Source organism: Mesocricetus auratus, unplaced genomic scaffold (genome assembly GCF_017639785.1).
Source record: "Mesocricetus auratus isolate SY011 unplaced genomic scaffold, BCM_Maur_2.0 Super-Scaffold_6730, whole genome shotgun sequence".
Lineage (NCBI taxonomy): Eukaryota > Metazoa > Chordata > Mammalia > Rodentia > Cricetidae > Mesocricetus > Mesocricetus auratus.
Genome location: NW_024429184.1, coordinates 55,438,497 through 55,499,444, shown reverse-complemented (window position 1 = coordinate 55,499,444; position 60,948 = coordinate 55,438,497). Strand labels below are relative to the sequence as shown.

The window sequence follows — 60,948 nt, the reverse complement described above, 5'->3', positions numbered from 1 at the left end:
TGCCCAGGATGATATGACAGATTTTGAAGCTTCCCCATGGAGGGCCTTACCCTCCCTGGGGAGCAGAGGGGGGATGAGATGGGGGGTTAGGGAGTTTGGTGGGAGGCAGGGGAGGGGAAGGGAAGGTGAGACAGCTGGGATTGACATGTTAAGCAAGCTTGTTTCTAATTTAAATAAAATAAAGAAATGAATCGCTGTTTCTTCTATCCACATAGTTGTAGGGGTTTGGTCTTTCTTTGGTCTATTCTTAGGACTAATGTGTTAAAGGACAGGTGTTGTATGAAAGTAGGATCAAAGGGCAGTGCAGCAGCGAACACTGAAGATTAAGTGAGCCTGACAGTGTCAACACATAGGCCATTTATTTTAAAAAGAAGAACTATTCAAAGTAGGCAACTGGTAGTACTGTATGAAAATATTTTATATATAGATAATGCCAAAATTAAATATATACATTAATTAAAGTCTAACATATATTATTATCTTAAAAATATACTTCCCAAATTGAAAATTCAATTATACAAGCCTTAGTATACATAGATGGCAAAAGTGACTGAATACTAAGCTTCAGTATCTTTGGACTAAGTGAATTTCTATCTTTAAAAGTTCTTTTATTTAAAAAGATGTTCTATGCTCTTTACTGAAGGTACGTGTTATACATTCATGTTGAACTACATTTCTTGATACCTGTTTTAAATGCCTTAAGCTTTTCTTGCTGTCACTGCTTTGAGATACGACTCATTTTCATTAGAAATATCCATCACTGTGAGCACCCCAGCATCTCCAGCTTACAAGATGACAGCTCCACTCTTCGACGATTCACAGATGCACAGTGGGATACCATCATTTTGCTGGTAAAACAATGGTGACTTAGAGTCCTTGTAGGCTTTATTTTTGTGGCTTGGATATCTTCTGAAATGTGTGGGAAGGTTTAAAAAAGTATTGCAGATGGCATGATTGCTTTACAAAGTCAGCACAGCTAATGTCTATCCATATGTATAATTCTTACTGCAGCAATCCGTTGCATTGTTTGTGTCCATTTCTAGTACCTCATTGTGGTTTTCCCAGTTGCTCTGGTCATTTGACCAGGAGGTATCCAACAACTTCTGGGAGGATTTCAATTCTCAAAATGTAGATACTTGGAGGTTGCAAATACATGTCCCATGTTTATATACTGCCCTTCAAAATTTTATTCCAACAAGTTTTTATCTCTCTCAGTAGCCTCTTTAGGAAACATGGATCATTCTTTTTCTTTTCCTTTAAATTCTTTTCTTCCTAGAGAAATAAATTCATAAAATTCAATTTAATATCTTGATAAAATGTGTCTCAAAATATTTGCTTTTTATTTTTCATTATATTAGATTATACCTAATATTTAGTAAACAAGAAAAATGACTTATGTATAACATCTTAAAACTATGACCTATGATGATAATTGCAAATTCTGACTGACAGGAAAATCCATTCTACTTATGCTGAATGTTTCATATGTCATTTTCACCCTGCATCAGTGGACACAAGAGCCTAAAATTTCACAAAAGGTAAATTATTTATGTAATTTAATTGAACTTTTTATATGAAAAAATAAATTTTAGTTAAAGGATTTAACACCAAAAATGTTTAGATTAATGATAATTTATGTGATTCAACTTGGAATACCTTGGAATCTATTACAAAAACCTAGTATTTATTGAAGTATGACTGGCATCTACCTCATAATTTGTTTTTTCTCACCACAGTAAGAATTTTTAAATGCTACTAGTACAGTATAGACAAAATGGAGAGAGATGCCTGCATACAGCAGATACTGGAGGGCGATGGTCATGTTTCTTCTGACCCATGTGACATGGTAGAATGATTCTTCATTTAGTGAAGAACCAGTTATTGAATATTTTCTAGGTCAGATATTATGCTCACTACTCCACATATTTTACTTTATCCCAGTGACCTTGATGACTTCACCTTTGTTCAAAAATGAGGATACTAAAGCCACAAAGAGGCAAAAACCAGTTGTGACACAGCTGTGATTTTTTGTTTTTGGCTTTTTGAGGCAGGGTTTCTCTGTGTAACAGTCCTGGCTGTCCTCGAACTCACTGAGATCCACCTGCTTCTGCCTCCCAAGTGCTAAAGTAAAGGTGTGTGCCACCATCACCCAGCCTCATCTCTTTTTAATTTAGTCAAAAATTCATATCTCTATTAGTTACATCCTTAAGTAATATCCCAGAATGTAGATTTTAAATAACTTCAAAAAGGCAGATGACAGATTTTGCAGATAGACAATGGGAAAACTTTTCATTAACCTTTTCAGGACATTTTTAATGTTCATTTGACTAAGTTACTATACTTGGATAGCAGATATGCAATTGGTACTTCCATGGTGGTATAGTACTTATTCATAGGTTCTACATCCTTGGATTTAATCAACTGTAATTTGAATATACTAGAGGAACATGGATGGACTGCACTGAACATGTGTGAACTCTTTTTCTTGTCATTTTTCTTCAAACTACACACCATAACACCTTTATGCTCCCATTATGTGTTGATCAAATAGCAGTAATGGAACTGTGAGGAAGAATCCATCACCCACGAGTCAGCCTGCTCGCTGTTCAGTGTCCCCGACTTGTTAATCTTATAAAGCAGAGTCAAACGGGCTTTCTGACTTTGTAACCAGGGCAAGAAGAGCATTCTAAAGGCAGAGGTTTCCTTCGAGAGTGGGGATAATACAGCTCTACTGAACGTGGTCAGCAGCACTTAGAGCTGTGTGACGACAGAGGTGACCACTGGAGAAGGATAGCTTCCTAAACAGGCGGGATGTGTATTTGGTTCACAGTAAACAGCCCATGCTTACCTTGCTTGTGCAGTTCACCAGCATCTGTGTGCCCTGGGAAACTGTTAGCAAGTGGACATTGAATTCGTCACTGATATTCATTTTAAGAAATTGTTTCAACTTGCGAGCAGCACGATTTAGAAAAGCAGCTTCCTAACACAAGAAATCAAAAGGACCGTGATAAGAAGTTTTAGTTACTCACTTAACAAAAAACTAGAGAGCCCTGTCAGTAGTAAAACCCCAACTCCACCCCAGCTTTCTATTCTGGTTAATCACGTGACTAACGAGTAACAAGAACGAAAGTGTTTGGCTCTGAGCAGAGAGAGAACATGAAGTGCCTAGAGTTTGGTTTAATAATTATCTGGCTTTCAAATAGTCGTTTTTCACTATGTACATGCGGCTCTATCGTTTGTGAGGGAGCACATTACAAGACTATATACTTTTCACAGAATAATCAAAGAAGAAGTTTGCTGAAAACACTAGTGGGGAAAGGTAGGTGAGATTTTTCTTGCAACCATTTCTGAAAAATAGTGTTTGGGAGAATAGCTGATAGTAAAACAAAATAAGAAAATGAAGAGCCATGTAACCTAAGATATAACGCTTTTTAGATTAATTACTTAATAAATAAAAAGAATTCATGGCTTGATGATACTGTGGAGTTAATATCTATGTGAGTTGTAGAAAAACTAAAGAGCATCTCTGTTTCTTTGGGGGGAAAATTGCAAACTTTTGGAGATACTTTTTTTTCCATTGTAATTGACCAACTAGAGTTGATTTGGTCATAAACTTCGACAAATACTAAAAAAAAAAATCAAACTGTCTAAAAATAAATGGTGTGTGTGTGTGTGTGTGTGTATGTGTGTGTGTGTATGTGTGTGTACATGTGCAATCATCTTAACGAGGCCTTTCCTTCACAATAGTTTTTTGGTGGGTGAAAAGGGAGATATTTGTGCCTTTTTTATACATAGCTTTTAGTATTTTGAAGGTGAAAGACAGGAAAGTAGAAGAACAAATTATCTGCTTTTTAATCCACTGAGAACAGTATACCTGTAAAATTAACATACAATAGACCACAGTATAATATAATAGATGATTGCTAATCCTGTCATTGAGATGAAGAGATTATTTCATTAATTTAATTATCTAACAAGTTTGTATATAAAATCAAACTCATATGATAAATTCTAAATTGTCATTACCTTTGCATCATCACATGGATGTTTTTTAAAAAAGTTTGGCTCATTATTTGGACAATTGCTAACAGTTCCTGTCATTTTGTCCTGTAATAAATAATGTAAAACAATATGGTTAACACTGAGAATCTCTATAACATATAGTTATAAAATAGCATTTTAATAATATGAACACTTTAAGGAAAGTAAATTTGCCTGACTCTGCTAAGTAGTTATCAAGAACAGTTTTCTTTACATGAAAAATAAGGAAATGTGTACAGTATCACCTCAAATAAAATTTAGAATCTTTGAAGAACAAGTTGGACTAGCTCTGTTCAACAAACTAGCAATTCCAGGATTTCCTACTTCTCAAAGACTTCAGGCAATCTTAGTCTGATTGATATTGTGAAATCAACAAGTACAGCAAGAGCAAGATTAGTAAAGGGCTTATAATGTTCATCTGCTACCCAGGAAAGTATGTGTTGCTCATACAAAGGTTGAGTGATTTCCTGACTTTAAAATACATGTGTTACTGTTTCACCTGGAGTAAGTTGTGCCTGAACACATAATTGTTTAAAGATTCAACACTCACTGATGGCTGTTGTTCAAAGTTTTCTGCAAAACCCTACACTGAAGCCAATTTAAGAGAATAGTGACCTAGTTTCAATTGGCATTTGGCACATGGGTGACTGCATCCTTCAAGCAAGGTAACTTCATACCTTTGGAAAAGCATGCTTTTAGAGATGTGTCTATATCAGCTATGCAGTATTTAGTTCATACTCTAAACATCACAGTTACAAGACATGTGTTTCCTAAAACTATCATCTTATTATATTTAACAGTAATAAAAAAGTATTTGTCATACAGGTCTTTCACCTGTTTGGTTAGAGTTACCCCAAGATATTTTGTGTTGTTTGTGGCTATTGTAAAGGGTGATGTTTCTCTGATTTCTTTCTCAGTCCTTTTATCGTCTGCATATAGTAGGACTACTGATTTTTTTGAGTTAATCTTGCATCCTCCCACTTTGCTGAAGGTGTTTATCAGACGTGGAAGATCCCTGGTAGTGTTTTTGGGGTCACTTACATAAACTATCATATCATCAGCAAATAGTGAAAGTTAGACTTCTTTCTTTCCCATTTGATCCCCTTGATCTCCTTTTGGTGTCTTAGTACTCTAGCAAGAACTTCAAGTATAATACTGAAGAGATATGGAAAGAGTGGACACCCTTTTCTTGTTCCTGATTTTAGAGGAATCACATTGAATTTCTCTCCATTTAGTCTGATGTTGGCTGTGTGTTTGCTGTATATTGCCTTTGTTATGTTTAGGTATGTTCCAGATCTCTCCCAAGACCCTTATCATTAAGGGGTGTTGAATTTTGTAACATCTAGTGATCATGTGACTTTTCTTTCTCAGTTTATTTATATGGTGGATTACACTGATGGATTTTTATATGTTAAACCATCCCTGCATTTCTGGGATGAAGCCTACTTGACCATGGTAGATGATTTTTCTGATGTACCCTTGGATTTTATTTGCCAGTTCTTTTTTTGCATAGATGTTCATGAGGGATATTGGTCTGTAGTTCTCTATCTTAGTTTTATCTTTGTGTGGTTTGGGTACCAAGGTAATTGTAGGCTTATAAAAAGAGTTTGGCAATGATCTTTCTGCTTCTATTGTGTGGAACAATTTGAGGAGTATTGATATTAGCTCTTCTTTGAATTTCTGGTAGAATTATGCACTGAAACCATCTTGCCCTGGGCTTTTGTTTTTTGCTTGGAAGACTTTTGATTTCATTAGGGGTTATAGGCCTATTTAAATTGCTTATCTGTCTTGAGTCTTTAAAGAAAGAAATTAAAGAAGATACCAGAAAATGGAAAGATCTTTCATGCTCTTGGATAGGTAAGATAAACATAGTAAAAATGGCAATCTTATCAAAAGCAATTTAGAGATTCAATGCAATCCCCATCAAAATCCCAGCACAATTCTTTACAGACCTTGAAAGGATAATACTTAACTTTATATGAAAAAAAACAAAAAAACTCAGGATAGCCAAAACAACCCTGCACAATAAAGAAACTTCTGGAGACATTACCATCCCTGACTTCAGCCTCTAGTATAGAGCTATAATAATGAAAACAGCTGGATATTGGCACAAAAATAGACAGGTAGACCAACAGAATCAGAATTGAGAACACTGATATTAACACACACATCTATGAACACCTGATTATTGACAAAGAAGTTAAAGTTACACAATGGAATAAAGAAAGCATCTTCAACAAATGGTGCTGGCATAACTGCATGCTGGCATGTAGAAGACTGCAGATAGATCCATATCTATCACCATACACAAAACTTAAGTCCAAATGGATCAAAGATCTCAACATAAATCCAGCCACACTGAACCTCTTAGAAGAGAAAGTGGGAGGTACCCTTGAATGAATTGGCACACAAGACAGCTTCCTGAACTTAACATCAGTATCACAGACACTGAGATAGACAATTAATAAATGGAATCTCCTGAAACTGAGAAACTTATGTAAGGCAAAAGACACAGTCAACAAGACAAAATGGCAGTCCACAGAATGGGAAAAGATCTTCACCAACTATACATCTAATAGAGAGCTGATTTCCAAAATATACAAAGACCTCAAGAACACCAAAACACCAAATAATCCAATTAAAAAGTGGGGGTAGAGAACTAAACACAGAATTCTCAATAGAGGAATCTAAAGTGGCTGAATGACACTTAAGAAATTGCTCAGCATCCTTAGCCATCAGGGAAATGCAAATCAAAATGATTCTGAGATACCATCTTACACCTATCGGAATGACAGTTTATGCTGGAGAGAATGTGTAGAAGGGGGAATGTTTCTCCATTGCTGGTGGGAGCGCAAACTTGTATGACAACTTTGGAAATCAGTATGGCAGTTTCTCTGGAAAATGGGACAGTCTACCTCCAGATTCAGCAATTCTACTCTTAGGAATTTACCCAAATGATATACAGACATACCACAAGGACATCTGTTCAACTGTGTTCAAAGCAGCATTATTTGTAATAGCCAGAACCTGGAAGCAACCTAGATGCCCCTCAACTGAAGAATGGATATAGAAAATGGGGTACATTTACACAATGAAGTACTATTGTTGGTAAAAGAAAAAAACAATGGAATCTTGAAATTCACAGGCAAATGGACAGGACTAGAAGAAACCGTCATAATTGAGGTAACCCAGTCACAAAAGACAAACATGGTATGTACTCACTCATATATGAATATTAGACATAGAGCAAAGAATTATTAGCCTGCAATCCACACCTCTAGAGAAGCTAGGAAACAAGGAGGACTGTAAGAGAGACATACATGGTCCCCCAGTGAAGGGGAAAAGGACAAGAGACCCTGAACATATTGGGAGCATGGAGGAGGGAGGAAGGAAGTAGGAGGAAGAGGAGGCTAGAGGAGAACTTGAGGGATCAGAAAGATTGAGTACGGAGAGGAATAAAGGAGAGCAAGAAAAGAGATAAATAAATATAGGGATACACTATAGGATTTTTGTTTTGTTTTCTGAGACAGGGTTTCTCTGTACTGTTTTGGAGGCTGTCCTGGAACTCCTCTGTAAACCAGGCTGGCCTTGAACTCACAGAGATCCTCCTGCCTCTGCCTCCCAAGTGCTGGGATTAAAGGCATGAGCCACCAATGCCCGGTGATCCACTATAGGTTTAACGAGAAATCTGGCACTAGGGAATTGTACAGAGATCCACAAGGATGACCCCAACTGGGAATCTAAGCAATAGTGGAGAGGGTAACTTAAATGCCCTTCCCCTATAATGAGAATGATGACTGCCTTATATGCCCTCACCCAGTAGCTGATGGAAGCAGAAGCAGAAATCCATAGCTAAGCACTGAACCAAACTCCTGGAATCCAGTTTCAGAGAGGGAGGAGTGATGAACAAAGAGGTCAATACCATGCTGGGAAAACCCACAAACAGCTGACCTGAGCAAGTGGAAACTCATGGACCCCAGGCTGACAGCTGGGCAACCAACGTAGGACCAAACCAAACCCCCTGAATGTGGGTGTCAGCTAGGAGCACTGTGCAGTCTATGGGGCCTCTGATAGTGGAACCAAGATGTATTCCTACTGCAGGAATGGACTTTGGGAGCCCATTCTCCATGAAGGGATACTCTCTTAGCCTAGATACACAGGAGAGGGCCTATGCACTGCCCCAAATGACTTGACAGATTTTGATGATCCCTCATGGAAGGCCTCACCCTCCTTGGGGAGTGGATAGGGGATGGAATGGGAGGCATGGTAGGATGGGAGGGAGAGGGAACTGGTATTGATATGTAAAATAAGATTGTTTCTAATTTAAATAACATTTATAATAAGAGAAAAAATTATTTGTCTACTAAGTAATTTTTCTATCAAGTTTTATTTAAGCTCAAGAATGGTGTCAAATTATATATACAATTTTCTTTCGTTAAAGATACAAAATCACATATGAAAACTGACACCAAATTAAATTCTTGGAGTATTCTAGCAAATTTCATAATTATATTTGATGCTCCTTTTTGGTTAGGCCAATGCTCTGAAACACTAATACAATTCAGTCTTGTATGCTGTAGAAAAGAATGTTGTACTGACTGAATTAACTGTGATGGCCCTACACTTTTAACATGGGAATAGAAGATGTCAAAGTTGCCTTCTGAAGTTACTACACAAGTCTACCAAGAGTAACTCTGAGTATGAATTCATAGGAAAAGAAAACAGTTCCTATCTCATGATTTAGCAAGTGCCAGCTAATAGATTCTTATAGGCATTTGGTTCATTTAAATATTATTCATGGTTTATTAGAAATCCAGAAAACCACAATAGAAGAGTCAAAATATTGTGAGCTCTGGTTTGAATTTTTTTCTTAGAAAGGGTCTTTGATATCATTAGGTTGTACCTTTCTGTTTATTTCTACTAGTTAGTTAACCCTCTCGTCTTAATTACTGTTCTGTTGCTCTTAAGAGACACCAAGATCATGACAACTCATATAAAATTAAGTATTTAACTAGGGGGTGGGCTTGCTTGCAGTTTTAGAGGTTTACTCCATGACCATCACAGCAGGAAGCAGACAGACATAGTATTGGAGTAATAGCCTAGAGATTTACAACCTGATCCACTGGCAGCAGGCAAAGGCTCGGCCTGGCATGCTTCTTGAAACTTCAAAGACCCATCTTACCTCTCCAACAAAGCTACAGCTACTAATCCTTTCCAAATAGTTCTACCAACTGGAAACTAACCATTAAATTACATGAACCCATGGGGGCCACACTCATTCAAACCACCACATTCCACTCCCTGATCCCCATAGGCTTGTAGCCAAGTCAGAATATAAAGTGCATCCAGTTCAGCTTCAAAAGTCCTCATAGTCTTTCAGTCTCAAGACTTACAAATTCAAAGTCCTGAGACTCATTGAGACTTAAGGCAATTCCTTAATTGTAAAACCCAGTAAAAGCAAAAATCAAAATGTCAATCACATACTTCCAAATACATTGCCACAAAATATATAATACCATTCCAAACGGGAGGAATGGGAACATATTAATGAAACACTGGACCAAAGAAAGACTGAAACCCAGCAGGTCAAACTCCAAATTCTGTATCTCTCTGCCCAATGTCAAAGGGCTGAGTAGATAGCTCTTCATATCTCTTACACCTTCTAGCTTTGCTTACTGAAACACACTTATCTTTCTTGGGCTGATTCCAAACTCTGTGTAGCTTCTCTTCTTGTCAAGTATCCTAGGCTGTGGCTTCTCCAGAATATTGGGATCTCAATCACAATCCAGGATTCACCATCAGAGCTTTACACAAAGGCTTCTCTGGGCCTCTGTGCAAGGGCCCCCTTGTCACATGCCTCACCTCAAAAGCTTTCCTTAAACATGGAGGAAGATTCCATAATCCCTTTCCTGAATTTTTCTTGACCTGAAACCCAGGCGAACTACTGCTTGCTGGAGTTGAAATCTGACTCTAAGGTCACAAGTTCTCCTGCTTGTTGGAGTTTGAACTTGGCCCCTCCTTGAACTATATTTGCATAAATCTTCCATTGTTGTTTAAGTCAAATACTTTATACCTTTCCTTTCACAGGTTGCAGGATTAGCTGGGAAGGGTCTTGCTTAGAGGTTACCACTTCCATTTATTCCAAGCAGCATCAGGCCTTTGAGATTCTCATCTGCTTGAGCTCCAATATTAAATTTCTTAATCCCCTTTTTCTCCTCAAACTGTGTCACTTGGCACAGTTGATATGACACTGTCTTGGAATCTCCTCTGCCAATGATATTAATACAAAACCCTTCAATTTAGCCTCAGGTAAATTTTTCAACAAGGGCAGAAAACATCCACATTCTTTGCCAAAATATCACAAATATAGTTTCTAGTGCAGTTGATATTGTTCTCTGAAACCTTTTGAGCAATGTCTACAGAGTCCAAATTGGCCTCAGAACTACTGTCTTCCATGCTTCTATTAAGATGGCCCATTAAACTCCACTTAAATATTCAACTGACTTTTCTTGTTCAAAGTGCCAATGTCACTTTAAGTATATTTATCCTCTAATCATTTTGCTTTATGTGTGTTTTTCTACAAAATATTACATATGATTATTTAATGAGACACTAATTTCCAATTTATATTTTAGCCTTTATTTTCCCCTGAAAATCCAGAGTTTACCATTTTTCCAATTTTTGCTTCTCTAATATTATATTAATCTTAACTCCCTTTATGTTAATTTCTTAAAAAATGCTAAGAAGAAAAAATGTTAGCATTTTCTACTGCTTTTATGGGTAATCTATTTATTTGTTTAATGTATGGAGGTGAAAGTACAGGTATACACTTACAGCAGCACATATGTGGAAGATAGATGACAACTCTTAAGAGTTTTTGTCACCTGGTGAGACCCAGAAATTGAACTCATGTTGGTAGGCCTACGATACAAGTACATTTACCCGCTAAGCCATCTCATTGGCCCTAATCTTTTTACTTAAATTCTTCCATTTTACTTTGCTTATATATTGTGTTCATTTCCTCATTTTTGGTGGAACCAATAAACAGTATTTCTGCCTTTCTAAGTGAAAGCTAAAACTGGTTGGATTATCGTTCAGCTAATACTTAGCAGTGTCTCCCACCTCATGGCGGAATGAACCTACTTCCCATGACTGTTTTAGCAAATTACCCAAAACTTGTTGGTTCAAAAAAAATAGAAATGCATTCTGTCACATTCCTAGAGATCAGATATTTAAAGTCAAAGTATTGAGTGAAGGTTCTAAGGGAGGATCCATAATCTGGCTCCTCTATCTACTGCTGGATGCCAGAATCTCTAGTGTTCCTGGCTTATGGCCATATCACCATATTTTATCATGGTGTGTGTCTCTGGTCTCTCAGACTTCTGTCTTATAAGGACATTTGCAATAACAGAGCTCTTCTGGTTTGTCCAGAATAATTTCCCCATGTCAAACGTTTAGTTTAATCATATTTTCAAAGATTCCTTTACCATAAATTTCCAGAGACTAGAATTTAGTATATTTGAATGACATAATTTAACTTATTGCAGAGAAGTTTGCTTTTCTGTCCATAAATATTAGATTTGGGACATGAACAGATGAGACCAGAGCACACTTCACTCTCAAAATTGGCTTCTTCTGATTTTTTATATAGGGAAAGGAATCAAGAAGCAGCTCATTCATTATCGCTGAGTAATAAATTTCAGTAAAGGTAGCATCAATAACAAAAATTTATCCTTTGTAATCTCTGAAGGTTAGAATTTGGGAGAAGCTTCTGGATCCACACCTGCCATGAAACACAGTTAAGATGTTGGCCTTGTCTGTAGTCATCTGGTTTTGACTAAAACTTGAGTATTTACTCTCAAGGTGCACCCCTACTTTACTTTTGATAGGCGCTCTCACGGTTTTACCATAGGAACATTTCTTCAGGCTTTTTTGAGTCATTTAACACAGTGTCTGGCTTTCCTTCAGTGTTCAACACCCCAAAGAAAAATATTTTCTACCTTTTCTAATTCAGTTTTAGAAGTCACACACTGTCTCTTCCACACTATTTCATTGGCTCAAATGGAAACATTAATTCTATTCTACCTTTAATTGGGGGAAAGAATTGAACTTTCTTTCAATAGAAGTTTCAAAGATTTTGTAGCCATATGTAAAAACAACCATATTCTTCTATGTCATGACTATGTAAAAACAACCATATTCTTCTATATCATGACTCAGAATGAATTATTTGGTAATGATGGGTCACAGTGTACATCTCTGAATGTGAGAAAAGTATGTCTTTGTTACATAGTAAAACTTACTGTTAGACATCAGTTAACTGACAAAAAAAGAGATGTTAAAGAACAGGCAGCTCTTTTGTTATCCAATTGTTGTATCTTCTACTATAGAATAGTTCTCTTGGTTTTTCTTTATAGAAGAAAATTTCAGTAGTGGTCTCACTCACTCTTCATGGTCACATGCACTTTGACCAAACTTTGTATGCATTTGTTGCATTCATTGCTTCTAGTTAGTATTTCAGTGCCTATTTGCTGTTTCTTGGCATTTGTTTTCTGAGACTGGTCTTCAAGATACAAAATATTTACAAAAAATGGAAGACTCAATCTTAAGTTTGATTATAGTTTTTGAAAATTTGTTTTCTACAAAAGTATTTTTAATTCCTGGTTACCATCATGACAGACCATTCATGGACAAATCTTAGTTCATCAAAAAGTATCATGGAGGGAGCTTATAAAATGTTGAGCTTAGTTCCCTGTATGAAATTTGTAAATTTGTATATTGTTTACAGAATCCTCTTTCAATTGGTACAAAATTTACAGCTTAGCAGACTGTATTTTGGGTTGGCATGTAGTTGATAATGCAAACAAAAACTCACTCATCATTGATCAAATATTTGTTGTGCACCTACCATGTGCTATTTAGTAGTAGAAATACAACTATAATAAAAATTACCTATGGTTCCTCCTCTCAATATGTTATTACTTGGTGGTAAAAACAGACATTAATCTGATAGCCACCACTATTACCACAACTTGGTAATTGTGGAATTATGAAACAAAATCCTTGTTGATTTTGTTGTTGTTGCTACTGTTGTTATAGTTATCTGAGCAGAGGAACCTCAGTTGAGAAAATTCCTCCATTATATTGCCTATAAGGCTTGTCTTTAAGGCATTTTATTGATTGATGATTGATGTGGGAGGGCTGAGCCTAATTTGGGTGGTTCTAATCATGGGCAGGTGATACTTCAGTTTATTCAAAGGTAAACTGAGCAAGCCACTGAGAGAAAGCCAGAAAAAGTCTCTGCTTAAGTTCCTGCCTTCAGTTTCCTATTGTGAGTTCCTGTCCTGACTACCTTTCTTGATAAATACAACTGTGAACTGAAATACACTTTACTGCGCCAAGTTGTTTTTGGTCATGAAGTTTATCACAGTAATAGACCAGTGGCATGAAGGGCTACAGATTGATTCTACTTAGGAACCCTCATTGAGGCTTTGTCTAGGACTGGACACCTCAACCAAGTACTGCAGTACAAGTCACCTAGGGATAAAGAAACAGGGGGTCTCAAAATATAGAAAATGGCGTTCATAGTTAGCTTCCTCTGGAGTGAATGTATCATGGCAGTAGATGGATGAAAAAAAAATCAAAGGAATGGAATATATCCAATAGATTAGAGATACAGCATCCTTAAGGAAAGAAAGGTGCCAGAAGAAGTTTAATCTTAAGAGCATGATAAGAAACCTTTCTAAATCCTACAGGTAAAAGTCAACTATTGACAAAATATTGGGTTGAGTTGGAAGGGGTCAAGCATATATCTGTGTGAATATCAGATATTTTTGCTATCTGTTATTGAATAGGGGCTTACTAGTGTCTCTGCTAGAATTTTAATTTCTATAATTAAGCACCATACCAAAAGTAACTTGAGAAGGAAGGGTTTATTACAGTTAGGGTGGGAACTTAAACAGGGCAACAACTTGGAGAAAGGAACTGATGCAGAGACCATGGAGGACTGCTGCCTACTGGCTTGTTCAGTCTGCTTTCTTATAGCACCCAGGATCACCTAAATATAACCCACAGTAGGTTGAGCCCTTCCACATTAAAAAAAAAAAGAAAATTGGAGATAGGCTTTCCCACTGGCCAGTTTGATAGAGAAATTCATCAGTTGAGATACCTTCTTCAAAAATGACTCAAACTGACAAAAATCAGCCAGTACAAGTGGATTTCTCAATAAGAAAGAAACCATAGATGGGGGAGGAGCTTGAAAATATTTAGGAAGCAAACTTAACATGATTTTAAAATGAAAATTATGGAAGACTGATACGTTAATAATGTTTCCTAGGTTTTCTGGCCTGTGTAATAAGTTATTCTGTCTGGAAATTTACTGGAGTATGGAATAATAGAAAAAAGTATGTGTTTGAAATGAAAAGTGATGTTCACACTGACTTCCAAAAACCCAGGAATAGAAGTCAAAGAAATGTGTACAAAGTGAGGCTGGTGAGTTAGAAGTGAAGCTAAGGGAATAGGTTGTTTTGATGAGGCAGTTCATACTGTAAATGCCAAATGAAAGGTCACTTAGGCTTGTACATATTTACTCACAGAAGGAAAACTAAGCTAATATAGAGAACAGAGTGCTAAAAAAGTCATGAATAAAAAATAATTACGTGCATTATAATAAACCTCAGATATAGAATTAGAAAGTTGGCCACAAAGTTAACCAAATAATCCAAGGAAACAAATTTTAGAAACAACAAAAAAATCAACTGAAGAAGCAAAGGCAATATAGTAAAAGCAACAGCAATGCAATATAGAACTTCAACATGTGTTTTGGTGACAAATAGCAAAACTCTAACCATATTAAGAAATAAAAAGAAGATGCAAATTACTAATACCAAAATTGAAAAGGCTACATTACTTTTATCTAATGGACATTAACTACACCTAGAACAATTTCTATGTATAGGTCTTAATATCTCATTGTAGGAATGTTATTACATAAAACAATAATAAATACATTTATGTGAAATTTCATTTGTTTGCTAGGGTGTTAGTTTTTAGGATAACTACAGATATCAAAAATCATAGATATTCTTGTCTCTCACATAAAATGAGAAAGTTTATCTTAGACTTAATTATTTAGTTTTCAATGGACTTTATATAAATGAAAACTTATTTTGCATATGTTATTAAATCATGAGAATTTTCATTAGCCTGTTGATATGTTAATTGGTATTCGAATGCTAAATCAGCTTTGCTTGGTGGTATATGAGTAGGCATTTTTCATTAGGCATATATTTTTGTAAGATGATAAGATTCATATGCCAGTAATTTTTGCCTCTAGTGTGAATCTAAGTTCATGAGGCATTCTAGTCTATAGTTTTCTTGTAATATTTTTGTCTAATTTTTATATTGTGACAAGAGTGAACTTTGATGCCTAGAAAAGCATGAATAATAGTTTTAAAAACTCAGAAGATATCAAAAGAATAGAAATGAGAGAGACATCCTATGTTCATACATGGAATGACTGCTGAAAGTCTAACCTACTTTATAAATTCAATGTAATCCAACTTACAATCCCACCGAATTATTTCAAGAATTAACAAACTGGTTCTATTGTTTATGTTGAGCAGAAGCACACATCATAACAAACAGTATTGAAGATGAACAAAGTTAAAGAACAGACATTGCCTAATCTGGAGACTCACTAGAAGATAACCATCACTATTCTCTAATACAGATGAAAGAATGGCAAGCAGATGAATGGGACTCTTGTCACCTTTTAAGTAGACCCATTTTTTAAAAAGGAGCTGATCTGTGGCAGAAAAGTAAAGGTAAAAAATACAATATCACAGTCTGACAAGTATATGAACACTTCTTACCACAAAAAGGTAGACACAAATATTACACTTTTCACAAAATTGACTGAAGTAAATCAAGATGTAATGCAAAATGTTAAACTAAAATCCTCCTTGCTTATGACATAGGATAAAAACTAGGTGATCATTTGCCTGCTGATATTTTTAAATACTGTTAAGTTTAAAAGTATGATCCTTTAAAAGTATGAAAGAAATAAATGAAAATAAAATTTTGCTTTGCAAAGTAGTACTGCTTTTCAAAAAAGAAGTGTCAAGAGAATGTAGAGATATACTGAAGACTGAGAAAACTTTTCACAAGAAACATCAAATGAAGAGTATTTTAAAATATTTAAATAGAAGTTTTAAAATAACAGTAAGATAAAGAACAACCCATTCAAAAAGGAAAGAAAATCCTGAGTCCTGAACATGTACCTCACTAAAGAAGATTATGTAGTGACAAAATATAGGAAGAGATGTTCAACATCACATGTCACCAGGGAAAGGAAAGAAAACAATGAAATACCACATGCCTCTCATGACTTTTGCAATATCTAAAATCTAAAACAGACCACACCAAACACTGGACAGGGTATGGAGCAATAAGAATTCTCAATTATTGCTTGTGGGAATCCAAAATGGCACTTCCATTTGGAAGGCAGTTTGGTTGTTTATCTTACAAAATTAAGCAAACTTTTCTTTAACTCAGCAATCTTGATCCTTAGTATTTACCCAAAGGATTTGAAAGCATGCCCATACAAATGCTGCAAATAGATTTAGAGTGGCTTTGTTATTTTCTCAATTGTGAAGCAATGGAAAGATCTCTCAGCAGGTAAGTGAATAACCAATGGCACATCTAGACAATGAGATACTTTTACTGAAAAAAAGATGTCAAACTACATGAAGACTTGAGGGAAATTTACATTTGTCTTGCTAGTGAAAGAAGGATTTAAGAAAACTATGTCTATCCGTAGCTTCCAGAGATCAGAGTGATGAATAGGGCAGTGAAGCTTTTCTACATGGTTCTATGATTTGAATATTTGGTATTTCAAAAATCAACCCACAGCTTTTTTTTTTTCACCAAGAAAGAACTCTGAAGTGAGATGTGGACACTGAGTGACAATGATGTGCCGAATCTTAGGTTGAAGCAAATCTGTCACTGTAATAGTCTACACTGCTGTCAAAGCAGTTTTTTTTCTAGAGTTCAGGGAGATATTGAAACTCTATCCTTTTGGTTGTGAAATTAACATTGGCCTTATAAATAAATTTCATTATTTGAAAAAATTTCTATGATAACAAAATGGGAGGTGCAACTCCAAAACATTGACAAATAGCTGGGCATTGATGTCAAATGTCTGTAATCCTAGAACTTGGTTAATGGAAGTGGGATAATCAAAAGTTAAAGTTATCTTTAACGATGTAGCACATTAGGGGCCATCCTGGGCTATGTGAAACCCTTCTTCAAAAAATATGTTAACAATAAGCAAGGGTGACATAACTAGAACATCAATGAAGTAACACACACACACACACACACACACACACACACACCAGGTTATTATTGTTATTCAAGTGTCTAAAGCCCTGCAAAGATAGAATCTAGACATTATAAAAAATATTTTCTGAATACCGATTTTTGTAAGAAAACTTCCAAGCAACTCAAACCAATAAATTCATATTTGAAGAAAAAATAAGCACTGACCCTTTGCTTAGAAAATACCAAATTGTTATAGCAAAATGTCATCAGGAGTCATTTTATTGCTATGTTCTTTTGCAGAATAACAGTATTTGATTTTCCCTTATGTCTATGGCATATTTAGTCTTCAGTTTTTGGGTATCAAGTATGAGTTCCATCTCATTAAGTGAGTCTTCAATCTAACCAGAAAGTCGTTGGTTGATCCCATAACATTTGTGCCACTATTGTACCATATCATACTTCACAGGCAGGTCACTGTTGTAAATGACAGGGCTTATAGCTGGGTCAGGGTTACCTTTCTCTTCTGGTATTGTGCAGGGTACTTTCCAGTGCCAAGAATGCTTCTCACTAAAGGCCAGCTCAACTTATTAGTGTTTGATGAAATATGTAAGTGTTGTCTCCAACAATAGGGCCTTAACATTGGTTTGTGGAGAGCAACAAATAAATAGCCTTGGCAATAGCCTGTGATATTTGGGAGTTTTCATGGGCCCTTTTGTCCAAAGGCTCAGCAAGATATAACCCATTTCTGACACTGGAAATTTTACTTGGTGGTGTAACACATCTAGTTGGGACACTGTCTCTTCTGTTATTTGGTGACTCCATTTAGACGTCTTTCATATATGCATACATTTTAGAAAGCTTCTACAGTAGTAGGTTTCCATATGGCTTTTCAAATGACTTACAGTGATAGCTGTCCCTCCCCCTTATTACTCCTTTACCCTTTCTTCTACCCCTTACCTATTAAATCCTATTCTAGTTTCACGCTTTTTCTCTGTAGCAATATGTTCTATTTCTACTTCCTTAGGAGATCCTCTTCTGCCCCCTACTCCCTAAGTACCTGACCTCAGTGATCATTGCTATTGTAGCATGCATAACTATGTTGAAAAGCTAATGTCCGTACATAAGGTAGCTTACAATGCTTATACATTATTCACAATGCTGTCTTTATATAAATGAGAATGATTCAAATGTTTTAATCAGTTAACAGAAGAGTTATATAGATAAATTCTATTAAAATTCTTCCAAATCTTAACCCTCTTCCACATATTGGTGATGCTTTTTATTTATTTACCAATGCATACATTAACTTTAAAATAATTTATGTAACATAAATTAATATTTTATAGCAATACCTGTCTTCATAAGAACCAAGATAAAATGGCAAAAGGTTAAATTTTGGCTAGTCTTTTGAAAGAGCTTAATTCAAGATGGTTCCTAAACTTCAGTATGTGACTAATAAAAGAGAATAGCGGGAGCAGGAATTCCAGAATGAGAAAACAAAGCGAAGGCACTGTGATCCAAAAATGCATAGCTTGTTTGGGAAATAGTAAGCAATCATGTCTAATTCTGTTAGAAAGGTAGCAGTCTATATTGCATGAAAATTGGGGTAAGCAAACTGCAAAGAAAAGTGTACAGATAAGGAATTAGTACTGTGTTCTGGAACAACTAGTGGGAAGTTACTGCATCCGGCTATGGCATGGTCTCAGCCTTGCCTTGTAATGATAAGCACTTGTTTAGGAAATACTCAGAAACACTCAGAAATGCATTTCTGATGATTGCATTTATTCACTTTGCCTGAGGCAAATTAAGTGATGTATAGACACGAATCATGGGAAGAATAGTGTAAGAACAAATCCAGAGGCTGGAAAAAGCTTGCTTGCCATAATTCTGCTTTGCCAGAAGTTTGCAACTGGCACAGTTGATTGAAGGCTCTGGATTCAACCTGGCAATGTCTTATTAAATAGAGGGGCATGCTTCCGAGTGGAACAGCCATTGTAAAGTAACTTATATGGCAATCAGCTCCCAAATTGTTCGGTTTTCTGCCAAAAGAATGGTGAAAAACAAACAAACAAATGCATGTGGGCTGGACCATGTTTAGTATATGTAATATTTTGGATGATCCTTTACAAGTTCTCATCAATGAACAAATTTGAAAAGGTAACAAATAAGAGGCATTTGTAAAAGCTAAGGCAATCCTTATGAAATCCTGTACCCCAAGTCTCTCCTTTAGCTGCCCTATGCTTCTAAGTTAACAAAGGCAGCTATCTGAGAACAGAAACAGAAAATTTTCCTGTTTCATCATTATTTCCTTATTATGAACATAAATAACATATATATGGTTTTCTGAGACAAGATTTCTCTATATAACAGTCCTGGCTCTCCTGGAACATGCTTTGTAGACCAGGTTGGCATCAACTCACAGAGATCTACCTGCCTGGGACTCCCAAGTGCTAGAATTAAAGGCATGTGCCACCACTGCCTGACAAATAATATTTTTTTGTCTGACACGTGTGAAACAAATATCCTTAATACATTGACTAAATACCCCCAAAGAATATCCTACTAAAATTTATGGAGAAATTTTAATATGTGATACATTGTAGTAAACAACAAACAAAATATTTAAATAAACAAAAATTTTGTTAATCTCCCACTCTTTATGGCCAAGAGTAGGTCAAGCACAAGAAACCTGTAATTGCCATTCTGATCATTTAGTTTATACTCCTAAGGCAACACATTTTATAGTATGTGTGTTGATTGCAGTTAAAACACCAGCAGAAATAGGGAAATAAACATCTTAACAACTAGTATTTATGGAAATTCACTGTAGAGAATTCCAGAGGGAAAATGCAAAGTCCACCCCACCAAAAACAGCCTTCCAAATACTGTTTCTCAAATATAGTATTTCAGAATATCATCGTGAAAGTGCCACACCAAAAACTTAGATAACAAACATTGAGATGGTAAGTTTTTGCTTATGAAAAACCTGTATACAATTTGTTCGATTGGATGGAGCTTAAAATGTCATTTGGTAAAACTGGCTAGAAATATTATTATTATTAAGCGCAAAACAAAGGAAGGTCTCACAAAAAGGTAACTCATAAACACTGGTTATTAAACCACCCCATGTATAAAATTGTGTCTCTACATAACCCCTTTTGCAGGGAGTAAATGTATATCCTCTACTTGGGGGTTGTCTTCAGTATACAATGTGCTGTTTTATTGCTTTGTGCTATTTAAGTTGCAGTTATGTAAGTCTGATGATAAGAAAGGATGTTGCCGGAATTGTATGAGTCAACAATTGGCAGATTTCCTTGGATAACAATGTTCATGTCAAATACAGACACACTGCATGGTTATTGGAAACCTGGCTACATAGCCACCTGCACTTGATGAAGCGCCACAGACCATAAATTATGTATATACAACTCTGAGCATGTAGAATGGAATTGTAAGATTTGTCTGCTTAGGTATCCCTCTCAAAGTCCTCAAAGTAGACTGTAATTCTACATCAATGCAGCAGAAAGAACATAGTCCTAAAGTTAAGTGAGCTATTAGAATTAAACAGTTTCATAATAGATCACAGATATTATGCAAATCAAAAGTCTAATTATGAATGAGGAAAGTCAAACTCTGAAATAATTAAATGATTTGTTCAAAGTCTGATAGACAATGATAAAGCAGTGTCTCTGGCTTTTCCACCTCCAGTCCAGTGCTCCTCTCCTAAGGTTAGGGTGATGTGAAGAAGCCTGTGTTTGAACGTTTTGTGCAAAATGAAAAGGCTTGCTCAGAGCAATGGCTTTCACACACACACACACACACACACACACACACACACACACACACACACAAATGTCCATGACATTTGGCATTCCATATAGTAACGAAAGGTCCATTTAGAAGTGGATATTCCATGATGGAGGCTAGCTACAGCTTAGGGCCTCATTGAAGTTCTGGGAAGCATTTTATTAAAAGAAATACTGGCTAAAGAAAATTTTGAAGACAGAAGTTAATAAAGATCAGTTTGTGAATTCTATAAAATGGAAAATCATTTACTTGCTTGAGTCAAGCAACTTAGAACCATTTTGAATATGACAGGGTTTTTATTTTCATGTGTTCCTAGGGATGGAAGTAGGAAAGCAAATTTGGAAAGCATTGTTGCTTGTATTTTCCATCTAAACAGAGTTATATACTATCACTGGTAAACTGTTACAGACTTCTGGGTATTGTTCCGTTGACCTTTATATATTAAGTCATATAATTCTTATACCACTTCAATGACATATAGATGCTGATATTATCTTCATTTTAGAAATAAAGAAATTTGGTCTAGAAAGATTAACTCATTTGCCCATTATTATATAATGACTAAATGTTCTGCATGTTGATGGAAGACCCACTGTGCCATGTCATAGGGTAAACTGGATATTGCTCACTGTAGTCATCATGGTGAATAGAAAACTTTCTTCTCTGTAAATTACATTTCTCCATCATAGTCCTTAATACTGGTGATGACCACTGAATTAGTAACTTGTGCAAATAACCTTCATAGATAGAAAAACAACTAATGCACAGATACTATCATTATGTGATAAAAATGTTATCCAACTATCTGGATGGGATTCAACTTTGTAAGCACATAGAAAAAAGATTGAGAGTAGCAAACAATGTTTAGAGGTGGGCTTAAAACTAATAAAGTTAACATAAGTTTGCTAAAATAGCTCCTTTTTTGTTTTTGTTTTTTGAGACAGGGTTTCTCTGTGTATAGTCCTGGATGCTCTGGAACTCACTTTGTAGATCCGGCTGGCTTCGAATTCACAGAGATCTGCCTGCTTGGGTGTTGGAATTAAAGGCATGTGCCGCCACCACCAGGCCAGTGAGCTTTACTTGCCATGTATAAAAAGCCATGGGAAAAATGAATTTCTGCATTTAATTACAAAAATCCTGTGTTTAGTTTGATAAAATAAAGTTCAAGTATATTAGATATACCAGACTCATCAAAGGACAGGCAGTAGGACATCTACAGGCCAACTATAAAGCAAACAAATCTTGACAATAAAGGAGATTTATACAAAGGAATTTGGAAGAGGCCTCCCTCACTGAGGTAGACTTTGCAATACTGTCCTCTCTGATGTGGGACAACTCATTTTACTTTTGCTTCCTAATCATCTACTCGTTCTTTAGCATCCTATTTAAATTAAAATCCCCCTTTAGTCACTGCAGTCCATTCAAAGTTGAACACATCAGCTATCTTTCCATTGGCAGATTACAATTAGTAAATGCTGTTTTAATCAATATTTACTTAAATGAACTATTAAGGAATAAGTTTTCAAGAGGTCTGGAAACTTATTGGTACCCTATTTTTTTGCATTTCAGGAGAAGATAGTCACTAATTAGGGTTACGGTTAATATTGTATAGTAGCTGCATACTATGTTAAAGTGGCAATCAAATAAGCAACTTAAAATATGCCAAATGTGAATTTGTAATCACTATTGTTTACATGCTTTACTTTATAACTGTTTATAACCCACATGAGCTTTGTATATTGATTTCAACTTTGGCCAATCCAGTGTGTGTGTGTGTGTATGTGTGTGTATGTATAACAAAGTGATAAGCTGAGGACCTTCCAAGTATTAGTACAATGCTCTACCAGGAAGCAGTATTTCTTGTGCCCTCCTAAGTTTACTTTTAGGACACAAAGTGCAGAGTCAAGTACCATGTTGAATATTTTCAATGATTCTGGAAAGCAGAAGTGAGTTGGTCACCAGTAAAACAAATACTTTTAAAAAGAATTGCCAAGTGAGTCAAGTTTGGTGACTTAGCTGTCACTTAGAAGGAAAAGGGAATGCTTTATTCTATAGCTTGGTTCAGTTATGATAAGCCATCTGCTAGTCAGACTGCAAGGACACAAGCAAACAATTATGATAGTTATTATACTCAGTTCATATAAAGAATATGGAAAGAATGTAAGTCATATAATTATTTTTAGACTATCGCTGTTATGGTCTAAAGGTTTGTGTGAACCCATATTCAGTTGTTGGACTCTTAATTCACAGTATGATGAGGTAGGGGGTCTGGAAGGCAGTTACATCGTGAAATAGCTGTCATGAATGGAGTTAGAGCTCTCAGGAAAGAGACCCCAGAAAGTTCTTCTGTGCTCCTTCTACAGTGTGAGGCTCTGCAAAATCCATTGTGGGAGAGCAGGAAGGGCTCTTACCATGCTGCTACCATTGTCTCCTACCTATGGCTTTGTTACTTTGGTATGGCCATGACAAAAGACAGCCACTTGTCACTCATGCATGTCAATATCTGTACAGTATAATCTACTACTGTTTATATACTTTAATATAATAAATTTATTGATGAACTTACTAACCCAGTCAATAAATATTAGTGCAGGAGCATTCTTGGTGACACAGATGTACTGACTAACAAGCATGATCTGCACTCACAAGTAAAGTAATTCTGGACAGTAATAAGAGTCATGAGGAAAATAAGTTGGCAATATAAGAAAGAGGGAAATTTCTGGTAGAGGCAGAGGAGGCAGAGAGGCAGAGGAGGCAGAGAGGCAGAGAGGCAGAGGCAGAGGCAGGAACTCTGTGAGTTGGAGGCCAGTCTGGTTTACAAAGAGAGTTCTAGGACAACTCAAAAAAAAAGAAAAAGAAGGGGAATAAAATAAGCAACAAACAAGCAAAAAACAGAAACAACAACAACAAATTAAACAAAGAAAGAAAAGAAAGAACGAACGAAATCAAGTGATTAGTGACTCTTATGGCAACCAACTGACCTAGGATTTTGAGCACTGTCTTGTGCTGTTTCTCACCTTCTCACTCTGCTCCTCTCTCAGTTTTTATCTTAAAGTAAAATGGAAAGCAGTTGTCCAAGAATAGCTTGTCAAGTCTGTGTTCCCCATCCAATGGTGTGGCAAATTTACCCCCGTGATGAGACACACAGTCTGTGGGCTTTAATTTCACTCCAATATGAGAATGTTTTTAAAACCCTCTGCCCATCTTGCTATTTATTGAATGGGAATTACTTCCTCCCTGGAAATTAGTTGTCTTCCAAAAGATGTACAATTTAGAGAATTTAAATAAATATTGCCAGTCTTTATTTAATTGTATAAAATTATATTTATTTTATGATTTGTAGAAATCGTAAGGTTAAGAAAACAATTTAGCTTTTTAGAAAAATTAGAGAGTCACATGCAGTCCTCTCCCTCTCTCAGCCTAATTTTCCCAATTTTAATGTCTTACATTAGTGAAACAGCCTCACAATAATTCATAAGCCAATGCTGAGTCATTGTTATCCATTTACTTCAGAGATGCATTCATTCATCCTTTGTGTTGTAAAGTTCTGTGAGTTTTCACATGTGTACAAAGTGTAAAATTTAATGAGTTTCCATTTATCATTCTTTCTTGAACAGCACGTATTATTTGAAATTGTATCCAAAAAGTTATCAAATCCAATAAAAGCCACACGTTTTCTCCTTGATTGTTTTCTGTGGCTTTTATGTTGTGTTTAGATCATTTTACATGTAGCCCATCTTATGCTAACTTTAAAGGGAAATGTTTGATCTATTTAGTTTTATTTCATTGTTTCAGGTTTCAGTGGATGTTCAGTTTTCAGTATACACTATTTTGATTTCTCTGGCTTTATAGTGGATCTAACTTATATAGTATCAATTCACTGAGTTCGTTTTGATTCAGTACTATGCTGGCTATTTAAAAATGTTTGGTGTTTTATAAACTTTAAATCCAGTTACAGGGAATGGAGGTGAGGCCCAGCAATTAAATGCTCATTGTTTCTGCAGAAGGTCCAAGTTCACTTTCCAGCACCTATGTTAGATGGCATACAACCAACTGTAACTCCAGCTACAGGAGCTCCAACATATTTTCTCACCTCAGGCACCAGCAGGTATGAGCACACACTCTCTGTCTATCTCTGTTTCTGTCTCTTCCTCTCATGCATGCACATGTTCACGAGCACACACACACACACACACACACACACACACACACACACATACATACATACACACACACATACACAAACACACTCACAAACACATAAATATGAATAAAACTCTTTAAAACATTCAGTGCCAGGAGTGACAAACTGACCTGGCTGATTTAGCTTGGAATTTCACTGATTCCAGAAGACAGGTGGAGACATAGCATCAGCAATGTGGACCAGAAATGAGGTGGAGACATATCGGCAAGGTAGACCAGAAGTCAGAAGTCAGGTGGTGACATATTGGCAAGGTAGACCAGAAGTCAGAAGTCAGGTGGTGACATATTGGCAAGGTAGACCAGAAGTCAGAAGTCAGGTGGTGACATATTGGCAAGGTAGACCAGAAGTCAGGTGGAGACATATCAGCAATGTGGACAAAGTCTTCTGATTCATGATGGACATTATTTCCTCTTTTCAGTTTCAACTCCAGTTATTATTAATATTTCTTTTTTCCAAATACTTTGGAATTTTCTTTCTAATTTTTCTAGTGGGAAACTTGGTTTGGTGATTTTTTATCTTTCATCTTCCTTATACATATAATCAATTCTCTAAAATTTCCTGTGACCCACCATTATTTCAATGAAAATATTCATTTCATTTGATTCAAAAACTTTTAATATTGAGAAGTCATGATAGACACACATTATCTGAAGATACATTGTTTAATCACCTGTTGTTTTCCATCTACCTTTCTGATTTTTGTTAATTTTCAGATTAATTATGCTTTGATTTCAGAGTATAATTGAAATGGTTTTCACTTTAAAAATGTATTTTATTTCCACAAATATGTCCAGTGTTGATCAATGTGTGAGCTTGTGGAAAAAATGTATTGTGCTCTTGTGGGCTAAAGTACATTATAAATGCAATTATATTAGGATATGTTTCTGATTTTGATTTTTCCATTGGATAACTCTGTTAAAGTACTAAAGTATGTTAATGATGAATTTATTAATTCTTCATGCAACTTATTATTTTTATCTTTTATTACTATTTGCAAAAGCTATAATGGTTTATAAAATAATCTTTCTGGGAAAAGTTCAGGGATATTCTCTTGTGTTATAATTCAAATTGTCATGGGGATGAAATCCAGGTGCTGGCCAGCCTAAACTCTTATCTGGAGGCTTAGGGAAGGATCAGTTCCAGGTTAATTCCATTTGTTAGCTCATTTGTCTCTTTGTAACTGTAGGTCAAGGTTGAGGCTTGGTGAAGAATCTACTTCCAGACTGATCCCATTTGTTACCTCATTCATAACATTTTAGCTTAAAATCAAGGTTGAGGCTTGGGAAATGATCTACATTCATGATGTTATACTTGCAATTCTGTCCACTGGCTTGAATCTTTAGGCAGAGGTCTCCATTCTTCAGTGATATCAGGAAACTCTGTCAGGTCGAATGAATGCTGCCATCCTTTCTAATGTAGCACTCTTTAAGTCAACAATGGTTCCTCAACTCCTTTCTTTCTTCAGAAATCATTGGCTTCCTCTTCTTTCATCATCTAGATAAAGTGTTCTACTGTTAAGATCCAAAGTAATTATATTGAATTATATTTATGTGATTATATGTGAATAAGATGTCTATCACAAGACTCAAATGTGTAGTTCAAATGATAGCAGACTTGCCTTGCTTGAAGCTCTGGATTCAGTCCTTAAGACAGCAGCTGATTAAGTTAATAAATTCTCTACTTAAGGTTAAATTATCATAGGAATGATAACTCACCAAATTTACAGGTTATGATGTCAAATAGAATGCATCAAGTTGGCAATTTAAAAATTCTTCATGCCAAATTATTCAACTGCCTTTAAACTTTTCTTTAGCATATGTAATCATTACTGAATTGATGTCTATGATTGGTTACAATTTTCCTTGTTGTCTGGTGTCCTAAGACAGGAAGTTCTTTTGTACAGAAATAATATACTTAGTAATTGTTGGGCACCAACTTAGAAGCAGTGGATGCAGTATGAATAGGACTATCAAGAAAGACTCCAATGCAACAGTATACAAGCAAGTGAATGGATTATAGAACCTTTGGAGAATGTACAAGAAAGACCCTGATAATCTAATGAAATGAACTTAAAACTTCGGTGATTTAGACTGGGTGACCATGGATACAAATGCATAACATCAATCACACTTAGTAATCTACAAATGCATTCAAACTGTACTTAACCAGCATTGTTTTTATTTAAGGAAGGGAAAAACTAGTGGCCTGTCTACTGAGAGGAGTTTTGGTGCACTGCAATTTATTGGTCTTAATACTAGATTTTCATGTTGTGGGCTGCCATGTGGGTACTAGGAATGGGACCTGGGTCCTGTGGAAGAATAGATAGTGCTCTTAACCACCGAGCCATCTCTCCAGCCCCTTATTCATGTTCTTATAATTACATGTAAGAAATGTTTTATTGTCTAGCCTAACTTGATATAATTTAATTTCTATTATGGTCAATTTAATTTTTATTAATTGCAAACATTTAAACTTGGTATATTCAGAATTTTTTTTCAAATTTATATTTTTTGTGTGTGCAGTTATATAATGCACAGAGACCAGAGGTACAACTTTCTAGACTCAGCTCTCTTCTGCCTTAATGTGAATCCCTGAAACTGAACTTAGGTCTCCAGGCTTGTTTTTTGTTGTTGTTGTTAATTGTTGAATGAGTTTACTCACTGAGATATCTTGTCATTCTTATTTAGATATATTTTAAAGTTTTGTCACTTCTTCTAGCAGATCAATCAAATGCAAGGTAGAAGCCCACAGTTTGAAAGAGTTGTCAAAAAATAGAATATTGTTCTTATGGAAGGAATTTAGGAAAAATAACTCAAATGTCAGAAAAGAGGAAAGATGCACACCAGAATCTGGGAATGAGCCAAGGCCCTACTGTCTCAGGGGATCAGGAGATGACTGGTTCTGACAATTTATATGGGAAGTTGATATCATGAATAGGACTATGCAAATGGTAAGGAAATGTATTAAATGGTAAGGAATTTAATGATGAATGAGATGAAGAAGAGGGGGGTGTTAAGGGTGGTCCAGGAGGTCAGAGTTCAATAATAGGTCAAATGCTAATGAGTTAACAAACATAAACAGAAGCAGAACAGGCTAAAAGTGACAAATAATTAGTACAGATGGCTAGATATTGCTATTTACATTTGAATTAAATGCTTATAATGGTCACAGGAAAAACGTGGATCAAAAGCTATTTTAAAGCTACTAGCATGAAGATAAAGATTCAATCTGTGAATACACCCAGAAACGAAAGAGAGGCAAAGACTTAGGAAGTTATAAACTTTTTCGTCATTAGAACATAATTTATAACATCACAACTTTTCACTGGCAACAATTTGACTGAGCCATTCTCAGACATTGCCCATCTCTAGCAATGATGCTATTTTGAAATATAGTCAGAAACCTGTTTTAATGACCAAGAATTAAACAGTGCAACCATACAAGTTAGGGTTAAATAAAATGGTTTTAATGGATAAAACATTGTTATAAAATCATTCAAACTTAATCAATCAGAAAGTTCCCAACATTTGATGAAGAGATGATATACTGCAAACTTAAAGTTATTATTATATTAAGTGGATTCAAACAGGGCATTTCCTCTAAAATCAAGAATGAGACAAGGATGCCTCCTACTCTCTCTCTTGATTAATATAGTGCTTGAATACTAGTGGATGCTATGAGAACCTATGACCTCAGCAAGAACTGGGGTCCTGTTATGCTTCACAAGACAAATACCAGATCCCTCAGCATTTTATAATTACAGAATCCTACAAGGCCCATATACTTCTTGTACTTGATTTGAAGGACACTGGGTAAAGGTCATCCATATCTTCCAGTGCGAGAATGATGGGCATTTCCCTAACACTTCTTTTGTGGGACCTGGAGGCAGTCCTACAGATTGTGCATCAGCATAACCTTGTGTCATCACATATTGAAGTGACACAAGTACTTGGCTTTGTAGGGCCTGGGGACATACACATTTAGAAGTCCACACCATCTTTAACTATGGACTGCTACATTTATGAGTCACTTCAATCTAGACCATCAAGGCCCTCTTAGACTCTTTGGCATTGGTTACACATAAATAAATCACATGGACACTAAACTTTTTAAGTCATCTGGAACCAGAGAAAGAATCAAATGATACCTTAAATCTTATTTAAATGAAAAAATGTTTTCCTACAAAAGATACTCAATAAAATCAGAAAAGTGTTTCATTACATTGCAGAAATCACTGCAGGAACCTAAGATTCATGAAAAGTCAAGGAACTATGGTATCTCCAAAGATAATAGACTGATTCTCCATGAATAGATCACAATTGGAAGGAAATTCATAAAATGTTTGACAAAAGAATCAACATAAGGAAGTTAAAAAATCTTAATGAAACCACAAGAGGGTGTGGATAGGTGACACAATGAAATGAGGAAAACAAAACCAAAAACAAACAAAGCAAAAAAATCATGAGTAGGATAGTCAATGTAGAAATCATATCAAGTCATCAGCCTTAAACATAAAGAAATAGGGAAACCAAACAAAAGAACAGATTTCTAAACTTGGAAGACAGAATAAAGAAAACGACAGAAAAATGAAGGAAATAAAAAGGACACTTAAAGTATATAGAAATATTAAACAATTTAAGACACCATTAAGAGGACAATTGTTTATATTACAGAAACTCTGGGAGAACACACATACAGAAAGTACTGAGACATTTAACACATGAGAGCTAAAGTCCCCACATCTTCAAATTTGGACACAAACAACCAGATCCAAGAAGCTTCAGGGATCCTGACCACACCCATGCAAAAAGTATCTCCAGCACAATTTGGTACCGAATATGTGGAAGTACAAGACACACAGAACTCTAAAAGGAGTGCAGGAAAATTTCACATACAACTGAAGCCCCATTAGACAGACAGCCAATTTTTCCACAAAATTCATACATTCCATAAGGGAATAGAATGATATATTAAAACTCTGATAAAAATAATGGCCAACCAAGAGTAGTAGATCCATCAAATCTATCATCTGTAAATGAAGGAGAAATATAAGCAAAAACTTACAGAATTCACCACCACCAGACCAGAGTCCTTCACTGGAAACAAGGATGCTAACTAATATTGTGAAAATATACCTCTGTACAAAGCATAGACAGAACAGATACACAAAAAGCAAGAGAATAAAGCCTTGAAGAAATGGGGAAGCACAAAACTGCAAGATAATAAATAGATGTGGGAAGAAATGAAGGACACATAAAACATGACAACAATAAAATGGCTTGGCATACCAGCTCACACCTATAATCTCAGTACTTAAAGAGCAGAGTCCAGAGGATTATGAATTTGCTGCCAACCTGAGCTGCACAGCTAGATATAGCTTATAAAATAGACAAAGAAGACAGCAAAATGACTACAGGAAACTTAAATTTATAGATAATAACCTTGAATATAAGTACATGTAAGTCACCAATCAAAAGATAAAGATTCACTGAATAAACAATAACAACAACAACATGTCAGGCTCAATTACACAACTATATATTGGAAACCAACTTCACTGGCAAAGAAAAGCACAGGTTGGAAGTGTTGGAGAAAGATAAACAATACAAGGAAACATAAAGTGATGAGGGTTATAATATACTAAAAAGCAATTAATCAGAAGAATATGTATTAAATATAAATACATATACACTCAACATTAGACTATCGAACACATAAATCAGACACTGATAGACATAACTGTAGAAATTCACTGCTAGTTAGTTGGAGACTCTAGGGTCTGATTTTCACAATAGGAAAATAGTTCAAACAGAAAATAAGCAAGTAAGAATTAGGGTTGAACCATACTATAGAATAAAAGAACCTAACAGGTATTTAGAAAACATTTCAACCAACAGCAGCAGACTATACATCTTCTTCCTTGGGACACAGAATATTCTCCAGAATGAATCATATGTTAATTTACAAATCAAATACCAATAAGTTTGTTTAAAAAGGAATCAATCATATCAAGTGTCTTTACAAGAGCACAGTGAAATCAATGAAAAGTGTGAAACCAAAACAAAAGCCGCATTGTTATTAAGGAGCCATATTGTCGTATATTATTATTAAGTCTCCATATCTTACAAGAATAAGTTTTTGTTTCCTAAGCCTAACGCTTCCTGTAAACCATGCTTTACAATCTATGTTGGACTTGTGACCCCTTTGACTTGCTAACCTCCTTATTCTGTGATATGTGATTGCCCCTTTGCCTTATGAAATCAAGTCTTCCCAGACACCTTGGTGACCTTCCTTCCACATGATGCATTCTTGAACTTATTTTCATTACCTCTTTTCTAACAGTCAATTGTCTCCACAGCTGTTTTCTATCAGCCCTTCCCCTTCCTCATAAAAGGGACCTCAAAAGCCAGCGAGGGGTTAAATACCAAGTCAGGGTGAAGCAGCTGTCTGATCAGTCCCTTGTGCACCTCTGAATAAAAGCTTGCTTAATCAGACAGTCATGGAAATCTTTTTCCTTGGGTCTAACACAGATCATATGTTAGGTTACAAATCAAATATCAATAAACTTTTATAAAATGAATCATTCATGTGTTTTCACAGAGCACAATGAAATTAAACTAGAAATTGATGAAAAAAAGAACAATAGGTATCACACTATTAGAGCACAATGAATTTAAACTAGAAATTGATGAAAAGAAGAACAATAGGTATCACACTATTAGATACATGTTTATTAGTTGTTTGTTATAATAATAAATGAATACATTAAAAGTAAGTAGAAAATTTTCAAATAGACAAGGTAACAATACAACTCAAAGACTCAAAACTACAAAATAAAGTTAGCAGAAAACAAACATCAGAGTGAAAATAAATGAAATTGTAAACCAAAAAATCAAGTAAATGAGTTAATACTTTGAAAATGCAAACAAAATTGACAAATGTTTAGAGAAAAAGGGAGAAGAACTAAATCAGTAAAATCAGAAATATAAAGGAGACACCAACTGATACCACAGAACTATGCAGAATATACTGTGAGCAACTACGTACAAATAACTGGCACAGCTAAAGAAAATGTCCCAAAAGGAATAAATCTATCTATCTATCTATCTATCTATCTATCTATCTATCATCTATCCATCCATCCATCCATCCATCCATCTATCTATCTATCATCTATCCATCTATCTATCTATCTATCTATCTATCTATCTATCTATATCTTTTTTTAATACAGGGTTTCTCAATGCAGCTCTATCCTGGAACCCACCCTGTCCAAATATGAAATAGAAAATGTGGAAATTACTGTCTCATGGGCACCCTTTTTTTCTTTCTGTTAGTTAGCAAACAACAAAGAACTTTTTGTCCCATTTTTCTTTAAGCACCTTGCATTTTCTGTATTTTTTGATATCAGTCCACGTCAGTGTATGTAGCAGAGATCATAGAGTAGAAGAAAGGGACCTAAGATAATGCCTTCTTCCTTGTGGACATTTGGGAGGGATTTTGTTTGCCACATAAGGTTTCAGTCTGACTAAAAAGGTAAGATTACCAATTGAATCAACCTTACATGATAACTTCTACATGTTACTTTATTATCTGTGTGGAAACCCCAAAGTAATGTCATCGGCAACAAACTCCTGAAAAAAAAGTAATGGTTTTTAAAAAATTGCAAGATATGAGGTTAACATAGAAAAAAATGTCTGTATGCCAGCAATAAATGAATGCAATTTGAAATGAAAACCGGGATTATTTAGAATTCTGCTAAAGTATGGAATATTTCAGTACAAGTCTACTAATTATGGATGTGATTTGTATAGGGAAGAGTACAAAACTCTGATGAAAGATGTCAAAGATTGGTACAGTTAGGTGGTAAGACATCTCATGGTAATGTATAAGAGACTGTCTTAAAGATGTGGATACACAGGCCTCACCAAATTAGATATGTAGATGACAGTAAGGTATCTTGTATATTATAAGAAAGAATTTGACTCACACTTCTAAGTGAAATAATCAAGTTTAAAGGATTGAAATATGAACATGATTGCAACAATTTAACATTCCAGCAAAAACTAGAAAGACAGTGAATAAATCAACAGTTGCCAAGGATTCTGGGGAGGGAGAGAAAGATGCATTGATTCAACATGGTATGGGAGAGGTGACAGCAGTGAAACCATGGTGTGTGATATTGTGTTGATATAGAATTATGTGTTGACCTAAATCCAAAGACCTGCACAATACATAGAATGAAACCTAAAAACAGTATATTAGCATTGGTTCATCTATTGTAACAAACTTATTATATTAAAATAGAGGAAACTCCAAGGGTGGGGGAGTACATGAACGTTTTCTACTTGCTGCTTAAATGTTCTACAATCAAAATATTCAAGATATAAAATCTGCTACTTAGGCAAGAAATTTATTCACAGTAAGTGAATATTAGGTTAGAGGAAATTATATGCTATACACAGTAAAAATATATACATGAATATACATGCAACTGTACACTTTAAGATAAAATAGCTATACATTATTTTCCACCACAATTTGCAGATGTTATATTCTGTTACTTTCTGTCCCCTAATGTAAGGCATCTTTCACAGTGAACAGGCTAAACAGGAGGCAAACAAATTAAGGCATTGATGAATTCTGCTGATTTGGCAGAAAATGGCAACAGGACCTAAATGGATAGTGTGAGACTGTGGACAGGAAAGGTTAATCCCCAAAGGGCAGAGTAATGCCAGTCATGAAAGTGCATAGTTCCTAGGTCACATATTTTATTCCATACTTACCTCCTTCCTTGCCAAGAATTACAGTGGATATCTGATTACAGGACTGAGTACCAAAAGTATGTTCACATTTCCCAGTCAGTGAGAATGTAAGAAAAAGAAGCACGTACCAATTCATCGATGCTGATCATCAGCACACTCTCATATGCTTTACCTTCTTTATCTTTAATGTGGCAGTCAGATGATGTGACAGGCAGCAGAACAAGGATCAGGGGAGGAATTCCAAAAATATATCTAAAAGAAGCTGAGCCCAACAGTTAATGAGTCCAAGGTAGATGCCACAACATGTTATACAAGGTTGTGTTTAACAGTGGAAATGAACACCTATGTCTAATAATTTTAAAAATACATCTCCATTCCAGCACAACATAGAAAGAACTATAAAAATGAAACTGTATGACAAGGCAGTTAAATTAAGATTAGGATTAGGGTTTCTTGTTGGTGTATAGGTTGTATCCACATTTTATGCAGAACGGGTAGAAGGAAATCACAGACTTCTTGAAACATATCCAGCAAGGAAGGGAGTGACAGCTTTTTGAGCTGGACTTACAGCAAACATCCCCAAAAGAAAGCATATTCATAAGAAAAGAGGTATGCTACAGTTCCTTAAAGTCATACATTGTTTAAAATAAGTGAAATATGTCATGTGAATATTTATTTACATAGAAAACATAGTCCTCATGAAGATTTTTTTTTTGCTGGAGGAAGTTGTGTGGAGGGGTATCTCTTTGATGTTACACTACAGTGGTTCTTTGCAATGATGAACCTTACTCTTTTTTTCAAGAGGAAGTTATGTGGAGGAAGACCTCTTTGATGTTACACTACAGTGGTTCTCTGTAGTGATGAACCTTAGTCCTTTTTCTGGAGGAAGTTATGTGGAGGGGGACCACTTTGATGTTACACTACAGTGGCTCTTTGTAATGGTCAACCTTAGTATTTTTTCTAGAGGAAGTTATGTGGCAGGAGACCTCTTAGATGTTACACTACAGTGGTTCTCTGTAGTGATAGTCTTAGTCTTTTTTCTGGAGGAAGTTATGTGGAGGGGACCACTTGGATGTTACACTATAGTGGTTCTTTATAATGGTCAACCTTAGTATTTTTTCTGGAGAAAGTTATGTAGAGGGAGACCTCTTTGATGCTGCACTACAGAGGTTCTCTGTAATGAGGCATCTTAAGTTATTATAAGTTCAAAGAATGGGCTCATGTCCTCTCAACTGATGGTTTATGAATACTTTAGGTAAGTCTTGCCAATCAGATTCAATCAAAAGGAATGAAATGTTAAATCACTTGGGATAAATAATTAAGATGAAAACCAAGTGGTACAAAGAAACATTAAAGACCAACCTATTTTTAATGAGTCTACACATGTCTTGCTTTCATTTTTTTTCATGAACTCAGTTGCGTTAATGATATACTTACCACCATGCATTTTGTAAATTAACATTATAACAATCAGTGCTTAACATTTTATTTGTATCTTCTCCATTTAGAGTCTAAACAACATTTTTATAAACCCAAAGAACTGACACTGACATTATCATAAAGACTGCAAAGCATATCATAAAAATGTCATCTATTACACCATTATCCAATGATATTAAAAAGGCAAAAGCATTCATCATAAATTATAATCTAAGTGACCCATGGTTTGCAAATAAAGGGGCTTGGTAGAAGTAATGGGATCTCATAGAACCTCAACCACAGACAAAGAACTACAGGCAACTACGGCATGCTAAGCACAGTGAAGAGGAACCCCATTGATTATTCATTACATTCATGAATGCAAGTAACATTATATAAAACAAGCATGATATATGACTATATATCTGTATATATGACTAAATGTCCCCTATCTCTCTCCCTCCCCACATATGTGTGTTATGTGTGCTAAATAACAAAGAAAAGAAGGCCATGAACTTGAAGGAGAGTAATGGGGTAAATAGAAGAGGTTGGAGGATAGAAAGGGAAGAAGGGAAATGATGTAAACATATTTTAATTTCAAAGCCTCATAATGTGAAAAATGATTGGTTTACTAAAGAACCTGACTATCCAGTAGCAGAAATCAATCAAGTTAGATGGGAGAGTCAAACTAGGAATGATGGGAGGAGGAAGGGTGAAGTCAGAAGTCCACCAACCAGATGTAGAATAAGTCAGACATACAAAATGGGATAGAGATAAAAGCCACGAGCCTCTGGAATCACTTAGATTAAGAGAAATGGATTAAGTTGTAGGAGCTAGTTAATAACAAGCCTGAGTTATCAGCTGAGCATTTTGGGAGCTGCTAAGGGTACTGAAACTTCCACTAACACCATGATTCATAGCTTCCCATCTTCATATAAAACTAATACTTGGTATGATCAAATAATAATGCAAGAGTGGGCATGAACTCTGCTTAATACTCTTCACTAAATGATTCATAATTCAATTCAGATCAAAGATTGAGATCCTAGCTGCTTTTTTTTTTTTTTTGGTTTTACGAGACGGGGTTTCGCTGTATTGTTTTGGAGGGTGTCGGTCCAGCCCGACCTCGAACTCACAGAAATATGCCTGCCTCTGCCTCCCAAGTGCTGGGATTAAAGGCGTGTGCCACCACCACCCGGCTCCTAGCTGCTTTTAATTGAACTCCTGAGCCAGGGGCTATTAGGAAATCTGTCTATATCTATCTATCTATCTATCTATCTATCTATCTACCTACCTACCTATCCATCCATCCATCCATCCATCCATCCATCCATCCATCCATCCATCCATCCATCTTTCTGTCATCTACCATCTTATGAAGCCATCACTGATGATAATCTATTTATATATATGGATATAAGTATATGCTACATATCTTATTGCATATGCAAAAATGGCACACTTTTCAAGTTAACCTGCTTTTTATAGCAGTCTAACAACAGTTACTAAGATTAGATGTTAGCATGAGTCTTCTCTTTCAGTGGGATTTGATTTTAAAATGCCCACAGTCAGTTTTTTACAATACCATTCATCTAGTCTTCTCCAATTACCATTCTTTCACACAGGATACACAGTTACCAATCATTACCATATTTTGTCAGAACTATATACATTTTATAACAACGTGCTTTTTATTCCATCTTTAGCCTTACAGATCTCTAAAACTTAAGCTTTGGGAAGAGTAGACAGAGTAAAGAGATAGGGGATGTAACTTAAACTCAAAGCAGAATGTGATGAAGTCATTAGAAGATTAATTTGCATCTATATATAAGTTATTCAAAGGCCCATTTTCTGTTTAACAAGTTAATTTGTTTTACTTCATGAGATTCCCAGCTTTCTTCTTCATGTCAGTTTTCAATAATATGTGCTTCCCAGATTCATATGAACTTACGATTCTCTGGAGAACATTTTGTCAATGCTTTAGAGTATTGGTGGAATATTCTTTGCATATGTATGCTATGAGAAAATTTCAATTCTGAAACTATTTTTAAAATAAGTTTTCATCTGTAGACCCTTATAACCAAGCAAGATAGTTACTGACAGACCGGGGAGAGTTTAGAACATAGAGAATTGGGAATTTTGTTTTCATCTGACAATAGGCTATGTGACTGACTAAATAGTTGAATTTTCATTTAAACTTTTTGTACCTGATTTCTAAAATGAACGCTTTCATTGACTTCTTACTATATCTCTCTTCTCTTTGATCTCTCAAACATTTTAACTTTTATGTTTCTATTTCTTCATCCAAATAGAGACCAATCATATTTAAGTTGCCTCAGGCATAATTCCATAAACACACCAGGGCCCAAGATACCTATCTCATACGTTCCTGGCTCAGCCATCAACTGTGTGTACTTTCTTCTGGAACTGCAGTTCTTTCTTCCACATGTGTGCATGGTAGCAAATTAAGATTTCTTTTTCTTATTTGTGGGTGTTTCTAACACTGTTGTCTCATTGGGAATGGAATTCAATATTTGCCATATTTTGCTTCTTTTTGTAACCCAATACACTCACGAGTCCTTCCCTGAACTTTCATTAAGTCACAGATAAGATAAACTATAGGAACAATACAAGACATGTGTTGGCTTGTAGGATTGTCTTTAAATCTCCCAGAGGGTTTGAAACTGGAGAATTTGTTTTCAGTAGGGAATTTGGTTAAACCAGAATGGTAGCTGTCGAAAAATTCTTGTTGGTTTTTTATTGTAAGCCAAATAATACATTTGATTTTCTGCTGTTTAAGTTATGAGGTCAAAGTGAACATAAATAAATTGGCTTCTTCAGTCCATCATATCCAGTCATTTATCAGTTTCTTTAATTGTTTCTTTTATCTTTTGAGATTACAAAAATAATTTTATTTCTCCCATTCATTTCATCCTCCAAATCCTCCTATATACCCTTTCTTACTCTACTTCACATATATGGCCTCTTTTCTTATCAATTGTTGGTATGCGTGTTTCTGTATACATATATATTTCCAAATACACAAGAAAAACCTGCACAGTATGTTTAATCTTACTTATATGTGTGTTTTCCAGACTAGCCATTTGCATAACCAATTGGTGTGCTTTAACCTGATGAAGATTATTTCTCCCACACTCAGCATTTCTTGCTTGACTGTAATTCTTTGTCTAGGGTTGAGGCCTTGAGGGCGTTTCCAATCCACTTTAAGAAGTGTTCATTGAATGTCCTTTTGTATGACTGTTTCAACAAAGAATTCAATTATCCAGCCAATTCATGGTGTTCATGCATACAGGTCATTCACATTTTACAGTGGCAAATCTGGAGCCCAATAGTGTTTCTAGGAGAAAATAGGACTCACATCTGACATCCTCAGGTGTACTTGTCTAGGGATTCAGCTTCTAACTACTCAATTACACTGCTTATAATGGTAATTGCATGTACAGACAGTCAAAGAAAATTTTAAAAAATCATTGTCTTTTGCATGAACTTCACCAAGATATTTCCTGACCAAGCTCTGAAACTATAACACATGCTCCTCTTTCAAGGGAAAAGAGTAAATATTTAGACATATTATAAAATTATTTTTCAACAGTCAATATCAAAACAGTTCATACCCATGGGCCATGAAAATTGGTTTTGTGAAAGAACTTTCCAGTTTTGTTTAAGAGGTATACACATTGATGTGAAATGCCTAATTTTCCTTTAGAGCTCTTCAGGCTTCCCATTCATTCTCAATTCTGTGTTTCTCGTGATCTCACTTTATTAGCATGATTGCATGTATAAAATTCTTAAATGAGGCAGCATAACTGAAGGCCAGATAGCGAATGTTCATTCACGTACTGCCCCAAATAACAGGTCAGAAAGAAAGAATAGCACAGGGTACAACCCTGATAAGGAGCTGAAGCTTCTAGTGAAGTATTTTGGAGCAAAAATGAAGGAAGCCACTCACTTTACCTCAAGAGTTTAACATTTTCATATTCTGTTTACTAACACCTTATGATGCATGACTAATATGGACAGGAAATTAAGTCTATGTATTTAAATCACACACCTTTGCTTTCTTTTGTCCTTTTATCTTCCCAGATCATAGGTAATTCAAGGATTAAAATCAGGAGGGAAGCAGAAAGAATCAATTCAGAACCAAGGGTCTCTCGAAGAAAACAGGAATACACTCTGACTGCAATTAAATTCCTGGATTGCACCCTTACAAAGAGTACTTTCAGCGTTTCCTTGGATAGTCTCTCACGTCTGCACACCTTTTATTTGATTTCCGACAAGAACTTCATTAGGCTAGTTCTTGGTTCTCCAAGACATAAGGGATGGAAAGTAACTGGACCCAAGAGTGTCCAGGAAAACAACATCACAGAACTTGAGAAGGACAAGCACTGGGTAGGCTCCCTGCTCCTGCAGTCCCACACTTTCTCTTACTCTTAGAAGTATTTACTGGAAAACATTTCCTCTCCTCGCATTCCATTGTGTTCTCATCTACAGTCTTACAGCCTTCGTTTATTTGTTTATTTATTTTAGTTCTATCTACAAGTGGATTCCAGCCGTTGACAATTCTGTTCTTGTCAACTTTAAGTCCTCGTTTATTTAAAGCAAAGGCAAACCTATTAGATTTGATCAGGGGGAGAAGAATTTGTACTCGTGGGTACTTATAGTCCTATCTCCCTTTTGTAGAAGGGGAAAAAATCTGACTTTTTGCAATTCCAGCCTCGGGACTTGGGTTCCCAGAAAACAACATAACATACAGCCTGGGTCGGAAACTCCCAGAATTACTGAGGGGAGAAGAGGGGTTTTCCAATGACCTGTCCTTTAGGGTTTAAAAGCACATCCCTGAACGACTCTTTCATTCTCTATGAAGTTGTGAGCTTCGGGAACCCAGCAACTCCCTGAACCCAGGCAGCCTGTGAGTAACTGCACAGCCAGGAAGCGGGGAAGGGCTGCTTGGGCAAGTTTCTGGCTAGGGACAGAGTGTGGCTGACAGCCACTGACTTCTGAGACCTGGATGCAAGCGGCCGGCCGCAGTGGCGGCGCGACTCCTGCACTGGGGCTCTGGGTCTGGGGATCGAAAGGCGGTGTAAGGAACGGTTCCTCCCCTCCTGCCCCGGGCTGTACGCCCAGGTACAGATGGCTCTGGGCCACCGAGCTCAGCGAGGGTAGTGGCTGACCATGGGAGAGGCTGTGCTCCCAGCCGGTCCAAAGTGCAAGGCCGGGCTATTCCCGGACGTGCGGAGGCATGGTGGCTGGTGGCGCGTCCCGGTGTGTCCCAGAGTCCCCGGCGCGCTAGGTGCACCTACGTGCTCACGGGAGAGCAGCGCTTACCATGGAACATGGTCTGCGGGAGGTGGGTGTAGTCATGATGACTGGGAATGAAGCAGGAGCGAGCTCTCATCACCCATAATCACGCCCAGGACCCCGGGCATCCTCCGAGTGGCCGCACGCCGGTGCTGGGCTGGGCAGTTCGGGCAGCTGGCTCCTCTCACCCACGCCGCGCCTAGTTCATCCATCCCAGGAGGGGCCGCATGCATCACTGGCTGGCCAGACGCTGTGAGTTTGCCATAACTTCCGTAGGCTCTGCCCGCAGAACAGGCAGGATAGTTTCAGTTTCTACTTTGCGCTGGGTCTTCAGGTTCAATGTTAGGGTTTATACCCTTAGCGTCTTCCCCATGCACCTGGACCAGGATCAGTGCAAATTTCCAAAGTACCTCAGGAGAAGCCAGCTGGCCTTCTGGATCAGAGAGATTCGGCTAAGAGGCTTTCCAAATAACTTTTAACCGCTTTGGCAACTCTGGGAGACTGGAAGCTAAAACCACCGGTTAATAATATGTCCACAGAAGCCACACATGTGCAGCAGTGTGAAAGCTCGCTATTGCAAGTCCGTTCCACTGAGAAGGCGTCGCTGCTTCTGCCGCTGATGTGGCAGACGTTGCCAAGTCATCTTTTAAAAAAAAAAAGGAAGTGAAGAATGATTAAGAGGTCACGCCCTCTGCCCCCCCAAGCTCTCTAAGTTTCTTTCCTCCCTGTCTTCTGTGTGTGCAATGCACCTGTTCAGGTGGGACTTTAAGAAAAAATAATTCATAATTCATGTGAACCTACCTAGTCTACTAGGTTAAGTGGCAGCTTCAGAAAAATAAAATTCATTAGTTAGGGGACGAAGAGATTACTCATAGTAACTGCTAAATAATTCCCACAGGTGCGTTTACCTGGTAGGACTAATAAACTATCTTGATTGCTTCATTGAATTTTTTTTTGTAGTAGGCCAAAATTACCAAGGTGATCCCTGATTTAGTGCTGTTCCTCATAATCAGGCGAAGGTGGGTGGTGCAAACCAATAGCAAGAGAGATCGTGCCAACAGTTACCATTTATCTAGCATCTGCCCCGTGCCAGCGCTGTGATGAGCATTTTACTCGCACTGCAGCATCCAAAGCTTTCTGTGAAGCGTACTATTTTCTTATCTGCAGTTCAAAGACAGATGTGGGAATAGAGGCTTCCTTGAACAACGGGGCTAAGTTCACATAGTTGGCCTAATTAGGACAAAACCCTCCTGTAGTCTGGCTTCAAGGTCTCTGCTAGTATCCCCTGTGTAAGCAAAACCTGTGAATCCTGCAGTGTGAACAGGGATACTGGAAGGACAGTGACAGTGGTGGTGGGTCTGGCCTTATCCCTCAAGGGTTTCTGGAGTTTGTGGTTCCTAAACTGCCATCTGAACAGGCCGGGACTTGGAGGCGGTACAAGAGTTCCAAACTCTGTTGTGTTGTTACAATGAAAAGAAGCAGAGGGGAAGGAGTGAGAAGGGACGGGCTCTGTGTTGGAGGGTGTGAAACGAAGAGGTTCAGACTGGGCACTAGGCTGTGGGTTCTGCTGTTACTCTAACTTTTCACATTCACCCTATAAACCCGTGCTGTCAGTGCTCTTCCAAAATAAATGTTACCAGCTGACTACAGGCTGATTGAGGAGATTTCCATTGTCTATCTGGCCTGCATCCTTCTCATACCATCTGGAATTTGATTGCACTTACTTTTTTTTTTTTTTTTTTTTTTTTTTGCTTTTTTTGAGACAGGGTTTCTCTGTGTAACCCTAGCTGTCCTGGAGCTAGCTCTGTAGACCAGGCTGGCCTCGAACTCACAGAGATCCACTTGCCCCTGCGTCCCAGGAGCTGGGGTTACAGACGTGCTCAACCATCGCCCAGTTTACACTTATCATTTTTTATTAACCAAATATTTTTATTGATTATTTGGAAATTTTCGAGATAGGGTTTCTCTGTAGCTTTGGAGGTTGTCCTGGAACTTGCTCTATAGACCAGGCTGACCTCAAACTCACAGAGATCCGCTTGCCTCTGTTGAAGTGTGCACCACCAACTCCTGCCGTTTCTGAGTTCTTGCATGAACTAGGCGCTGTTGTTCTCTTGGGACCTGATCCATGCTCACTGGAGCCCCTGGGCCTGCCTTCCTGTTCCCCAGACAACTCCCCTCCACCGAGAAGGTTGCCTAGGACATGATTAAAATCCAGTATTACCGTGTGACAGGTTGGAAGAGAACTATGATGGCAACAGAGTGCTCCAAGGAAGGAATATGAAAAAATGTCCAGGAAAGCAGGAAGAAAAATCAAGGAAAGAGAAAGAAACGGGGGGGGGGGGGGAGACAAACCGAATGGGAAAAATCGTGAACTTCCAAAAAATGTCACTGAAACTTTTATGTGCCGATAGCAAGTAGAAAGTGATGGGCGGTGGTGATTGTTTAAGATCAACTCTGTAAACATGTCCAGGTCTGTGATTAAAAATATGAAACTCCCTGGCCCTGGCGTGGAAGTAGTAACAAGCCGCTCATGTGCTGTGTCCCCCCCCCCCCACTGTTGTTGGGCCTTTTGGGGTAGAGTCAAAGAACATCTATCAACAATGTGCAAAAGGGGAAATCCGTTTTCCTTTCTGGTATAGTCACTATAAAGCCTGACAGAATCAGGCTCATGCACAGGCAAAGTCTGAGGAAAAGGGGGCGAGGTGGGGGGGGGAAGAATCTAGAGTTCCAGTAAAGGAGAATTCAATTTTTCTTATAGGACTCTATCCCCAAGCACTAAGACTGTGCTCCGAAGAAAGTATTTAGAAAGTATTTGGAATTTTAAAGGTTATTTGAAAACAAACACCTTTGAACTGCATTATATTATGAGAGGATTCTGAGAAATTTACCGTCATGTTGAAAGAATCAATACAGTTTTTTAAAACATTTGTTTGCTTTCTATTACAGATTGAACATACAGACTGACAGGGCAAAGGTTTTCTAAAGTTTTAGAATGTTGATGATGAAATAAATGAAGTGGTAAACCAGGCCTAGTGGTGTAGACCTGTAATCCTAGCTACTCAAGAGTCGGAGGCAGGAGAATTACAATTTCAGTTCCTGCTTTGTCAAAGTAGTGAGACCATGTCTTTAAAAATAACGGAGTAAAAAGAGAACTGGAGATATAGCTCAAATATTGGGAGTTTGCTTAATTTATATGAGTCCCTAGGTTCCATCCCTAATATCACAAAGAAGATGAATACAAGGAAAAAGAAGAAAGAGGAGGAGGAGAGGCAGGAGAAGAAATAAGGCAAAGATACAAAAATGGCTAATACTGTGTAGTACAAAATACCCTAATAAATGATAGGATGCTGACTTAAGACAGAAAATTATTAAGGTTATCCAACTCTTTTTAACCTTCTACATTTTACAATTATTAAACAAAACAGTCAATTATTAATCTCTCTGTTGCCAGACCTGTCTTAGCTGACACTCTCTATTTAAGCCCCCTGACTATTGAGGTTGTATGCATGCACCAACATCCACGATGAAAATGTACTTTCTTGATTAATTATCTATCTCCAACTAAATAGGGCATCTATCTATCCATCTATCATCTATCTATCTATCTATCTATCTATCTATCTATCTATCTATCAATCTATCTATCTATCTATCTACCTATGTGTTATGAGATCTAAACTCTGTTGTACATGGACATTTGCTAAAGATTCTATGATTTAATATTTGAGGAAAAAGTATTAAGATAGTAAATATTTCCAACACACACACATTGTAGATGTCTGAGTTATATAGCTGTCTGGGACCCATGATTTCAGATATCCATTCTTGGTCTAATGTTATGGCCACAAATATTTTAAATTTTATTTGGACAAGGAGAATCTTCACTTTTCCCTAAACTTCATGAATTCAATACCTGAGTTGACTATGCATGCTCATTTTGAATAACAATGAGGTGATTTTGTATGAGAGGAGAAAATGTTAAATATGTCATTTAAATATTTAGTGTATTATGAGAAGGGAAAAATGAGACACTATTTTAACCAGGGAGTAAAGGGAGTCTAAACCCAATTTATTGTGAAATGAGTGTAAAAGATTAATTCACCCTTTCAGGAAGAAAATTCAACAATTTCTTGACCTATAATGATATATCAGAAATAAATTTCAAGTATTTACACAGAATGAATGCTAAACATTAACAAATGATAACTTATGTGTCACGATTTTTTCTTGTTACATTCTTGAATAAAACCATAAATTGACTATGATACTACCTTTAAATTTACTAAACTTCAGCTTGGAATTTCTAATTATACCCATAACCAGGACATGTTTGATCATATCCCTTGTGAGATTCAGCTAATTTTGTCGCATTTTACTAATAACACAAAAGGAACTGGGAAATGAGTTTTCTAAAACTCTGTAAAAAAAAAACAGTCCCATGAAACCATTCATCTTTTTGGAAGACATATAGAGCTTGAGAATAAAACATATTTAGTTGCATGGAAAGAAGTCTAAGGATAGGGTGTGACTTTCTGCTTTGGCCACTACTGAAAAAGAAATAGTTTGTCCTGAAGGTTCAATTAGAAATTAGGAACTCTGATGCCGGGGGGGCACGCCTTTAATCCAAGCACTCGGGAGGCAGAGGCAGATGGATCTTAGTGAGTTTGAGATGTTACACAGAGAACCCATGTCTGAAAAAACCATAAAGAAAAAAGAAAAAAAAAGAAATTAGGGACTCTGCTGTTGAGAAGTAAGTGTAACATATCAGGGATGGATAGAGCTATGGAAAATAATGAGGTTAATGAGCTTAAATGCTAGAAGAATGAAAAGATGATGCATGCAGGGAAAGACCTTGTGCTTCAAGCCATGCAGAGTAGATGGGGAAATTGAATGTGTGCCCACCAACAAAGTCAGCACAATGACAGCAAAGTAGGAAACTCAGCACTCTATAAAGCAAGGGAAGATGCATCATCAAAAGTCAGTAACTAGTGTTTTCAAAATCACAAAGAGTGCGAGAAAGAATGGCAGAAGCACTTACCCCCTTGGTTTGCTTAGTACTAAAGACATCCACACAAACAGAGTAGTGTAGGTATGCCTATAGCACATGGAAATGAAGGAATGAAGTGGGTACCATTTTGGGGGGAGATAATGATGAAAGGAATGGCCCCAGGTTTCACAAATATATCAGATGTAATGTAAGTTTTCTGTTTTGAGGCATGTTTACATATTTAATGGCAAAATTAGGTTCTGCTATGTATCGATTGTTCTATGATACTCTGAAATGTCCCCTGCACACTCACTAATACACTGCAGTAAAAAATATGGTTTGGTCCAGTATTTCTCATGTTACCTTTTGAAAACAGCAGCTGTAGAGTATGAAGTTTGCTTTACTTGGTTCGATTGTGTGCTAATGAATATGTGGTTGACAGATGGAGCTTTTAAAGTATATGTTAGGTCTGGGAAGGGACTACACCTTACACTTCCAACTTCGTTAAAGACTAGCTAATGAAACTGTACCTACAAATTTTTTTTACGTGAAAAGAATTCAAAGACATTGGAAAATGATTTTTCTTACATCCCTCAGTGGCTTTCTTTTGTGCTATCCAGTTACTATTTGATGATACTGAATTGCTGCTATGCATGCTTAGATGGAATACCTGTCCCAGTCCGTCTAGAATTCTATGGAGTCAGTAGATTGCTTCCTGAATCACATGCTATACCCAGTTATGTCCTGTGGGGAAATAGAGACATAACCTGAACAGGTTTTGACTTGCTTTGAATACAGAGATCAGAACTCTTACTGAGGCTATGCTAATATCCAGAAATGTTACAATCCCAACTACTGACTGACAATTAAATTCCTAAGGTTCTGGTAAGATTGCCAGTTCTTAAATTTAACAGAAGTTTAAATATTCTATAATATGGAAGGGTGTCTTGTTTAAAATACTTTTATTGTCACATTAGAGGTTCATTTGATTTTCTTCTCTCGTCAGCAAACCAGGTTTATTACAGCCTATTTGTTATTGCTTTAGATTCTTGGGATAGTTATGAGCTCTTATATACTATGTAGAGTGATTAGATGTGTTATAATAATAACATTAATAAAGTAGTCTAGAGAGATACTGTACCTCACTGAGTTTGTAGATACTACAATTGCATCATGATATGTGTCAGTTATCTGACATCCTAACTGCTGTGAATGTAACAACAACAACACCACACACACACACACAAACACACACACACAGGGGGGTTCCAAGAGACAGCAATACTAAGTAATTGAGATTTTTGTTACAGAAAATGATTTATGTAAACAAATAGTGTGGCATGACATAATACTGGAATATTATGTCCTATATAAAGGCAGTTGTTTACTTTGATTTCTTGAGTCTTTAATCAAATTAGCAATTATCTTGGTATTTAACCAGAAGTCACGCCTATATTTTTTGGTGTGTGTGTGTGTGTGTGTGTGTGTGTGTGTGTGTGTGATTTGCATCACCTTGTGTGACTTTCTTTCTCTAAATCCCTTAAACTTCAATCTGGAGAAACAGCGATGACCCATCAGGTTAACTCTTAACATGAAAGTTTTAAAGCCTTAGCTAGGATTCACAGATAGTGGTGGCCTGTGTCCAGCATTCCTATGATGAGAAGGGAGACAGACAGGAGAATAACCAGAAGCTCATGGACCAGCTGCTCTGGCTTACATACATCAGGACACAGCAAAAAAGTCTGTCTCAGCAAGGCACTGACAGCTAAGAGCCTCTTGTCTCCACATGTATTATCACATACCATGCCTCCCCACACACGAAAAGATAAATTTTAAATAAATTTTGTTTGTCCAAAGTAAGGTCTCTTTGATGATAATTCTAAACTAAACCAGATTACTAAATTTCTAAGTAGATTTCATAAAAATTTGGTGCCATTTACTAAAACACATGTTTTGTTTGCTTCGTATTAACTTTTGATTTACGTTAGCTATTTTTTTGGTAGCAAATATTTTTTATTTAAATTAGAAACAAGCTTGCTTTACATGTCAATCCCAGCTCCCTCTCCATCACCTCCTCCCCCACCCACCCCACCAGGGTCCCCAGTCTCCCACCCAATCCCCATTCTGTTCCCTAGGGAGGGTAAGGCCCTCCCTGGGGGTCTCTCCAGAGTCTGTCATTTGGTTCAGGGCAGGGCCTAGGCCTCCCCCAAGAATCCAGTCTGAGAGAGAATCCCTCATTGTGGAATGGGCATCCAAAGTCCATTTGTACGCCAGGGATAAATACTGATCTAAACCCAATGCCCCATAGATTGCCTAGGCCTCCTCACTGACACCCACATTCAGGGGGTCTGGATCAGTTCCATGCTGGCCTCCCAGCCATCAGTCTGGGGTCCAAGAGCTCCCCCTTGTTCAGGTCAGCTGTTTCTGTGGGTTAAACCAGACCAGTTTTGACCCCTTTGCTCATCAGTCCTCCCTCTCTGTCACTGGATTCCAGTGTTTAGCTGTGGGTGTCTGCCTCTGCTTCCATCAGTCACTGGATTATGCGAGTATTTCTATACCCATCTTCTACTTTATTTACATGGCTGTGTGGCCTAAAATGAGACCAAAACAATAAAATGTAAATAAATCTAATACTACTTTGCACATTGGTTTATTGAACAGTCAAGAATAACCCAACAGTCAAGACTACAGGTGTTTACTAGTGACAGACCTTTTCTAATCCTGCAGTTCTGAAAATAAAACCTAAATGCAACCAAACCAAATAATGAAGAACAACAAAATAGAGGAGTCTTAAGAACTTAAAAACAATAAATCTAAAAAAGTTCTTAGTATGTACAAATCTATTGTTATCAGTCCGGTTAAATTCTTAGTTTTGTTGCTGTTATTTCCATCTGGGCAGAAGCGACAATGTTCTTATATAACCTTAATATTCCCAGAATCATTTTTAAAAACTCTTCTTGTCTTACGTCTTTTTGGCCTGGATTCAACTTGGTACATTTATTTTCCTTTCTTTCTTTCTTTTTTAAAAAATGAGATCTTTGTTGAATTTCAAGCCACCAAAAGAGATAAATGTTAAGAGGAACCCATTCTTGAAAGCAAGCCTTTTTGGTGACTTTTTTCTAGCCATTTTCCTTCTTAAAGCTCAGTTAATTCAACACAGCATATCAGTAAATGGAATTAACTGGAACTTTGTTTCCTTGAGGAATTAAACAGCAGCTCGAACAGTATGCATTCCTGAGAGACACCCTTGCTAAGGCTAGGTGTCTCTCCCACTTCCGCTGAGGTGTACCAACCGTCTTTCCCTACTCTCCTGATTTGGTAGTACATAGCAATAAAGGCCACACACGATGACAATGTTATACCTTTCACTGGCCCGTGAATTCCTTGACACCTATAATATCTTTACAACTCTAAATGTACTATGATGATACAATGAACTTCATTCATTCTATATTTACTTATCGGGTCAATTTCTCTGGTTGGGAATAAAGATTTATCATTTGTTTGTCCTTCCTGGCCCTTCCTTGAATTCAACACAGTTAACCAAATGACACTGTGTGCCATGCAGTATTTTTGTGTATTAGCTATATTATTTGTAGAGGATCAATAAGTTTAAACTAAAATTTTATTGCAGATCAGTTAGTTTAGATGCAGTCTTGCAAATTCTCTTTCATGCTTTTGTTTTTACATGATTTTACCCAACATGATTGAAGCATGTTATACTCCCCGCATTTTGAGTCCCTACCCCTGCTTCTGCTAATGTCACATTCCTATTCTATTCCTATTTCATAAGTCCAACAATTCCTTTTCTTTATTGTATTTTTACCTGCCTATCAACTATGAATTTCCATTTTGCAGGGCTGCTTTTAGCACCATATTTGAATGATGGCCTTTTGGTGTCACATGATCCACACTGATGTCTTTAACCATAGCCTAACATGCAAGCTACCTTCTGCATTTCTAAGTCAGTCATCCATGACTGCTTCCAACAAGCTAGGATGTGCTGTGCCTAGACTTCTCAGAGACTTCTAAAGCTCAACATATACAAACATGCACAGCTGTCAACCTTTTCTCCACACTCAATATCCTCCCCCAGTGTGTGCTTTAACTGCAGTCATCACCCAGGTTTTAAACATGTAAATAATAAAAGTAACCATGTAGCCTCTGTCTTTTCTCATTAATTGCTGCTGCCTTTGGTTAAGTTCTTTGTCTAGCTCTCTGAATATGAAACTTCTAACTAAGATGCATTAGAAAACACCGTCGTCACATTTTTAGGGGCTTGCAGTTTCCCATGTGTGCTGCTTATGGAAACTACATGGCACACAAGATGCTGTATGACTTATGCTCTTTCCTGTCATTTGGATACCAAATCTTCTTATGCAGTTCTTTTAGCCAGCAGGTATAATCCATTTATCTTTAAAATTAAGTTTTACTTCCTTGGGTGCAATCAATTTATGGTTACCCACATGTAATGAGTAATTTTTTTCCTATCAAATGCTTGCAGAACTAGACCTCTCATTTGTTTGTGATATATGTTGAGTGTCTTGCATTATGCATTTAATACATATCTGTTGACTAGATGGATGCTTTTGGATGCTACACAAACCATATTATTAGAGTTTCACAGTTCTCACAGTAAGACATCCATCTTGTTTGTGGTTGTACACTCAGTGTTTACCACAGTACCTGGACACCCTGGAGCACAGTAAGAGTATCAATATCACATCGGAGGTGAATGGAATCATTCACCCTGGCATCATCAGTTGGAAACTAGAGAATAGATTAAGAGGACCATCTCACCCCTCAGTAATCCAAAATGTGAATTGGCTCCACCTTTAACATATATTGAAAGACAAATTCACTGTTAAATCATGCTTTTCTGATACCAAAGTGTTAACTAATATGTAAAACTATGTTCAAAACATAGTTCTAAGTGTGAGGGATAGTTGTTACCATGTGTTAGACAGCTACAAATACTTATAAACTAGAATTGGTAATGATACTACAAAACTTCATCTTAAAAACTGTGTGCAGGTAGATCTAAAATCTCTCTCTCTCTCTCTCTCTCTCTCTCTGTGTGTGTGTGTGTGTATGTATGTATAAGCTGTGTGTTCTGTAGTGAAAAGATGACTTACCATAAGCCTGATAATAGAAAGACAAAGAGCCTCTTACACAGAACATTTAAATGGTGCCTTTAAATAATACTATTAACTAGAATGCTTTTATTTGCATTGTAAGGTTAGCTTTGCTCATGTCCCCACTCTTTCTGAAGAATAAAGAAGATATGTCTTGTTGATGCAGCACATCTAGAAAGCATTCCAGAGTGGCGTGGTTTTATTTGCAACACTGATTTATGGTAGTTATTTGGTTTCAGCAATATTTACGATGACTGCCAGTGGTTTCTAGGTGGCCCTGTAAATACAGTTTTGTAAGTGGCTTGGCAGATTGAAGGTTGTGTTGCAAAAATTGTGTCTATAAAACATATTTTGTAAACTATTTTGAAAGTTGTTTTGATGGTGGTTTTGAGGTTTGTGTTGGAGATTATAAATAAAAATATTCTCTCAACTTAAATCATGTGGATGGTAAGTTGATCAGGCTACACTGATAGATTAAGAGACATTTGTATTTAGCTCTAATTAATTTGCTTAAATTCCCCCCATATTGATGAATATATTTTAAAGACATTGAAAGTATTGCATGTCATCATGTTTCAGTCATGTTGTCAGGTTAGAATGACCACAGGAAAAACTAGCAATTCATATTTTGTTAGACACAATGAAGGAACAACAATGAGTCTCTGTGAGTCTCAATGATTAATATAAATACTAAATATAAATCTCATAAGCTGTTTTCTGACCTACACACATGTGCCAGTAATGACATGTACATGCATAAACAAACATAATAAATAAAAATATATAAATGCAATAAAACTAAAACTGTATTTGGAAACAGCTCATAAAGTTGGTTTCACAATCTCAGCATATTATTTTTTTTAGATTCTTGAGATTTAATAATGGGCTTCATTCTTGAAAATAATGAAAAGTGAAAAAACATGTTTCACAAATCCTTTGAAAAATGATGAGTTCTGTTTGGAAGAGTCACAGGTGAAATGACCACAGCAGCCAGGCAGGGGAGATGAAGTGAGGCTCTAGCCTGCTGGGGACTATGTGGCTAGAGAGCTCAAGTCTGGCCAGAGGAAGGCTGGGTTGCAAACTGACATCACTGGGCTTTCTAGTCTTACAGGTTAGGATGATGGTTTGCATTGCTTACTGGAATTCCCAGTGTTTAAATGCTGCCTCCGTTTTTCTGAGTACTTGATTTTATAATCTTTACTTTAGTGCAATGGCCTTCCCTCGAGAATTCATGCCATGGGAGCTCCACTTCAACCTTTAATAAATTGAAATTCCTTTATCCCAAGGACATTCTCACTAATTTATATATGCTGCACCGCAAGTGAGCACAGTGGAAAATATCCTGTGGTCTTTCTCCATATACACTTTTCCCTCCATAGCATTTGCCTACATTTGAGAGATCACATGCTTACTGCACTTATGGTTATTTTCATTTTCTTACCACCATAGCATAAACAGCATGACCTTTTTAACTCTCCACTGATGTATCCTCACTTTTTAAAATAAGTAATGAGAATGAGCTCCTGACATTAAGTCCCACAAATGGATGCCCCACAGATTATCAGCTACCAAGTGGAAATGGCTGAAGACTACATATTTAACCCAGAGAAGAAAAGTCATAACAATAGTGAAGACCAGAGTATTGGTCTGTTCTTGCCTACGAGAAGTGATCATGTGCATATCTCCTTAAAACTTTGTTCTCAGAAATATCACATTGGTTTCTTAAAGCCAGCCACCGTGTGATTAATTCTACTCCCTCAAATCAGCAAATGATAACAAATATTTTGTCATTTATGATCACATCCCTGTGTGAGAGGTGAGAGAAGTCAGTCAAAGGAAGACGCCTGTAGCTTTTGAAATCATCTACCGCAGAGATAATATTTTGCCCACATTAGAGTTCCTATCTGAGACGATATAAAAGTTTACAGACAGAAGTATTATTTAGTCCAAGAACATGGTGATTCTTTTAAAATAATCTACTTTCTTCCTATGGCTGTTTTTTGAGATTCTTCTTATTACTACTGGTTTATCCTAGTGTGCTTTGGCACAAGTTTATTTTTAAGTATTGTTTTGGATTTGTGAATCTTCTTGAACACACAGTTCAGTATGTTTTAACAGTTTAGAAATTTAACTATTATTCTCCATTGCAATCTGACATCTATTCCTGAGATGTTATACTTTCTTGTTGTACCCACAGACTCTTATTTATTCCCCATATTTTCCGTTTGTTTTTGTCTTTTCATACCTCATACTAGTGTATCCAAATGTTTCTATTACTTTGTTAATTTGTTTTTAGTGTGTAAATGTTCATTTGTTATTGGCTAGGCATTCATTGTATAAACAAAAACTGTGTTGTGGTAAGACATGAAGTATTTGTGGGTTTATTTCTCTTTGCTTAATTTCTCATGGGTTTTTGTTTGTGGTCAGGTAGTATATATAACCACAGTGTGTGCTAGACATGGATTTTAAGCCTTGTTTGTAAGAATAATCAGAATTATTCTGTAATAAATACTTTCCTTTAGAGCAGTGGTTCTTAATCTTCCTAATGCCATGACCCTTTCATAGTTTCTCATGTTGTGGTGATCCCCATCCATAAAATTATTTTCATTTGTACTTTGCAACTGCCATTTTGCTACTGTATGATGGTCTTAGGCAACCCCTGTGAAAGAGTCATTAGATGCCCTGAATTACAACCTACAAGTTGAGAACCACTGATTTAGAGACAGGGCAATTAATTTGCTCTTTCTAAGTAGTTAATGGTACTTCCAGCTTGAGACCATCTTAACCTGAGCTTTTGGTTTTATATTTCACAGATCATCCAATTATGAAGACTATGATAAAATTCTACAGAATAATTGGTTTACTTAGTTATAACTTATTATAAGGATACCATTTTTTAGTCTCAGTTTAAAACAATGAGTGTTAGTGTATTCCTTTTTCATAGGTCTCAGGCTTTGACTCCAGCTTTATGGACCCCTGACACACAAAGTGTTCAGGTCAGCCCCAGAGACTATGTTAATGTTGGGCTTACCTGCCTGAGTTCTTGTTTTCTCTGATAATTCTGTTTTTATTAGCTCAGTGGTACTTTTTATTTTTATTTTTAAATTTAAATTAGAAGCAAGGTTGCTTTACATGCCAATTCCAGGTCCATCTCCCTTTCCCTCCCCTCCTCCCACACCCTCCCACCAACCCTTCCAATATCCCCTCATTTCCCTAGGGAGGGTGAGGGCCTCCATGGGGTGTCCATAGTCTGTCATTTCATCCAGGGCAGGGCCTAGACCCTCCCACAAGAGTCCAGGGTGAGAGTGCATCTCTCACTGTTGGATGGGTGCCCAAAGTCCATTTGTACACCCGGGATACTCAATAGATTACCTAGGCCTCCTCATTGACACCCACATTTAGGGGGTCTTGATCAGTCCCATGCTGGATTCCCAGCTGTCAGTCTAGGATTCAAGAGCTAACCCTTGTCAGGTCAGCTGTTTCTGGGTGTTAAACCAGCCCAGTCTTAACCTCTTTGCTCATCAGTCCTCCCTCTCTGTCACTGTATTCCTTGAGTTCAGCTCAGTGTTTAGTTGTGGGGAAACATAACCTTCATTCAATGGCTGATGGAAGCAGAGGCAGACGCTCAGTGGTACTTTTAAGAATTTTCTTTTATTTAAGTATTTTCATCTACTTGGAAGTTTCTTCTGAATTCCTAGAGTTATGTGAAGGTATACTGTTTAATATTTTGAAAAGTTTTTCTTGAAATCTTTTACTACCCACCCATTTGCAATATATAGTGATTAGAGACTTTTATGTTGATAAAGCCTTCCTTGAAGTGTACTTTCCCCTTTTCTGTATAATTAAAAAGAAATGTTTTAACTTTAACATTGTAAAATCATATATAACAAAATAGGTATCAAGCAAGAATTACAAATATAATATTTAATCTGTTTTATTTGGAAAAATTAAAGAAAATACTCTATTATTTATCCTTCCTTTGTGAATCTAAAGTTCCATATCTAATTTATCTTTTGTCATAACTTAGGAAGACTATAATTATGACTATCTAGTCTTCAATGCCATCAAAGACCCCAAAAGGGTGTAATGTTACCTAATGACTAGTACTGAGTCAGGAAGCAGTCTCTTAAAGGAGTCATGCCTCTGCTTGCCACTAGCAAACAAAGCCTAGAAAAGCAGTTAACAAGAAGCCAAGTTTGACTCCGTTTTTGTGTGTGTAGAGTGCTTTTTAAAGCTTTTTCAGGCTTTACGTGGAAATCATTGCCTCAAGTTGGGCACCATGTACAGGAAGAAACTTCTGTCTTGGAGTTGTTTGATCCCAAATACCCAGTATCTACTCCCCAAGTTACCACACAGAGGCTTAATATTACTTATAAATGCTAGACCAATAGCTTGGGCTTATTTTCAACTAGCTCTTACACTTAATTTAACCCGTGTCTCTGTGTAAACTCAGCTAATCTGCTTTTAGACTGAGCTCTGAACTCTTCCTTTTTCAGTGAGGATGACAATCAGCTGAATGAATGAAAGAAGAAGGACAAAAGATAACAAAAGGGGTTTGCAACAGCTATATGAAGACCAAGAGAGAGGGGTTGAGGGAAGGAGAGAGAGAGGGAGGAAGGGAGAGAGAGAGAGAAGGAGAGAGGGAAAAAGAGAGACAGAGGGAGAGAGAATTTATTCTGTGATAATGCTGATACTCTCTATTTATTTATTTTTATTTTTATTTTTTAATTTTTTGGTTTTTTGAGACAGGGTTTCTCTGTGTTGTTTTGGAGCCTGTCCTGGAACCTGCTCTGTAGACCAGGCTGGTCTCGAACTCACAGAGTCTCTGCCTTTGCATCCTGAGTTCTGGGATTAAAGGCATGTGCCACCAACACCCGGTGAGAGTCTCTTTTTTAAATAAGACAAGGGTGACAAGTAGCCTGAAGATACTTGAAAGAGATGTGTGCCATTACAGACGCATGGCTTACAGAAGACTGAAGGTGTTAGAACCCCCACAGTAACTGGAAGAGAACCGCAATATCAAATGAAATAACACTGGAAAGTTCTACAGGATTTAGCTGTTTGTTTAATAGGAGACAATTAACAATAACTGATATTAACATTATTTGATTTTGTTTCATGAATTCTCTAGTGCTTTAAAATATGGAAGAAGATAAGAATAATCCTGCATGTGCAAATAATGTTTTGTATTCTAAAAGTAAGTGTTCTAGATACTACCAAGGTCACACAAAAGCCAAATATAGTTATATATCTCTAATCTTCAAATATCTTCTATGTATCTATAAATATCTTCAATAAATCTTCTTTATATCTCTATATTTTCTAGGACTATTTATTGCTATCATATTCTAGACTGTGGGAACATGGCATTGAGGGAAAAATAGCAAATACCTACATACTTACGAAGCTTTTATTTTGGCATGGGATAAATACAAAGAATAAAAAGGCTTATAATTAAGTTGCATGATGACAACAAATGCCATAAGAACAAATGACAAAATAAAATAAAGCATGTGGTTAGAGAATGAACTGAGCTGTATGCTTTAGTGGTGGTGTGGTCTTCGGTATAGTGACTTGTGAACTAAGTGTGAGCTTTAGAGACATTTAGAGAAGAAATGAAGCCTGAGTCTGAAACAAATGAGAGTTACCATCTCTTGTTTCCAGAATTGATAGAGGATATAGAATACCTCCTGCATACCTGGGGTAGAGACTTAGTGCACTTCCTGGAACTGAGAGGCCAGATGCACAGGGCTTTGTAGATAATTCAAAGAATTTGATGTTAACAAAAGGTGAGGATTTTTTTTTGTTTTGAGCTTCTGCATCTTAAAAGGCCACCTTTTCTGCCTTGTTGAGAGCAGATTGGGTTGGGTTAGGTTCAAAGCAGAGAAACCAGTTTGGAGGATGTTGTAATCATCCAGGTGAAAGAAGTTAGTCTTAGGCTAGGGAGGTAACAATGTAGGTCCTACGGAGAGGTGAGAACCTATATAAAGTTGGAAGACAGAGTCATCAAAGTACGTTAGCAGATCAGATATAGGGTATAGAGAAAAATGTCAGGGAAAATTGGAAGGTTCTTTATTTGAGTACCTGAGTAGAAACCTGAATCCTTAAGAGGAATGGAAAAGAGACCAAAATTTGGAAAGATGGAAAGGCCTACCCATGAAATATGAAATATGTCATATCTAACCTTTACATATATGAATATAGAATTCAAAGGAGAATGGTAAGCAGCAGACATAGACTTGAAAGTAGACCAAGACTGTGCGGCATTGAAGGTATCTGAGGTCTTTGCTTTCCTCCCCTCTTCCTTTGCTTCTTGAAGAACCTAAGAATTATTGCCCCTCTCACCAGCTAAACTGCACTGCTTGCACTTTTGTGGTTTCTGCACTATCTTCTCTGTTAGCATTTCATAACTTAGTTCATTATTGCATTAACAATTAATGTTGATGGTGGAAGCCATGTTGAGTTAAGCTTGGATTTATAAGCAAGCTAAGCTTTTTTTTGTTTGTTTTGTTTTGTTTCAGATCTACTTGCTTTTGAATCAAGTTTGTAGATTGGGCTATAGAAACATGGCTATGATTTAGTGTAATTTTTGCATTAATGTAGTAATATTTAGGGCATAAAACCTCTTATTCAGAGCAGTTTTTGAATGAATAAAGAACATGTGTATTTAAGGATATAGAGGAATGTCCCTTTTAGTAATTTCTGTTCTTACATGGACAGAATGGAAATCCAAAGGCTGAGGATTCTGCTTAGAATGGCAAATGTTCTAAAGACTCTGGTGGTCCTAAAAAGTGGTTCTATGAAGTATTCAAGCTATATCATCTATTAAAACTTAATGGGAAAATTTGATGATGCTCATTTTATTTCTCGTCAGCTAAAGAAAATAGGCCTTAATTTCAAAGCTTCTTTAAAAGTAGAATAAATAACGAAAAAGTAGAAGCAGCACATTTAACCTCATTTCTCACTAATAATACTTGCTGCTTATAAGGCTGTTGGACAAAATTAATATATTAGTTTTATTTTAATTAATTTTTATTGATATAGAAAAGCTCTGTCTTTAATTTATGCATTTCCTGTTTTTAAACTATCTTAAGTCAATGTCCTGTTTTACCAATGTAAAAAATTTTTACCTACAAATAAATAAAATATTTGACAAATTCTCAATCTTTGCTAGTGTAACACCTCTTCCAACCAAACTATCCCTCATATTTTTAAGAAACATTTTTCAATGACTTCTTTAACATTTCTAGAACAATTTAATGTTTTTGCTGAAGTAGGCTTTTCTGGCTTCATAACCGCAGATTTAAAAACTCATGCAAAAATAATTTAGTTTAGCAGTTAAGATAAATGTAAAATATGTTTTGGATGGTGTTTTGGTACTTACATTGATTATGGAGTTCTTTCCTCTGGATTTTCTTTGGAAAGCATTTTAACCAAACTTCTAGAATCAAGACATTTTTCCATCCTGAAATTTGGGTATATTGCAGAATTTCAGTATAGTCATAGATGACAAATCTTTACATTTTATTCCTCTTTTTTGTTTTAAAGGTAGGATGAAGTGGGCTTATAGCTCTGATTTTTTTCTTTTTGTAGATTGTTTTGGTCAAGTTCAGCTTTTGGTTTACACTAACTTTAGCAAACATGCTCCCCTTTTCTCTATGCTCAGGGAAGCAAACTCTTCTTGGAAGTCTGAAAGAATTCTCCTCTAACAATGTGTTGTTAAATAACAGCTTTGTCCATATTTTCTTTTATTGATTTGTTGTGTCACAATTTGATCCTTGAAACACATTAAACAGATTTTCAAGCATATAAGCATGGAAAGGCAGGATACCTTACTTGAAGAAAATAATCTCACTGATAATTGGAGATGAAGGGAATTCCTTGTAAGTAACAGCTTATATCTTGCAGATTTATAATTCTCATAACACTGTGGTTTCTTTTTAAAAATTTCTTCACTTCCCTAAAGAATTTTTTCATAGAATATACTAAATATACTTTGTATATTATGGTTTTTGCCAGATTTTTAAATGAACTTTTGCTCCTCTTACAATAAAGTCTGTGAAATACCACACTTAACAATTTTTTTGAAAAAAAGTCTCTATTTGATTTTCCCAGTCTATCCTTTGAATGCTTTCCTCAAAGTTAGATGTAAATTCAGTTATGCTGTACCTGAGGAAAGTAGAGAAGGAGTTGTGGCCATGACAAGCTCTATTTTCGCCTCTTTCTGCCTGCGTATGTGTATGTGAGAAGAAAAAAAAAAGAGTATTTCACTCATAAAGTGTTGTGTGAGTTCTAAAAGGAATAAGTTGGTAGGGTGTGGGAAGAATGTTTGTCCTGGATTGATCCTGGATTATTTGCCTACATTATCTAGAGAGCTAAAAATCTAGGCTGAGCAAATGCCCCAGGACTAGGTCTCTTGATCTGGTGACCTCCTGGAACTTGCACAATCAAGCTGTGTGCATTTGTGAAAATTTTTCACCCTAGACTATGATAATACTGTTGCCACTGTCATGAGAGAGAAAATCTGTAACTTTAAAGAAACATGGAACTATGTGTATTGGTGTATTGATACAGACTAGTAATCCTAGCAATGAGGCAGTTCTAGTCCAAACCAGGCTACATAGAATGTCCCAGTTTTATCAACAAAGTGAGACCTTGTCTCAAAGTAGAGAGGGGTAGAAGAAAAAGGAGAGAGAAGAAATACAGAAAGAGGTAGGGAGAAAGAGTCAGAGAGAGAGAGAGAGACAGAGAGAGACACACACAAAGGGACAGAGAGAGAGAGACAGAGACAGAGACAGAGACAGAAAGGAAGAATGGAGGGTGAAAGACAAAGGAGAAAAGAAGGGACAAGACCTGTAGTGAAACTTATGTGTCAATTGAAAATATAAATTTAATATACATTAATAATTATATAAAAAGAGAAGATCTATTGAGCAAATTCTGACAACAGAATAAGGAGTGTGGAGGAAAGTCTGTCCACATTTTCATGTTTACTTACCCCAGGGAAGAGACAGTCCATGGTAGAGGTCTGTCTTTCTCAAGGCCCTTTCTAGCCTTGTCTCCCAGTGACCACCTGTTTTGAGAATTGGAAGAGCTTATTTCTCTTCCTTGGGAACTGAATATTTTCAGAGGTTGTACATCTTAAAAACTTTTCCGTGATGATCTCTATTTGCTATATATGATAATAATTCATGCCAAAACTTGCAATATATTGTTAGCAGTGTTTACTAGCTTCAGAACTGACAAACATTTTCTTTCTCAATTGCATTTCTTCTGGGTTTTATCTATGATACACATCTCAGTTTCTGAGGAGATGTGGTAGGTGGTTTTCATAAGAAGTCACTGATTTTTTTCTTTCATATGAAATCCTTCGAGCAAAACATCTGTGACCACTTGATGTCTAAATTACAAGATGGCATCCCTCTTGAGGAGTTTCTCTAAGTCACTCAAAGCAGATTCTTATCAGGATTATTTACTGGAGGACTTTCAACATCATCAATGCACAAGACAGCACTGCTTTGTAAAAAGACAGTCATAATGTACAGTGATTCATGGGTCATTTTGAATCCAATACCTTAAGGATTTTCTATGAAGCATTGTAGGTGAAAAATAAGTTATCAGAACAGACTCTAGAAGATATTTATTAACAGCATCATTTTGCCTAACTATAGGTAAAGCAGTTGAAAGGAATGAATAGATCATTTGCATATTAACTAGCCTTGCAAAGGTAATCATGAAAACAATCCCTTTCCCTTTTCCTGTTCCTTTTCTCTTTCTACCCCAGCAAGCACTTATACCTTGTATGGTATATGGAAGGATTTGCTTGATTCATCAAGCCCCATATGAACAAAAGGAATAGTGGGTGGAAATAATATATTTACCCTGTAGTTTATAAAAATAGTAAGATACCTGCATAGATTCACACAAGAACTGGCAGTGCTAGCATGA

At 36.6% G+C, this 60,948-nt stretch overlaps 1 protein-coding gene across 2 annotated transcripts; it reads right to left on the bottom strand.

Moving 5' to 3' along the window:
• Positions 1–345: 345 nt before the first annotated feature.
• On the bottom strand, positions 346–41,525 carry Il7 (interleukin 7). 2 transcript variants are annotated; one of them, XM_040741397.1, is made up of 5 exons: positions 40,906–41,525; positions 34,269–34,402; positions 4,027–4,107; positions 2,849–2,980; positions 346–1,272 (listed from the first exon to the last, which is right to left on the bottom strand). In XM_040741397.1, the coding sequence occupies exons 1-5, from the start codon at positions 40,973–40,975 to the stop codon at positions 1,165–1,167; spliced, it is 525 nt and encodes a 174-aa protein (XP_040597331.1). In that variant the 5' UTR covers positions 40,976–41,525; the 3' UTR covers positions 346–1,164. The 2 variants fall into 2 exon arrangements, with proteins under 2 accessions (XP_040597331.1, XP_040597332.1); XM_040741398.1 differs by having other exon boundaries at positions 34,313–34,402; positions 40,906–40,925.
• Between the last annotated feature and the right edge of the window lie 19,423 nt (positions 41,526–60,948).

Coding starts and splice junctions, on each gene's coding strand:
- Il7 (XM_040741397.1), bottom strand. CDS start 40,975: ATGAGAGCTCGCTCCTGCTTCATTCCCAGTCATCATGACTACACCCAC. Junction 34,403..40,905: donor CCCGCAGACCATGTTCCATG/GTAAGCGCTGCT, acceptor TGTTGGGCTCAG/CTTCTTTTAGATATATTTTT. Junction 4,108..34,268: donor TGATCAGCATCGATGAATTG/GTACGTGCTTCT, acceptor TATTTATTACAG/GACAAAATGACAGGAACTGT.